General features: G+C 38.1%; 3 protein-coding genes across 3 annotated transcripts; 2 read left to right on the plus strand and 1 right to left on the minus strand.

Annotated features, from left to right (window-relative positions):
- Positions 1–968: 968 nt before the first annotated feature.
- Positions 969–17,336, minus strand: LOC134804786 (eukaryotic translation initiation factor 2A). The gene is made up of 12 exons (XM_063778026.1): positions 17,158–17,336; positions 16,852–16,993; positions 16,581–16,716; positions 14,869–14,948; positions 14,221–14,399; positions 13,764–13,918; positions 13,500–13,584; positions 12,142–12,317; positions 11,537–11,712; positions 10,524–10,777; positions 5,743–5,924; positions 969–5,248 (listed from the first exon to the last, which is right to left on the minus strand). The coding sequence occupies exons 1-12, from the start codon at positions 17,180–17,182 to the stop codon at positions 5,123–5,125; spliced, it is 1,716 nt and encodes a 571-aa protein (XP_063634096.1). The 5' UTR covers positions 17,183–17,336; the 3' UTR covers positions 969–5,122.
- Positions 17,337–17,566: 230 nt separating this feature from the next.
- LOC134805084 (uncharacterized) lies at positions 17,567–23,505 on the plus strand. Its single transcript, XM_063778374.1, is given in 4 exon segments — positions 17,567–17,832; positions 17,924–18,094; positions 20,639–20,892; positions 20,894–23,505. Coding segments are annotated over 4 exon segments (1,026 nt in total). The 5' UTR covers positions 17,567–17,723; the 3' UTR covers positions 21,386–23,505.
- Positions 23,506–28,356: 4,851 nt separating this feature from the next.
- LOC134805083 (follicle cell protein 3C-1) lies at positions 28,357–34,093 on the plus strand. Its single transcript, XM_063778373.1, has 3 exons — positions 28,357–28,518; positions 28,935–29,114; positions 33,862–34,093. The coding sequence occupies exons 1-3, from the start codon at positions 28,378–28,380 to the stop codon at positions 34,033–34,035; spliced, it is 495 nt and encodes a 164-aa protein (XP_063634443.1). The 5' UTR covers positions 28,357–28,377; the 3' UTR covers positions 34,036–34,093.
- Positions 34,094–72,089: the final 37,996 nt, after the last annotated feature.

Below are 72,089 nucleotides of genomic sequence, written 5' to 3' on the forward strand. Positions count from 1 at the left end.
CTATTATTTTATAAGAGAATACCCCCCTCCTAGCATCCGGCGTGGGTTGTCACTCATGAGGGACGCGACCAGCGTGTGTTGTCACTCTGAATGCTACCTTCGGGCTGTATGGCTTCGGCCTGTTGTCACTGTTTAAACGGATTCATGGTGTCGCCTTATACCCACAAGTAGAACATAGGTACCCAGCCTATATCCCGTTATAGGCTGTCCAGAGTGTTATATTTAGATAATTAACAGCACTATTCATGTTCATGGGATATTGACCCCAGGTTCAGTGTTTTAGTATACTAAATTTACGCTAGATGGCGTTACTACACATTGCTACTCAAAACCCTGAATGGCGTAACCAAATGGGACCGGTTAGTGACGAGTTGATGACGTAGGCTTGAGTCTAACACTTGACTGTTGACTCGTAGTGCTATAGGGAGCGTGCATAAACTGTAGGAGGCAGCACAAGAGCTCCCTGTGTTTTGGCGCGAAGTGTAGATGTCAAGTTTAAGCTTCCAATATATCAGAACCTACAATGCACGTTCTTTGGCGTGAAGTGTCAATGTACAGTTTATGTTTCCGATCCAGAGACCCTTCAACGCACACGGTCCCTATACTGGCGTAGTATATTATTCTATAGGACAAATCTAGCCGAACGAAATGATTAATGAATCACACCTATCTGTGTATTCTGTGTGTATGGAGATAAGAATTTAAAATTTAATGTAGCATTGACAATTTTATGTCTACACATGACTTTTGTTGTGAATTATTCTGGATTAAATGGCTATGCGTTCCTTTCATACAATAGGTAGATAGTATTAGGTACTTAGGTACCTAGAAACATAAAGACTACTGATGCGGCGGGTTGTCTTGGATTGAACATGCAACTCCTATCCCAATAAAACAATTCACTTTGAAGTAAAATCAGTACTGTACCTAATGCCTAAATTAGTATAGAATTAAAAGTAAAAGTACCATTAGAAGTAAAAACATTTATTAAATAACTCGTTTAAAACTTGATTACCTACATTGGTAATTAAATACACAACAGTTTAATAAAGTAGAGGGCTGCGATAGTGACTGAGGCACGGTCACGGGCTTCAATTCAGATTTGAGATATTTTTGTTATTCAATACTTATACCTACTATTAAATGTCCTATGCAAAGTAAACCTTAAATAGCTCCATAATTAAAGTCCTCGACTGTACAACGTCGTATGTAATCTAGCTCGGAAACCATTCGTGTCTACTCGTAGAATTATTATGCATAACAATAAAAACTGGTAGGCAATAATATACTGAAATATACTGGTTTACTTATAGTACGTAGTTAAACAATCCCAGGACGAAGTAATAATATTTGAGCATGCCCAAAGTTTGATTAAATATAAGGAGGAAGGCCAGAAGGATATTCGACTTTGCCAGAACTATGGATGACGTGAAACATTGCATCATTATTTCCACAGCACCAGTAACTACTTATCTTGTTTTTGGGCGCAATGACAAGATTCTAACAAGATTATACTTATTTGCATACGAATGGTACCGAAGCTTGAATTGAAGAAAATACACTGTGTTACTGTAATAACTAACACAATGTATTTTCTTCCGTACAGGTTCCGTAACAAACAGGGTGAATCGACGTTTTCTTGTTAATACTCGTTGCCAATGGTTACGGACGCCTGGGTCACTTTTAAAACCCTGGTGTTATTTATGGTATTTAAAATAACCAAACATACATTTTTATGGCAGTTATTAGCACTTTCAATAATAGGATTAATGGGTCATCTACTTAGCATATTAGTAGCATATAGTATAACATTTCTTCTAACAAGTTATGCTACTATTGGCAGACGGCAGAATAATAACAAAAAAAAGTTGAACCACCCCTCTGTAACATAATAAATGAAAACAAAAAATATCCTTACAACACTAAAAAAACAGTAGGTAAAGTGGAAATTGCAGAAATTTCTTGATCGATCTCGTCACAGGGGGAGTACATATGAGTTGGGATTCATGTATACCTAAGGACGATTTTCGAAAGAGTAATATATAAAATATAACAGATTACTTCGTACTTAATTCCCAAAAACGTGACAGTATTGATCACTCACAAGTTAGGTCAGAAAGTGTAATTAGTTTCAACCTAATAAACTGCTTTATCATTATCACAGAAGATATCAAGATACTATGTCGCCAAATGTTATTTTCGTAATTTGATAGACAAAATATATTTTTTAAATAACTTCGTAAGGCACGTATTGCACTTCAATAGGTGATGCAAATAATAGTGGAAAACGTAAAACATTTTATATGTTATACAATATCCTTAGTCACCCATACTTTGATGTTCTCTTCTGGATCCTGTCCATGCCAGAACCGGTAATACACCACAGAAAAAGAAAACAGCTGTTGTGTAGCAACGCACATGTGTTAATCTTGTAGGCCGATGTTCCTTGGGACTTGTAATATCGCATTGTAAAAACTAAGTACATATGTAGGTATATACCTATGTAAACTAAGTTACATACTTCTACTGTACTGCTACTTTGAATTGTTAACATTTTCGACGCCGTGTCAAATATAAAAGATATCACTCGGACGCCACGTCACCGAAGTGTCAAAACTGAAATTGAACTTTATGCATTTGCACGTAGGTCTATGTTGCTCTGTGGTCTGTGACCGATTAATTGGTCTTTGGCGTTGAACCTGCGGTGCGGATATATCGGTCATTGGCGTTCAAAAGGTTAACGACGAGCGATTCGCAGCATACCACAATATTCATTGTAACACGCGAATGTGTAGCGAGATGCTAAAGTGCATTCCCACTTTATTAATTAATTCGAATCATAAAGTGCGTATGCACTTTTGCAGTAGTGTAAACCATTGTTTGCAGTTCTACTACTGAATTGATTGTTTTATAATGAACTTTCTATTTAACAATATAGGTACATATTTATATTAACTATTAATATAGCTTTCAAAAAATGTACAGTTCTAGTTTGGGTCTTAAATATTTTACATCACATCACATACAAGTAACTACATAAATATCTACTCATTCCTTTTCAATGTAAATATTCATCATATATTTATATAATTCCATTACTTTGTATGTACACTAACATCTAATAAGTAAATGCAAAGAAATTAAGGACAATAAGTAGGCCCTATATGTATATATAATGCAGACACTAGTTGAGCGTTTCTTTTATTTTTTGCCATTTTATATATTGTGACCTTTTTTGCCACTTTTGTGTTATTTCTAGTCAGGATAGCGAGCCCTTTTTATTCTTATAGGAGAAAAAAAAGTGTCCTAAAATTTCCATACATTTTTCAAACTTTCCTTTTTGTTACCGCCATACAAAGTGTATGGGGAAATGGTAACACAATAGGAAAAAAACTCTGGGACTTTTTTTATTCCGCCAATAATGCTCAGTGGTTCTCCTCTTCAAACAGTAACTAAATTTAAATACTTGGGTCACTGGGTTACTGACACTCTAAAAGACGATGTTGATATAGAAAGGGAGCGCAGAGCACTGTCGGTAAGGTGTAATATGCTGTCTCGCAGGTTTGCGCGTTGTTCGACAGAGGTGAAAATAACCCTGTTCAAAACGTATTGTCAAACCTTATACACGTGCAACCTGTGGAGTCACTACACCAAAAAAGCCTACAGTGTTCTGCGCGTCCAATACAATAACGCCTTCAGGGGGTTGTTGGGGCTGCCCTGGCGCTGCAGCGCGTCAGGAATGTTCGCCGCGTGGAGAACCGACGGTTTCCAAGCCGTGCTGCGCAAGCGGGTAGCATCCCTGGGCGAGCGCGTGCGGGGCAGTGCCAACACTCTCCTGAAGGTGATCGCTGAGAGGATGGACAGCCCTATCCTCGCTCACTGGATGTCCTTGCACGTCAATTGTAATTATAATTATACTTTCTACTAACACACCTAATATAAGTTATTACTTAGTACTAACATAATATGGATGTATTTGTATCCGAAATAAATGCTTTCATTTCATTTCATTTTACCCCATTAGGATCGAAAGAGCTCGTGATTCTGAGTAGAAATAACACAAAAGTGGCAAAAAAGGTCACAATAAATAAAAATGGCTAAAAATATAAGTAACGCTCAGTTGCGTTATTCATAAACGCGCTACAAGCCTCTATTAGCTATTAATCGTTTGCCTTAATTTGTCTGTTTCACTTTTTGTATTTGTAAGAGAGAGAGAGAGGGGTGGAACAAAAATCAACTAATTGAGGCTTGTGAAGTTTTATAAATAAGAGGGAAATCAACAATCACATACCTAATAGTAAACAGTAGTACATTAAGCCCAACCAGATATCCAGAAGAAAAACATTAAGTCTAAGTCTAAGTCTTAACGGCCTCCTAGCTTAGTCGATAGTGACCCTGCCTATGAAGCAGGAGGTCCCGGGTTCGAATCCCGGTAAGGCTATTTATTTGTGTGTTATCACAAATATTTGTTCCGGAGTTATGGATGTTTTCCATGTATATAAGTATTTATTTATAATTATTATATATATATCGTCGTCTAGTACCCACAACACAAGCTTTATTGAGGTTACCGTGGGACTAAGGTCGATTTGTGCAAAATTGTCCAATAATGTAAAAGTATGTTTACAGAAGTAAAAAGAAGGATAGTGCAGCCGGGTACCATACATATTTAAAATATTATCTACACTTTCGAGTTTTTGTTATTCGTAAAGGAGACATTTTTGACTCCTCTTCGTGGTGATATAGACACGCATCTTTATAAGTATTGGCGATACGATTTAATATTTCGATAAAATAGCTGATTTGATCAGCCACGCGCCTGCTTGCAAGGATATAGAAGAAGTATAATTTTAAATGCAGTAAAATATGCGCTAGACGTAAACACTACGTCTGTTTAGAGTTGACAAATAAGGTTGTCTAACAACCGAACTGCATGAAGACCAATCACTGACATTGACGTCGTTCGTTAAACGAACCACTAACATGGGATAGACGCCCCTAAAATTTAACACAAGAGCACTACGGTATGATTAGTTGTACTTGGTATATGGAAGCATACGGAGAATAGAAGTAGTCAACAGTAACGGGGAGAGGTGTCGCACGGGTGAGGGTCCGGCTGCGATCATAACCGGAGTTGGGCCAGCTCCTTGAGCAAGGCGGCTTCGGTCTCTATCTTCGCTTTCTGGTTGATTTCGAGAGGCTTGCCCGCACCTCGCTGCTGCTTCAGCTTCTCGATGTCACTCAGTTTCTGAAACATTGCATAACAGACTTTACAGCACAGATGGTGCTACTTTGCCGCACTAGTGCGATAATTAGCACATTACGTAACTATGTCGAAAATGTAAAAGGCTATATATGTCTCAAGTAGACTTACATTGAAACGAATTCATCAGGAACTACAACTACATTCATCAACTACAAAATTAAGCTTAGTGGCAAAAATATACATAAAACAAACAGAATAAAATACCTAAATACACATAACACATAACATAACACGGACATAACCTGCCGGAAGCGTAATTTTTCCATTTTTTCCTTTAATATAAAATTTGGAATAACACGAAATGGGCCCAACTCGGCATACTTCTTTCTAATCCAGCATGATATTTTTATGCGTCGTCTTGCGGCTCGGACATATAATTTACCTTGGATAACTACTACTACAGTGTAATATACTTACTACTATACTACCTCTTCCATTATAGTGTAATCTATCTGTGGTGGTGTCGTGGGACTGACCTTATTAATATTTTTGATCTTTTTATCCTTCTCGGGGTCGCCGGTAGAGACGAAAGCAGCCCGCGCGGGCGCACCTGGCTCGGCCGGCGGCGGCGCTTCGCCGGAGGCCTTCTCTTCGGCGGTGCGCGCTTTGCGAGCTTCGCGCTTTTGCTTCTGTTTTAAAGCCTGCTTCGATGGGGCCGCTGTGATATACATATAATTTATTAGATTAAGGATCATTTCAAAACATTAATAAAATAAATACATGAGGATCGGAAAATATTTTTCACGAATAAGGGCTCCCGTTTGTACTCATTTAGTATAGGTAGGAACGCTACGGATTATATCAGTTGCGTCCACATTACATGTGCTTATGTAAGTTACAAATATCTACTTATGTACAAGAGATGAATATCGGCTGTTATAATATAAAATGGTGTAAGATGCAACTCAGTAGTGTTGTGCGATGCACGCACTACTGAGCAACGCAACGCTTTTTAGTGCGATGTTAGTTGACCATTAAGAGTCCTTACTCCTACAGACGAGCGTATTTTGCAAAATGCTTCCTTTTTCATTTAAGATTACGACGTAACTATTAGTATTTATTCAAAAACTGATAACGTACTTAAATAATCATTTCTTAAACTAGGGGCTGAAAACGTTCAAATTTTCATTTTCTCTTTTTGAACCTAAAATAAATGAGTTTTCTTAGGAGTCTTTTTCAAATTTTGCAGTGAGAAGGGTCGTTTCGGTTCTCAATTTTGCAGTAAACAAGAATCATTCGGTACATGAATGATTACAATTCAACTCACCATATCTTGTACGAGGGGCTGACATGCTTGAAAATCGAAGATTCATTTTAAAAAATTGATAAAAAACCTTCCGAGTTTTCTTCATTTTTTTGGTGAAAACAGGGTTACATTACATTTTTTTATCGCAAATTGGACTTATATTTTGCCCCAAAAATAATATTTTATCAAATTGTAACTTTATGTCTACTCATAAAAAAAAAATCATAACTATAGGACCTACCTAGCCGTAAATCTATATTTTTTTAAAGACGTATAAATCACGCTGCACCGACACCGCGCGCTCAGTCTCCGCCGAGTGCGCTTAGGGGACGGACCTGTGCTCGACCGTCAGGCGTTCGTTGCTTTCGTAACCATCGAGAGAGTTCCGAGAAGTGCTGTATACTATGATTAGAAAATCTTGATCCAAGGGTGTACATTTTTTACACCATATTTAATTTTAACAACCGACTCTCGCTTATGTGATAGATTTTCAGTGTTACTTGAATTCTGGTTAGGGTTTGCATTTTTATTATACCCGGACGACCTGGATGATGTCCAGGTTCTCATGATGGAGTCAGGAATGGTCACCGAACTCCTAATCTACTCATCATAACTCCATCGTGTTTGGGCTCAATAGATTTTCCTTGACGAACACCATCGATCTAGATGAGGTCCAGGTTCTCATGATGGAGTCAGGAGTTGGTCACCAGAACTCCTAATCTACTCATTAACACTCCATCGTGTTTGGGTTCAAATGATTTGCCCTGACGAGCACCATCTATCTAGATAAGGTCCAGGGTCATGAGACCCTTCTGGTGACCAACTTCTGACTCCATCATGAGATGGTCACCAGAAGTCCTAATTTACTCATCATAAGTCCATCGTGTTTGGGCTCAATCGATTTGCCTCGACGAGCACCATCTATCTAGATGAGGTCCAGGGTCATGAGACCCTTCTGGTGACCAACTCCTGACTCCATCATGAGATGGTCGCCAGATGTTCTAATCTACTCATAATAACTCCATCGTGTTTGGGCTCAATAGATTTGCCCCGACGAGCACCATCGATCTAGATGAAGTCCAGGTTCTCATGATGGAGTCAGTAATGGTCACCGAACTCCTAATCTACTCATCATAACTCCATCCTGTTTGGGCTCAATAGATTTTCCTTGACGAACACCATCGATCTAGATGAGGTCCAGGTTCTCATGATGGAGTCAGGAGTTGGTCACCAGAACTCCTAATCTACTCATTATCACTCCATCGTGTTTGGGCTCAATCGATTTGCCTCGACGAGCACCATCTATCTAGATGAGGTCCAGGGTCATGAGACCCTTCTGGTGACCAGCTCCTGACTCCATCATGAGATGGTCACCAGATGTTCTAATCTACTCATCATAACTCCATCGTGTTTGGGCTCAATAGATTTGCCCCGACGAGCACCATTGATCTAGATGAAGTCCAGGTTCTCATGATGGAGTCAGGAGTTGGTCACCAGAAATCCTAATCTACTCATTATCACTCTATCGTGATTGGGCTCATTAGATTTGCCCTGACGAGCACCATCTATCTAGATGAGGTCCAGAGTCATGAGACTCTTCTGGTGACCAACTCCTGACTCCATTACGAGATGGGGTCAGGAGTTGGTCCCCAGAAGTCCTAATCTATTCATCATAACTCCATCGTGTTTGGGATCAATAGATTTGCCCCGACAAGCACCATCGATCTAGAATCTAGATGAAGTCCAGGTTTTCATGATGGAGTCAGGAGTTGGTCACCAGAACTCCTAATCTACTCATCATAACTCCATCGTGTTTGGGCTCAATAGATTTTCCTTGACGAGCACTATCGATCTAGATGCGGTTGATAGATTATTAATATTATTTTATTTTACATACATACTTACAAATAAAGCTTCATTTGCTTCCCACAAGGATCAAGTAAACCTTATAAATCAACTTCGTTCTAAATAAAAACCGGCCAAGTGCGAGTCGGACTCGCACACGAAGGGTTCCGTACCATTATCTATAAAAACGGTCACCCATCCAAGTACTGACCCCGCCCGAGCCCGACGTTGCTTAACTTCTATCAAAAATCACGTTTACAACAGTATGGGAGCCCCACTTAAATCTTTATTTTATTCTGTTTTAGTATTTGTTGTTATAGCGGCAACAGAAATACATCATCTGTGAAAATTTCAACTGTCTAGCTATCTCGATTCGTGAGATACAGCCTGGTGATTGACGGACGGACGGACGGACGGACGGACAGCGGAGTCTTAGTAATAGGGTCCCGTTTTACCCTTTGGGTACGGAACCCTAAAAACGGAGATACTTCTGTTTTAGACATAAAATCGAACTTCAGAGAGTTCAGTAGTTGTTACTTGCAGGTACTCTCGAATTTATTGTCATTATACAGGGTGGCCATAAAATAAGTGCTTTTCCGCTGCTGGCAAGAAAATGGTTGCTGGAAAAAAAATTACCCTCCCATAGAAAATGGACTAGACAAAATGTATGAAACAGCCAAATTTTTTTTTCGCGATTTCGGGGTTGGTCCCATCGCGGTTCGCGGTTGCTTAGTTCAGTATAATCCCTAAACCTCCCTGGCAACGGGAATGCACTTATTTTTGGCCACCCTGTATATATTATTATTTAATATAACCTTATCTTTAAAACATTTAATTATTCAATTTCCTTGGTGAACTGACTTGAATAAGTTACTTGACTTCGTGGATGAACTTGTCACAATAATTCCATGACATACAGAGGTAAACAATCATTATTTTTTACTCGTCGTTGGTTATATATTATCTCATCACATATACTCTATTGACTACTACCATGCTTATAAAATAAAATACAGAGTGCCAATATAACGTTAAAATAAATTTACTTGCAAATTAAATTGAAAAGTATCAAAATTATTCTTGTCTGCGTTGAAACGCGCTTAGCTTTGCCGGCGCTCGCGTACCGAGCGCTAACGCCATCTATCGAGTGTTATTTCGCAAAATCGGTGAACGCTCTAAGGAATAAGGGCTCTTAATAGGGTATTTTCCATGGTATAATAATATACTCCGCCTGGTACTCTATTCCGAGATTCGCGTATGACCTAACTGACACGGGCCTACGTCATCATGCTGTTTACAGGTTCTCAAACTTTAAAATGTGGGAGAATTTTAACCAACGGTGAAAATTATTTTAACGGCATTAATTTTAAGTTATTCATGTAGAAACGTAGTAAAATAAAACAAATCTAACGTATTAAATTAAACTGTATTTATCTATACAAGACAAACGTTTGAAAAACGAATTCACAGTTACACATTAATTACCAAGCTTACGACGTGAAAAGTTTGGAAAACACTGCGACTGCTGACACTGAGCGAGAAGGAAATAACAATTAACACGCGTTCGACAAGGATGACGGTCAGGGCATGAAGTTATCTAGATCCGAATTGTCAAATGTGACAGCGCTATCCTGTGTTGCCAGTAATGTAAACAGAATTACCCGAACGTCTGAAATTTCTTTCGTGAATCGGAAGATATTGCTAACGAATAATTAAAAATGACGTGTTATTGTAAAATTTAAGATAAAATACATATAAATGAAAATTATAAAGAAATATTTTAACTTATTAACCATAGGTATAATGAACCCATGTAACATGTTATGTTGAAATAAAGTGGCAATGTTATTGTGACGTAGGCCCGTGTCACTCTGGGAATAGAAGACCATGTTTTATTAGACCATGGTATTTTCCTACTAGTCAAATCAGTTACTTTTTTAAAGCTGTCAAAACGATTTGCTAATATGGAATTTATATGAAACATTACATCGTGACGTCACGGTCAACTCACCTACTTTTTATATTTCTATCCGTTTTATTAAATAGAACTTGTGTTTAAAAATAACTATTATTTGTGTTTTTCTAATAATTATCTGGTGCTTTATTTCATGCATGGTGTAAAATGATTTATTTTAAATACAGTATAATACCCTATTGTGTGATTACCATTAACGGTCTCCCCGGGGCGATGTGGCTTCTCATGCTCGTGCAGCGTGAAGGTGGAAGGCTTGTTGCGCGCGCCGGGTGGTCTGTACGCGGCGGCGGGCGCGGGCGTGGCGGGCGTGAGGCCGCGCGGCGCGGCGCGGGACAGCTCGCTCTTCGGGTACGAGCCCGGCTGCCAACCGATGGACAGCAGGTTCTCCTTGTCGACGCACCCTCGCTGGTGCATCAGCACTCCGGTGTAATGCCAGATCTTGTACCTGAAATGCACAAAATGTAGTAAGCCATATTAATGTCGACCCTTCTCTAAGGTTTGACCAATTTAACTTTATTTTAAGGTCGCATTGCTACGGCGGTGACTTTCCTACAAATATAGGAGTCAAAACTCGATGGCCTTACTCGCCAGTGTGTCATTCTAAGTACCTACGAAAGTACGCGTAAACCACGATCCAACATGTTTGATTTCTGGTCGTAGACCGCCTTGGCACGTACGTGTGTCACTGCCGCGAATAGCGAGCCGCCATTTTGTTGGTGTAGTCAATGTAGTTTGTGGGTGCGCATCGCTTGTAGCATTCTGGCATTTGACGTTTGAGTTTATATTGTTTGTTTCGTGTTTATAGCTCGTACATCTATCACCCCCTATAGGGTAGTTTCGTTTATGCCATTGGTAAACTGAATGTAACATTTCGGGATACTGCATCACTAAATACATTTGCGGAGGGATTGAGAGATGAGAGATGTGAATGTGGAGAACAAGTACACAACGTGGTTTAAATAAGTACCTAGCGTGTAACGTCAACCGTAAACTGAGGCTTAAAAGCTCGTTGAATTCGTTGCGCATTCACATACCTACGCACCTTTAGGAAGCGCTCATGAACCGTAAGGCACTCAAAGCCGACTAGGTATTTACTGGCGCGAAGTGATAATGTCGCGTGGGTCCCGTCGTGGTGCCCGGTCCCACGCATCCACGTGATGCCGAATATTCTACACCCCAACAGCACATGTGCGACTTGACTTACCCGTTGCCTTGCGTGAGCCTCGGGTAGGTGGTGGCGGTGAGGAAGGTCTCCCCGCGCGGGTCCCACTGCAGGCTCGTGGTGTCGGGCGCCGCGCACTTGCCGAGCCGCTTGTAGCCGCGCGGATCCCACACTTCCACGTGGCCCGTGCCAATGTTACCGAACCCACCCAGCAGAACATGTGTGAATGAGTTAAGGTAGTTCTAAAGTTGAAGCTTGAAGAATGTTTATTGACTAGCAAATTTAGAGACCCGGGTTAAACACATTGTTTAATGTAAGCATTCAGCTCAATTTGCTCACATCTTTTGATAGTCAACGTGCATAATTTCAAGCAGCGCTTTCAACAGCAGAAGTGGAAATTCTGCCAGGCATACTTGCACATTTTACGGTTGTAAAATAATCAACACGTGCTCTTATTCTCTACATAATAATAAAAATAATTCTGTTCTGAACACTTCGCCAGTTTGGCTACTTATGCTGTTGACTACACCTAAGTAATAAATAAAAGCTTGATTAAGAATTTCCATCAAAATTCTCGCCTGTAAAGTTGGAATTGGTCAGCTCTTTGATTAGAAACAGAAAACAGAGAGAGAAATATCGAAAAGGATATGATTTCCGTCGGGAGCATAATGGATGGTGTTCCAGGCTCCCGTCCCGAACTCGAAGAGGGGGTCACACTTGGCATTGAAAAGGGTGGCCTTGGCCGGCGCGTGGCCGTACACCGCCAGCCACTCGTTCCAGTTGCCGGGGTTCCACGCTATCGCGTGGATCGGACCCTCCTTATCTGAAATTATACACTAGCGTTTATGTTATTGTTATAGCATTCCGTTGAAGCCACATACAAAAGGTCGGGAGGTAACGGCGAACTTCAAGTTGGCCGTAATATACGAGGTGCGGTCCAAATATTTCTGGATGGAATGGTTTAGCTGTTTTAAAAAAAGAAAAAAAATATGTCATTTTTATTGTCATTTATCCTGTTCTTTTGGATATAGTTTTTGGGTTTCTATTGTTTGCGGTTTGTATTTCACGGCGATTAGAACAACAGGAAGTGGAAACTTTTTTTCAAGCTTACAGCGAAGTGAACGAAAAGCGTGCTCTCAGGAAGTTTTGGATGCCTATAAAAAACATGGAAAGAGTTTTCTGGAGTCAATTGTTACTGGGGACGAAACAATGGTTTTGTATTATGATTCCCTCTATAAAAGAGAATCGAAGGAGTGGCGTCGTCATGGTGAACAGCGGCCTCGGAAGGCGAAGGTAACGCAATCCACTAAAAAGACCATGGCTACCATGTTCTGGGATTGTCAAGGAATACTGTTGATGGACATAAAAGAAAGTTATACCACGGTGACTGGCAGCTCCTACGCTACCCTTAAACAACAGTTACAAGAGGTGATCAAGCACACACTTCGGGGAAAACTTAGCAGAGGTGTGCGCCTTCTCTACTACGATGCGCCCATTCACACTGCTTTAATTACCAAGGCTGCTGTTGCAAAGTGTGGCCTTGAGGAGATTCGCCAGCCACCGTATAGTCACGACCTGGCCCCTTGTGATTACTATTTGTTTTGGAAACTTAAGGTAGACTTAAGGGGAAGACGATTTTCTTCAGATGGCGAAGTGACCCATGCGGTTTACGCCCATTTTGAGGACAAACTTTCAGAGTACTTTACAAGGGGATAAAAAAGCTAATTTACAGATTTAAAAAGTGTGTTGAAATAGAAGGGAAATATATCGAATAATAAAAATAGTTTTGTAAATGTATGCTCTTATTTTCTATGTCAGGCCGGAAACTTTTAGACCGCACCTCGTATACTTATTATATACTTTATAATATGAATATATCGGGTGTCCCTAAAATGAGATTTTCATTAAGGGTAAATTTGCTTAATCTTGTAGCCCATCAGCTGTTCTATAAGCCCTTTAAGTTTTGGCGTTGGTTTAGGGACACCCTGTATGTATGTGTACTCACTAAAGACCATGTTCCCCGCATTTCCCTTTACGTCGCCGTATGACAGTGACTGTTTACCGTAGTACGAACCACCCGTTTTGTCCACCTAAAATGCAAACAATTAAATATGAAACTGGTATACCAAACATCTCCATGTTGTCAAAATAACATTTATGGTTTCAAGTAATATGTACATATTGCATTTGCACTAATGCTGGTGACGTGTGTGTGATATTTTTGGATATGACAAAGGTTAACTTTACAAGGAATTTACTGGCAACTTACGTCAGTTTGTGTGAGGGTGAAAATGTTGGTGCCGCGGCGATTCCAGTAAAAAGTTGCTTTGTCTGCCTGGAAACAAGTCCTGCTGACCACAGCCTTTTCCAATTCCAAATTCGGGTACTGCAGCACCTTCCAAACCGAAGGTTGCCCCGATTTGCCTGTAAATTTGGGTTTAAATTTAAAGCTATGAATAAAATAACTTAACACTCATTATAGTTCGTTTTTTAGCATTAGAAAAAAGGTAAACAATCTTGACGTGTCTTTTTATTGGAAATAACTTTTGTAAAAAAAGTCACGGCAAATATGTAGGTAACAATTATGAATCATATCATATACGATTATTTACATTCTTTTGCTTTCATAAGTAATAGAATAGCTACTGATTATTAAAAAGCGTTTTTCAATTAAAATACACGTCAAGATCGCCTTTTTCGAAAAAAAAAAAAAACCAGCAGTTTACCAATAGTAAAAATTGAAAAGTAATAAGTCGGAGCCGCGCTTGGGGCAACACTGAAGCAGTTTAGCTTCTCCGCATTAATAGTGTGGCTGTAGCGTTCGAAGTTGCCATCTTCATAAATCAGCACTCGATTACCAGCTTGTATGGCAAATAACTTTTCATCTGATGACCACTTTGGCTCCCTAATAAAAGTAATAAGAATTATATAAGTAAAACAAATTTCAGTATAAATTGACTATCCTAAATGACTTTTTCTCCTAAAGGGACATAATATAACTTCCATAATTAGTATCTTAAACGATTTAAGTAGATTATGTATTCACATTACACTCTACTAAATATGGTAAGTAACTAAATCATTTAGAATGGTAAATTTATGGTGTAATACATATAGTGTTAATAACTTCATTCAGCAAGTAGTTAAGCATCCTAAAAGTAATATTATTACTTTATTAGGAAGCTACGGTACAATGGTCTGTAAGTTCCTTGTCAGGATTACTGAATAAAAGCCTTGTTAATAAACATTATTCAATTATTTATTAGAATACAACATCATTTGGTTGCATGTCTTCAAAGTTCAGTAAAAACATCATTATCATTATTATTTTTGATCACTTTCATGAAACATGTCAGTAGGTATGCAACACTTACCAACCAGTTTGTAGTTTCTGTGTAAAAGATGCAATAACAGCTTTCTTGGCGATGTTGTAAACATGCAAGTTTGGTTTGCCCTACAATTAAAACAAACTCATCAATAACTAACTTCAAATGCTTAACAATCAAGTATTAGTAACATACAGGTATATCCTAGAATTTTCATTACTCTACTGTTAGAGAAAATTGTACAGAGTTTTTAAAAGGCATTAGAATTATGTAATTGCTCTTGTTTGGGACTATAATAAAATTATGCACATGATTATAATATGTATTTTTTGTCATTGATTTGCACAATTACAATAGGGGAAGGTGGGAGGTGGGCAGGCTTACTGCTCTGAGCCTTGTAAAATAAAAATTAAAATAGATAATTATTGCCCATACACCATGTTTTTTTTTTATTTCCGTTAATTTCAAGGGTGCATTCCTGAGCTTAAATCAAGTAACTTTCTCAAAGACACCGCTATTCTAATTAACTCCATTTCGGAGATAATCAATAAAAAATTTTTTTCCTATAACGCCTCTACAAGCGTGTACACTTGCCTTAGGGCCGGTTTACATATTGATTAGTGTTTAGAATGAGTTCATACATTTGCTACTAAACTTAAGTACAATCTCGGTCGATCGATGTTCGAAATGACATTGATATGTCACAGATTTCAATTGTTTAGTTGAATTAAATGTAATGCCCGTGTTACAACAACGCTATATGCTACAATTAATTACTTTTTAAACTTAAACTTTTTTTTAGAAAAAAACAAAAAAAAATTTTTTGTTTTGAAAACTAACTATGCCATTTAGTTTTCTTAAACGTACTTAACCATACCCCGAAGTTAACGGAATTCAATAAAAACACGGTGTATACGTCCCACTGCTGGGCACAGCCCTACTCTCAAGCATGAGAGGGTTTGGGCTATATTTCCCTCGCTGGGCCAATGCACCTTTGAATTTCTTTGTGGATGTATGCAGGTTTACTCACGTTGTTTTCCTTCACCGAAAAGCTAGTGGTAAATATCAAATGATATTCCGTACATAAGTTCCGAAAAACTGAATCAAATGCTACTCCATTGCCCACTTATCTGTCTATAATAACAGTGATTTGATACAAAGCAACTTGGTCAAGTTATAATGATTTTCCCAAAAAGTGGGATATGTATGATTTGTACACCATTGGTTTCATCCCGGGACTTATTATTTTCTCAACTATTTCACCTGTTCTAGTCACCTTTTAGGCATATCTGACTGACCTGGTTTTGTAATAATACTTGATTTTAATTTTTCTTCAGTTCCATGGGATGCATTCATACAGTATAAATGTACATGCAATTGACTGTACATAGGCAGTAATCTGAATACTTATTCAAGATAGATGCATTCAAAGGAGAACCAAAAATTACTTTTCAGTAGGTAGCCTAAACACATATTGACTCTGGCAAAGTCTGCTACCCGTACTACCATCATTGATAGCTGAAAACTAACATGCATGAAAATCCTTTCAGTTGTTTTTGAGTTTATTGCAAACATACAGACAGATAGATGTGGCGGAGGACATGGTTTTAAAAGGTGTAGGGTTGAAGATTCAGATTAGAATATCTCTATAATGCTGGCCTGACATGCACTTGACCAGTTCTTTTATCAAAAGACCTTTCTTTTGATAAAGAGTTAGGAGGTTATATAAAATAAGTAGTAATAAGATTTAAATCACTTACTTGAGGATTATCTTTATTCATAAGAAACATTTCCCAAGCCATGAAATAGTTGTCCAGAGGAGAAAACAACATGTCCTTGATATTTCCCTCTATTGAACCCGCTACAGACCAGTCTGAACATTTTACTATTTCAGCTCTGTAATAATTTAGACAAATAATTATCTAACAAGCAAACTTTAACATAATTGATTACAAACGAAATTGTACTCCTCAAAGTGAGTAGCTTCATATCTTTCAATCTGAAAATACTTTACCAAGGGCAAATACATACTTTTTATCAGTTCGGTAAGCCAGGTAGCCGCCTTTTGGGCTGAATATGAGGCTGCGAATGTTGGTTGTAGTTTCATCGCGGAGAGTTTTTTCAGCATATGGTTCTTTAAATTCCACTAAGAATATATTTTTGTTTGTTAACCCTGAAAGTAGAACGAAGAAGGTTAAATCAAAAAATGTACTAGTACTTTCGGAAGTATAAAAGGTAATATACATTTTGGGTTATTTAAAGTAGTCATGCTGTAAACTTCCAACAGGACATAAAATTCTCATTAACATTTTTCAACAAGATAATTTTAACATGTACCTGCAAAATTAGGTAAGGTGCCCATTCTAAAATACTTCTACTTAGTAGTAAAATATATAAAACCAAATTAAGTAACGAAATCGAACTTAAAGGTTATCTTACTGTAACATATTCTTAATTAATATTTTTTTGGTTCATTTCGTTGCAGAAATGCATGCAGATTTTGACAATGACACTGACAATAACATAGACAAACTTGTTTTTTTTTATAAGATTTTGATAATCTCGAAAAATATTACACTATCAATAATATTGATAGTGGATGATATTATTGATAGTGTACTCTTCAATAATTTCAATATTTTTTACTGTTCGTGTTCTGTTCTACGTTCTACTAGTAATATTTTTTTCTCATGTGGCAACATTAAGAGCAATCAATAAGTTCCCATAGCCCATAGAGGTTCAGTCAAAACTAAAAAAATGGAAATGGCGTTGAGTAGCGCGCAAACTGCTTTTTATGTAGTAATGACATTTACTAATTGATTTAGATCGTGATTCTTGTTCATATAAAGTTGCAATACAGTATAATAATGGAATAAAACCTGTCTAGGCAGCCTACTAAACCAATGTTCTCTAGCAAACAACATCTTCGGAAACGTACTCCCGAAAATGGTGCTGACCGAGAAGAGTTTTTGTCATTGTTAGTGGACGAGTATTTAAATTCTAATTCGTATGGTAAATATTCCCTCCTAATTTTGCTCTTTTTATATACATGCAATGCTAAAATATTATATCACATGGGAATTTTGGTATTTACAATTTTCAGATGCAAAGTGCCAAGTGTTAGCTAATTTGGCTAATTTTGGGTACGATCCCGTCAATTATGATTACATCCGACGAGTTGGTGTCCTGGACATTTTCCTGCATGTTTTGAAGAATGAATCTGACGTCACGTTGCTTCACTTCGCCTGTGCAGGGATTTGCAACTTGTGCATAGGTAAATAGCAAAATCAATGTATAATAACTCCCCGACCCCAAGGCAGACCAAAAAAGCGACGGCTTGATGTCGTGAAAGCAGATATGAGCGTGAACGGGCTCACACGAGACGACACCCAGGATCGCGCAAACTGGAGGAAAGCAAGTAGGAAAGCGGACCCTGGCAAAGGCCGGGATAACGCTAGGTAGAAGAAGAATGTATATTAACTTCATATTTTATTATTATGCTTTTCATCTTCATCAAGGTTTTTAATATCAAGATATTTCTGATGTAAAAATGTATACAATTTTTGATCCAGATATGTAACTGACAGGACTGTCTACTTAAAATGAATTACACTGCACTTTGTCAGCCTACTTTAACTTACAGCATCATCATATGAGGAGGGCCAACTAGCTATGTCAGGATTGACTTGAATCTTCCATTACATGGTCAATAAACATTTTTTTCTTGTCCATTTGTTGAAACTGCATTTTAACCGTTACATTTATTCATTTAACATTTGCGAATTTTTCAATGTGCTGTGATTTTGAATATGCTACTAGCCATATATTTGTTTAGTACTATGCTGTTGTTTATTAGTTTTATTACCTTTAATTAAATATTGATTTTACACTTGTTTAAATATATACATAAGAAGCCCAATTCTTGACCATAGCAGCTTGACACATTATGTATATTCTATATACATAATGTGTCAAGCTGTATTATAAATATACATCTCTACTAGTATTATAAATCCCTACTTATTATAAATGTGAAAGTAACTCTTATCTGTCTGTTACCTATGCACATAAACTGCTGAACAGATTGGAATTGAATTTGGTATGAAGATAGTTGAAGGACGTATAATCGTTTTTATCATCATCACATGCAGACGAAGTCACAGGAAGGAGCTGTTATAATATGAGAGAAAAAGTTCAGGAGTTTGTGTAGCTGTAGATGCTTTATGGTGCTTGAAATCACGATTTTGGTCCCAAACAAGGACCCAAGACAATGCAAGGACCATAAATAATTTATCTGATTAGTACCATGCTTGGTTATATTGTTTGAAACAAACATTAAAACATTATGTAATATCAATTGATGCTTGCAGCATAGCAGTTTGCTTGATAAGTGTGGTGTATAAAATTGACATGATATACATATATACAATTTTTATTTTTTTGTAAACAGCTCTTGCGAATTATAACTCAATTTTTTATGGGTGTGGTATGTGTATGTAATGACTGTTCAGTCAATGTTAAAGATATATTATGTACATATTTCCACAGAGTAAGGTTTGTAATTAATAGGGGGCGTCAACTGTTCAAATCTCCTTATAATTTGTAAATGTGTTAGTTGTGTGTATTTGTTTGTTTGTGTATGGTGAGTTAATGGACAAAAAGTTTTTTTTTATGAAATGGAGTATTTTTAGGTGAGTTGGAATGAGGTCGCAATAAACATATTATATTAACGAGTACATAATTCTCGCTAACTTTTTTTTCCGAATGTTTAATGCAAATTATAAAAGATAAAACAAGCTTTTATTATTAATTCACTTAACCTGTAGCCCTCCAGAGTGTCCTATAAAAAAGACTTCCATGGGGACTTCCAACCACTTGCAGATGTTGGCCCTAAAAAGTATTTTCGTTTATTTATGCTTTATCCTCTATGAGTAGCAGATATGTTCGCAATGCGAGTTGAAATGATTAAGTTACATTTTTATTTTTATTATATAGGGTGACCTTAGCCATTGGACAAACTCTGAAATCCCACGTAGGGTTACTTCTCAGAAATGCTCTAACGGTAATATTTTTTTAAACTTGAACAATAGATAAAAATATAAATTATCAAACAAAAGTTATTTCCAATAATCAACAACAAAAAGAAACATACTGTATCAATCATTGGCAGTGCTTTTGACAATTTGTTTGAAAATGTGCGGCAATGATGACATTTGTCAAAAGTCAATCTTATTAATGTCATGAATAAAAAAGATAATCAAAACGGTTGAAGAAGGTTTTCATACTATTTATTACCTCAGGATCTACTAAAACATACAGGTTGCTCCAAAGTAAACAGATTGTAATTTGTTAATTTCTTCGTAACCGCTACACCGATTGTTATGATACTGGTTCTAACTGGATGTAAATTTCGGCTTAGTCCAATGGCTATAGGGACACCCTGTATATACCTTTACATATGTTATGTGACATCATAATAAATGAACCTGTTATCAAATCAACATACAACAACATAAAATAAGTTGGCCATAAGAAAGTAATGCAGATAGTAAACAAATAATAACATTGGTCAATCAACTGCTATCGAAAAGATATATATGTAGGTAATTTTAAATATGATAAAAATCAGTACTTGAAATGTTTAGCTTTATAAAAATATATTGTCTAATGGTCACGTTTAATCTCATTCATATATCCGCTAGATGATAATAATAATATTAACATTTTAATATGAATTTACATGTACGTCTGCCAATACAAATAATATATGTGTTATGCATGAATCCAATAATAAGTCAATTTATTTGCTTATTTTCAGATCATCTGAATGCAGAATACATTTTGGCAAATGCCGGGTTAAAACCTATTATCGACCGGTTAGGAAGCCAACACTGTGAAACTGTTGCTGATACAATAACTATATTAATCAGTTTATACAACAAGGAGACAGAAGCTGATATAAATACTACTGAAGTAAAACAGCGCATGCAGGACTTAACGAAATCGGATGACAAAAGGCTTGTAAATTTGGCTTCTTTGTTCCTCAATAATACTCACAATTAGAATCATGGCAAAAAGTTGAACGACAGCCCTCAAGATGTTGTCAAACAGATTTCCATTTCTAGTTGCCAACAACAAAAATTATCAGAAAATTTGTAAACTACACACGACATCGTTTAGCAGTACAGCTTTCAAAGCTGGCGATAAAATTCGAATACAAAAGACATTGACTCAGAAAGATCTCGATGCATTTTCAAATCTCACAAGTGATCATAATCCACTGCACAAGAATAATGGGAACAAGAGGCCCATCGTCCACGGCGCGCTGCTGAACGGCCTGGTGGCCGGCCTCATCGGCACGCACCTGCCGGGCCCGGGCACCGTCGTCGTCTCTCAAACCATGAAGTTTCCTAATAAATGCTTTGTTGGTGAAAAGCTGACTATAAGCGTGGAACTGGTAGATGTTAGAAAGATCCTCAAAGTGAAGTTCTTTTGTATTGTTGAAGAGGAAAAGAAGGTTGTGTTCGAGGGCGAGGCTAAACTCATGCTAGCCAAAGACTGTTAATTTTTTTCACGTAATTTGTTCTGAAAATAAACTAATATACATAATAAGATAATATAAATATGGTTCATTTTCCATACATGCGATTTTGTCTTAAATCGAGCGTCGCCTAGGATCACTACATATTACCTAGAGTCGGGGCACCGGGCCGCACGCGTCACTTTCGTGTGTTTTAAATAAGCCGCACCAGTTTTTATGCGTCGAAGCCCATTTTAACAAATTAACGAAATACAGTAATACTTCCTTACACATTTATTAATACATATTATCAGTATTAAACACGCAAATTAGTGTTACCCTAATAACAATATGTAGGTACCACGTTGGTCAGGCAAGACAACTATCGCTTGTATGGACACTGACGTTGATAATCATCCTTAAGCCCTTTATATAATTATTAGATTTTAATAAAGTTTATATATATATGTTTAAGCTCTGATTACTATTTCGATATATTACTATGCATGTAAGTGAAAATCTATAATATGAAATGTGATTTTAATATAATAAATAATAGTGTGCCAATTACGTAGCTTCTAACTCTAGGTTAGAAATTATGAACTCTTGTGAAGTACAATTTAGAATTTATTCTAATATAATTAAAACGTAAGTCCCTGGTTTAAATATCTCTTAAAAGAAGTTCTTCTGAAATTGTCCATTATAGTCGGTGATTATAGTCAATAACTTGTTAAGACTGATAGTCTCTAATTTATTGTTTGTATTCACAATTAGACATCCTCAATTGAAAAGGATTCAAAGATTTCTACATTTACCGCTATTTAAACGTTATGTTACCGAAATGGTTTTAATTTTAATATGTTACTTTCCTACACTGAAAAGTTTACGTTGCGTTGCAAGTTGAACGTGCTAGTCGGCTGCGGGCCCATAATGGTCAACTTTGCGCGCGGCAATTTAATAAGCGATATTAAGAGATGGGCACTGAATGGTCTCACTGTCGTACCTACTCGTATAATAATACCCGACCATAATACGCCTTTTCGATGCAGCGCTGTGTCGACTTCTAGGTGTTCAATTTAAAAACAAAATCAACGAGGACTAAAGTTGAGTTTTCGTAACCGTTACAAGGTCCAGGGTGCGTAGCCAACATGCCAATCGTTTACTGTCGCTAATAGAGAGAGATGAATACGCTACGCCACGGAGCGTTAACGATTGGCACGTTGGCTGAGCACCCTGAACAGTGGAATTTAAAGCTATATTAACGCTTAAATTCTCGTAATAATACTCGTAAATTGGTTGGTTGTATCTTATTAACTATTTGATGCTTGTGGGTTGTGTGGTTATTTAAAAAGTAATTTTAGTTTATGTACTAACAACACTGCGCATAATGATCTTTACCGAAGTTGCATTTAAAGAGATGTCTCCTCAGCTTAGTAGCGGGTACTATTTTGTACTGTACCTATACACATGCATGCCAAATTTCTCACAGAAATTTCGAAACTATAAATCCGTACACGGCGGGAAGAAGTTGATAACTCGAGATATTCTACCGAAGAAATTTGAACTTAAAATAAAATTACATAAGGTTCAAATTTCCTCAATTTTTCCCGCGAGTTATCAACTTCTTCCCGCCGTGTACGGAAATTAGGGTTCCTAGTTTGACTACGAACTCTGAATATACTTCTTAATTTTGATATTTTAGGTTATATTTTGTTTAAGGTATGCTAAAATGTTGGCTTAGTGATCGCATCGACAAAAAAAATGTTGGGGCACGGTTGTGTACTCTCTATAAAACATCAACATTTTACGGTATACACCGTGTTTTTTTTGATTTCCGTTAATTTCAAGGGTGCATACCTGAGCTTAAATCAAGTAACTTTCCCAAAGAGACCGATATTCTAATTAACTCCATTTCGAAGATAATCAATATTTTATTTTTTTCCTATAAGGCCTCTACAAGCTTGTACACTTGCCTTAAGGCCGGTTTACATATTGATTAGTGTTTAGAATGAGTTCATACATTTGCTACTAAACTTAAGTAAAATCTCGGTCGATCGATGTTCGAATTGACATTGATATGTCACAGATTTCAATTGTTTGGTTTAGTTAAATGTAATGCCCGTGTTACAACAACGCTATATGCTACATTTAATTACTTTTTAATATTAATTTTTCTGAAAAAAAAAGCAAAAATATATTTTTTTTTTCAACATTTACTACGCCATTTAGTTTTCTTAAACGCACTTAACCATACCCCGAAGTTAACGGAATTCAATAAAAACACGGTGTATTAGTTACTATCGATAACACATAAACATATAGGTACTCTTACAGAAAAATTGTTATATTCTGTGGGCATTCACTGCAACAGAATTATTATAAGAAAAAATAGTGTATGCTGTACCCCGCTAATATTAGGTCCTTACCTATGAAATTGGCGTTTTTGTTCATAGATATAAGTCTGATCCTAGTTTTTTTTTTTTACAAAAGTACATACACAATTACAATAAAACTACAGTGCACTCAATAAACAACGATTTTACATACAATTAATTGTTATTTTTTATTGTTAAGTGTTCAGAATTAAGCCTTGAAAATAGGTCTTTTCATGTGCTGTCGGTTCGAGTATTAAAATTACTTATATTTTTCTAATGGTACCAATTTTCAAGAAATGGAGATATTGAAAACATACCTTAAAGGTGTCAAAAATTACTGGAAAAATTTTGTTTGGTTTGAATTAGCCATCAAAAAAATATCCGCAAAATTAATTGTATGGAAATTCGTGTTTCGTTGAAATTCTCCGAACAAAACGCCAATTTCATAGGTAATGACCTAATATTAAAAAAAAGTGTAACCCAGGCATCTTGACTTTAAAAAACATTTAACCTTTTCGACGCCGTGTCAAACATAAAAGCTGTCACTCAGACGCCACGTCACCGAAGTGTCAAAACTGAAATTGAACTTTATGCATATGCAGGTATAGGTCTATGTTGCTCGGTGGTCTGTGAACGATTAATCCGTCTTTGGCGTTGGACCTGCGGTGCGGATATATCGGTCATTGGCGTCCAAAAGGTTAATTTTAACTGCAATAAGTTTGTCTATCATTCAGTACAACAAACAAGTACAGTTAACCCTAAAGAATATGTATGTATTATATGGATATTACACACGTAGGAAAACCTATTCGTATAGTTCTTTTTATAAAAATATAACGACTTACTTTTAATAGGTTTTCGGGCATTTACTTCTATTATACTTTGAGACTAAACTGTCACGTCTAAATTTCCATTTCGCGACGAAACGTATAGTGTTAAACATTAGCTATCGGGTTTGTGACGACCGCTAATCGATCGTTAAAATCCGGAATTAAGGTAAAATGTCCGATTCACCTATTATTATAGGAAAGTACATTTTGTATTAAGGAGCTAAGCTAATCTTTAAATTTTCTATTACGTTTACACGTAGCTAAGATTGTTAGCCGTATGATAAGAAGCCAGCCTCTGCTCGCTCCACAGCGGACTGTACGGTTACCATCAGTTTGTCACTGACATAAACGCCGTCGAGAACGTAATTTACTTTCTATACATCTCGCTCGCACTCGCATATTAGTGCAAACGGGATGTATAGGAAGTAAATTACGTTCTCGACGGCGTTTATGTCGGTGACAAACTGATGGTAACCGTACTGGTCGCTGCCGCTAATCGCAAAAATCGGCGCTGCTCAGAGTAAGACGTGTGTAGTCTTTTTTTTGAGTTGTTTTGTTGTTTATTTATTTTACCCATCATGCAATGATTATAAATAATTAAGTATGATTTGTATTTTCTCTGTGCCTTGTTGAGTTTCAGTTGACTTTCATTAAACATTTTCCTTGTTAGTACGTAATTGTATAATTTATTGTCTTAGCCGTAAGCTTTTACCCATTTTGTTGTTTTATATTACCACGACATATATACCTAAGTATCTTTGTTATCATTCCGGTGACGTGGAAATTGATCCTATCACGCGTAGCACCTTAAGTGTAATTAGAAAACCAGTTTGAACTTTTAATTTAATGGTATTGTGCGAGAATATACGGTAAACAATTTCATTGCATGAGTTTTCGAATGCCACTCGTGGTTGTTAAGCACGGTGGGTCATTTATTTTATATGCGTCAAACTAAACTGTGTTCGCGTCTTTCCTGAAGACATACACAAAACTTAATAAGGGCTACATTATAAAGGTTAATTTTCTTATTTAACCGTTATCCACATGAAAAGGTACTCCTTTTATTTCTATAAGTATGATAAAATCATTACCTACATGCCCACAAGCTGTTAACTATGGCCCACGGGAGAGAAAACTGTACAGTTCGCGCGAACACAAGTTTTCGCTCCTGTAGTTGCCTGTCGGCAATGTTAACAGCTTGTGGGCATGTAGGTAATGGTTTTATCATACCTACTTATCCAAATAAAAGGAGTACCTTTTCATGTGGATAAGGGTTAAATAAGAAAATTAACCTTAATAGCCCTTAACTTTTGTGTATGTCTACAGGAAAGACGCGAACACAGTTTTTGTGTTTGATCCGTATTCATAGGTACCTACAGCCAACTAATTTGATTCCTAGGCCACTAGAACCTTGTCGGATTAACTACTAGGTACATTACATACATCACTCAATATAAGCACTGTCGTAGAAAATAAATAAATAGATTTATTATGACATGGTTCTATAGTGGCCTATAGGAATCAAATTGGTTGCTTAAATTGATGAAAATTAATTTAGCGGATTAGCCGATTGCAAACATTGAAGAGGTGCTGAAGTTATTAGTTCTAAAGAACTATAAGTTTCAGCACCTTACCGTACCGCACCACCGTAAACGGTACGGTAACGATAACGTTACGGCATAATGTAAGTACGGGTAAGAGGCCTTAAGACGTGGGTCTTCAAAGTTTAAAGTTATTCTTATATCGTTTACAATTGTGGTAAATTATAATTTACCTACTTAAAACATACGTTTACGAGTAATGCTGTCTTTATGTAAATTAAATTGAAATATTTTGCAAGAAATAGTTGTATTATATGAGCTAATCTAAGAAGTACATATATGTACAAACATTTTTCCAACGTGATTCGTGCATTGTCGACCCCTTAAGTCTTAAGTGAACAGTGGCAACATATTTGCCGTCCTAACATGAAGGCCAGGTCTCTTAAAAAATAAAATGTCTCAGTTGAAATAGGTACTTACAGTGCACGTGACAGGAATTTGCTGACAATCGCGTTTTTGTATCAATAAGTGTCTACAACCGATTATCTTCGGATCACGTACTTACGTGAAATCGGCATCTCGCGCACGCACGTTTTGCGCGCTAGGACGCTGAGATAGCAGTTTTTTTTATCGTATCTGCCCCGGAGATATGGCTCCCCACATATGCTTATAAAGTCCTAGAAGACCCATGGAGTGAGTAACGAGTTCTCCACGATCCAGTGAACAGTAATGTAAAATTCAAGTCCAGTGGTTGTGACAAGTGTTATTCTTTGGTCGAGGTACGTGCTGGTTATATTTATTAATTTACCTTATTGAAATCAGATGGGTGCATGGTGGTATCTACGAGGAAGCCTCGATTTAAGTATGAGTTAATTTAATTTGATCAATACTTTCTGTTAATAAGCAGTAGAGAACAATAACAAGACGGCTCTACAGAGCATTCTCACTAGAAAATTAAATTTAGAATTATTTGTCCTGTGACATACATAGGTAAGCATTTTCCTGTTTTTTCTTTGGCATAAGACAAGCGTACCCCAGGTCACCACCAGGTCTCATGGTCTCATGGTCATCACCATGGACGGCTCATCACCATGGTCTCATGGTGATGAGCCGTGGCAAAAAGCCGGGACAACGCAGACCATCGTTCTAAATAGGTAGCAAGTTGTGCAGATATGAGGTGTCAGCGTCATGCCAAGGTTACCATGTTCTCGCAATGCGAATGGTGTAACGTAGGTATATGTTGTATGTTATCTAGAAGTAATGCCATCGGTGTATTTAGAATCGACTAAGTGGTAAAAGTTGCTCAAATCTCTTCATAAAATGAAGAGAGCTGATGAAATAATTTTTACCAAAAAGATAAGACTAAAATCTAGAATCTAGATCATCAAATCGGTCGATCAGATACAAACGCAAGTTGTAAAACTTATTCCTTAATGAAGTGTCTGGACGTACGAGGGCTGATCCGAAAGTTGTTAGCTGCTCCGGCTCTACTCATGCGATTGCAATATGATTTATACCATTGTGAGAGATATTTCAATGCCAATTATGGCCATTATTATTTTTTACTTATATGTTTATTTTTTATATAATATATTTTTTACTGAAAGCTGTTTTGTATGGAGTTATAAATTACTAAGAAAAAAACGTTTTTTTTTCACAATTAGATGAATTTCGTATTGAAATCTTTATGAATCAACTTATATTCACCCGGGTCTAATTATTCGGTTTCTTCTGCTATTTTCGATGTATAATGGATAAATAATTTTATATGACACATATATGGCACATTTTTGAATAAGTATCTGTAATTACTACTTTTGATGAAAGGACTCATTATTGACACCTATTAAGTCATAATTAGGTTTAATCAATCAAAATGATTTATACGTAAAAAGACGACCGACATTCACAATTAGCAGAACCTAAAAAAATTATATGTTTTTAAACTAAAAATGTTTATAAAATGATACCACATAATGGCGTCTCAATTACTAATCACCCTAGCTGATGGTTAGGCTTCGACACGTCGCAGAAAAAAAAAATTGAAAAAAAAAACTATGCGTTTTATAAAAACGAATTGACGTCACCTCTTTAAATACTGAAATATCCCTCACAATGGTATAAATCATATTGCAATCGCATGAGTAGAGCCGGAGCAGCTAACAACTTTCGGATCAGCCCTCGTATATGTATAAAATTTCATGTCCCTTTTCTAATATTCTGGTAATACTGGTAATGTAACATAATGTATGTGCTTTTTCTTAAGGAAAAACGTAGCAGCCAAACACGCAATGTGCGGCAACTGGTGGCTGGCTGTGTTGGCGGGGCTGTGCCTGGTGGCGAGCGCCGAGGCTCGGCGGAAGGCCAAGCGGGACGACTTCGAGAGCGCCAAGTCGCTCGAGGACGTGGAATATGATGAGGACGTTGATGGGGTAAGAAACAACGGCCGCAGCCTTATTGCCCCACCACGCAACAGACGTAACCGCCATATTGGAAAACATTCAATTGTTTGCCGTAGTCTTTCGGCATAAATTCCATATCCAACCTGGTTTTTCGATGGCTAATACGCATGTGTGCGCAGAACTTATCAAAAATCTATGTATTTAATGCAGACTGTACTCGATGCCCCCGATTGCAGTCAAAACATAGTACAAGTACGAGCTCAATCTCGAGGGGTCTACTCGTAGCCACCGAAGAATTTTACTATCCATCTTCTGGTTCCATAATCAGAACTGCTCGATGATAACATGATTGTATCAAGAAGTTAATATGAGTGTGTTAAAATCACTCAAATTCTCATAAGAGTAATGTTTTATAATAAAACAAGATAACATTCTGTAACGAACAGGTAGAGCCATGTCAATGCGGCGTTTTCATGTCCCAGCAAGTGGGCATCAAGGAGGGGCGGCGGAGCAGGCCGCGGGGGCCTCCGCAGGGCGAGCCCGTCGTTACCTACGACACCGACGCGCCCAGCCTGCCCTGTGGTTCCGCGGGCTTCAAGCACTGTATCAGCAAGTGCCTGGACGTGGTGAGTAGCAATTCCAACTATAAGGCGCTTTTAGGAATCTACTACATTACATATCTGAGTCTCAGAGCCTCTGAGGTATCCGAGGAAAGATTAGGGCGGAAGGATGTAAATGATAGACTGTCAATCATAATAAAAAGTCATTTTATATGTTGTGATTTCGTATTTAGAAGCCTTCAATCGGTCGTTCTGACGCCGGTAACATAAATAACTATTCGTGTGTCATCTTTTTCCATGATATCGCAAACGATTGGTGCAACCATATTTGCGCAAATAGGTACAGACCTACAGCGATCAAATGTGTCGTGGGCATGAGACTCGTGAAAAGTGGAAATAGATGGCGTTACGTTAATAGGTTAATGCACCTTACAAAAAGGAACTCAACATAGTAAGTTAACTCTATAGGCATTATGCGCGGTGTGACTATCGCGCTTTTGTATTAAAATAAAACATTGATAGTCTTGATTATTTATTGATCTTTGTTAATCGAACATGTTGCCAATCTAGCGACTTTAGGTATGTTGCCAGACAAACTCATGTTATTTTTCATTAGCGAAGATCGCCATTTAAATTGATGCGTCAAATAAGTAGGTAAGTATGTACAATAATCATTAAGTCGGAACTATAGTACATTGTAGGAGAGGACGGAAAACCGCTAAAAGATGGACGAGTGAGTTTGAGGGCCGACACGTTAGTGGAGGCCCTCAAATAATACGAGTCCATCTTTAGCGTTTCCGGCCGAGGCATTACATAGTACTTTTCACGACTACTGCGAGGAAATAAGACAATATTTGCATAACTATAAATACTAGCCCGCGATTTCTCTGATAGCAAATTACTAGCCACTGCCTGTGCTGTCTTTTGAATTTTGGTAGGCGTCAGCGTAAGAATATAATTTACTTCACTAGAAGAACTTATTTTTATAGCGAGCGTAGATTAGTGTCCGACCGAAACATGTTTTTTTGCCGAAACCGAAACCGAAACCGAATGTTCGGCTTTGGCTCTAGTTTCGTCCGAAACCGAAACCGAAACTTTAGTAGACTTGTTAAAATCGTTGAAAAAATGACATAAAACCGCTTTTACACACATATTATGGGGCTGTCAACACCCAATGTCCTTGAAATTGATGTTACTTAAGCAGTTTTTTAACTTTTTTAAAATGACTAGAGTTAGACTAAGATAATTCTGCAACGATTTTGATAACACACGCAGTGCAAGTGCAAGTGTTATTTTAAACGTCAAAACTTCTATGAAATTATAACGTATAAATAACATTTGCACTAGTAGCACTGCGTATGCTATCAAAATCATTGCAGAAATTTCTTGGTCTAACTCTATTCATTCACCAGTCAAGCTAATATGTAGATACAGGGTCAACCAAAATACCAACCAAAAACGCGAGCGCAGCGAGCGCGAAATTCTTTGTTAACAATTTCGCAAGGCCGGGTACCGATCTTCACCTGGGCCTAAAAGTCCGAAGTGCCCCAGTGAGGCGAACTTTCATGCGAAGTCAAAGCCGTGCTTCAGGCTTCAGGATAAGTAGTTGAGCACAGACTCCAACCAATGTCCATTGTATTAAAAAGCGAGACCGCAGGCCGAGCATGGCGCAGCGAGGCCAAAGGCAAAGCTGAAGTAGAGGACATGTGGAACACAAACCAATGGTAAATTGAGGTAAAAAGTGAGGCTACGGTCGAGCATTCGTATGAAAAACTGTACTGGGGACACATTTAAAGGTTTTTTTCTTCGTTTTAATCAATATTCAGCTGTTCAGCCTCGCAAAATATTAACTATTGAGAAAATCAACATTGCGGCACTAGTTGAGCGTATCCTTTAGCCTCGCTTAAAATTTGCCATTAGAGGTATAGTTGGTCAAACCAATTTGTCAGTCAGTAAGAACCAGGAAATCTATACTCATCCTTTTCTTTTGGGTGCTAGTACTAGTCTAAGACAAAGATGGTATGATTCTCTCTGTCTATGATTGAAAGTCTTTTGACAAACTATACATAGGAAAATGACTGAATAAGTGAGTGCATGAATAAGAGCGAAAAAGACATCGTTCGACTCGGGCCGAGCTGGTACTCGGCCAACGGCTACGTGCGACAGTGCTATCTCATTCACTCCAATACAATTTAGACAGTGTGCGCGCTATAGGTATTGACAGCCTCTTAAGACTGCGTCGACTGTCCAGTGGCGCCCTCATTAGTGGAATTGTGTTTTATAATAAACCAATTAATTTCTGTACCTATCAATGAATCAGTATATATATGTAGGTATTAATATTGTTGTCCTACTTATTCCCCAACTTTTGGTCTTTGTCCGAAGTACCATTTCGTAAGTTTCGGCCCGGCCGAAAGGTTCGGCCGTTTTTTGGCCGAAACCGAAACTACAGCCGGATCATGATTTTTTGGCCGAAACTGGCCGAAACCGAACCTTCGGTCGGACACTAGCGTAGATACGTGTTTCTTGTATTTTTTAATCAAACACAATTTACACTATCCAATTCAGTGAGTATTTTCCGATCCCGCCTTTTTAGGGTTCCGTACCCAAAGGGTAAAACGGGACCCTATTACTAAGACTTCGCTGTCCGTCCGTCCGTCCGTCCGTCCGTCCGTCCGTCCGTCCGTCCGTCCGTCCGTCTGTCACCAGGCTGTATCTCACGAACCGTGATAGCTAGACAGTTGAAATTTTCACAGATGATGTATTTCTGTTGCCGCTATATATAACAACAAATACTAAAAACAGAATAAAATAAAGATTTTAAATGGGGCTCCCATACAACAAACGTGATTTTTGACCAAAGTTAAGCAACGTCGGGAGTGGTCAGTACTTGGATGGGTGACCGTTTTTTTTTTTGCTTTTTTTTCGTTTTTTTTTTTTGCATTATGGTACGGAACCCTTCGTGCGCGAGTCCGACTCGCACTTGCCCGGTTTTTTACTTTTTTTATCACTTTTAAGAGGCGTTTTTCTGTTGTTTGCTTCAAACCGACTCTAAACTTAGAAGCGTTTTTGCTAAAAAACCACAAACAGCTACACAAGTAAAAAACGCCTTAAGCGTGAATCGAATGAACTGACTGAATGAATGAATGGTTTTGACATTTCTTTTTTTTTAACAAGAAATTGGTCCTATAAATAACCTAATTTTATTTTTGAAGGATAAAGTTGCGGCAAAAAAGACCTTTTATTGATTTTTATGTTTTAAATGATACTCATTGCTGTAGCGAACCGTCACCAATGACAGATTATGATAACATTGAAACATTGTAGTAGTGGTGGTTCAGGTGCTACAGCTATTGCCTACTTTCCAGCTTGGTTTTAGACCATCTATTGCCACCCCATTGCCACATTTCCGGACAGTGGCGTGAAAATTATGATTCTTGATATGTACCCAGTAATTAGGCAGAATGTTATAGATGGTCAAGCAAATCTTGTCAGTAGAAAAAGGCGCGAAATTCAAATTTTCTATGGGCCGATATCCTTTCGCGCCTACATTTTTCAAATTTGCCGCCTTTTTCTACTGACAATATCTGCTTGACCCAGTATAATTGAGCATTCCTAAAAAGTTTGTAAGTACTTTTATACAATTAAAAAAAAACAACGGTTTGCACTCCGGTAGTGCCGACAGAAGTGAAAACTCAATGACTAGTACAAAATGTCTGCAGCACTATGTATAATTTGACCCATCCTCCTTTCTATTGAAAAACTTTGGTTCCGAAATTGCTGGTCAGTGAGCTTGTTTAAAATTCGAAATTCATATTTGTAGCGTTAATTGTTTAAAATTCGAATAGAAATTGTAAAGTTACCTTGCAGACCTCGCATCTAAATATATTTGGTCATGATATTTTGAGTTTTATTCACAAGTACTAGAGTTCACTTTTATTAGCGATTTCATCAAGATGTAGCTTTATTGAATTATATTTGAGTGATATAAAGTTAGAATGTAACTGTGAGATCCTCGTATTTCAGTCCATACAAGATTAGAACATTGAGCTTTATTGCTTAATATCAAAGTCCAGTTTTAAATAATTGACCTGATTATGATACGTTATGACTAAAGTTCTTTGGTGAATAAAAACGAAACAGCAGGCTCAGGCATACATTTTCGCCGCGCGGTAGAAAGGGAGGAGAGACGCCTTACGCGTTACGCGTTACGCCTTACACTGTTCGAGTTTATCATTTTTTCCCCACCTCAAAAAGTGCACAGCGCCGCTAAAGAAGTTTTCACTTAAATAACTAAAAAACTAAATAACTAAAATAACTAAATAACTAAAAAAAATTATGTTACGTAGGTGACTACCTATTATCACTTAAAGGGACTCCTTTGAGTCTGTCTCTACGTTGATTCTAAATTAGGATAAATCAGCATTCCCAGCTAAAATCAGCTGTATTTTAATTTAATTGTATAGTGACCACTTTAAAAAAATGTTGCCGTCACTTGGAGTGAATAGGGATGGCTGGGGTGAATAGGGACATAACTTAAAATGTGATTTACGCGACAATTTATAAGAAATACCCACACTAATTGTATCATTCGATTAAAAATAATAGTAGATTTTGTATGATATAATTTGTGTGGGTAGCTATTAAGAAATAGCCATCCCTCCTCACCCCGGTTGACGGTAACCCTTTGAAAAAAACCCTCATTAACAGATTGTAAACATGTCAAATGTAGTGATTCTAAATGATTTAGTAAGCGGATTCTGTAACGTTCCGTGTATGAATTTAATCGTATAAATCCTTAATTCACGTTCAGATTCTCAAGTACCTCCCTCGAGCGGGCCCCGTTATCTGCGGCGCGGTGGAGCGCGACGTGCACCGTGAGAAAGCGTTTCTTTTCATCAAGAACTGCGGCGGCGACTGGACTCCCACCAACTTTTCGGCCGGCAAGGAGTTCTGTTGCACGGACGGCCAGCACCACAAGTGCTGACCGATAATGGATAACCGCGCACTTCGGAACATCTAACTCGGTCTATCTCTTTCATTAGAGTTACATTAAAAAATAGGGGAAGATTTTCGAAAATCGAGTTTCGCGGTAAGACTCTATACAGCGGCACATGTGCAACATCGTTCGATCCTTTTGTAACATTATCAGGTACTACCTTATAGGTAATTAGATTCTCACTATTTATACGTTGAACTCTATTGCTGAAAGATAAAGTTTACTAATAAAAATGGGTAGTACCAAAGTACATTATGAACTCTTAACACGGCTCACAGGCTACCCTAGAGACATCTAGAGGCATTTGTGAGCACGGAGAGAGATCACAGAGATAGTCATACATTAATTTATTATTATTTTAGTTTTATAAGAATTATAATTTTTGTACATTACTAAGCTGAAAAACTTAGCATTTATAATATAATATAATATAACAAAAAAAAAACAGATTTACATTCATTTCATTTCATTCTACTCTCATTCCCCTGGCTATACCTATTCGCAAATTCCCAAGAGATTTCGCCTAGCTGTTTTGGTTGTATAATGGAACTTGGCACGAGTTACACAGTTAACACAGTCACCAAAAATGAGATGCTAGTAAAGTGGAATTTCCTGGGAAATTGCGCATAGGTATGACCAGGTGAATGAAATTTTTGTAGAGTGACCTTTACCTACCTAGTTCATTCGTGATTTCATACATTTCATTCACCATGAAATTAATGAAATATACTATGCCTATGAATTTTTTATACATTTAAATTTGTACCTTGTTTTAGTAATTATATAATCAATAAAACAAGCATCATACTATATCGACCTTTATTAAATTGTTTTCCTTCGTATTTTCTCGGAAACGTTCGTATTTATCATGCTACTTCAGTCAACCTCAGTACTTTTTGTACCGAGACTGACTGAAATAGCAAGACACGTTCGTACGTTTCCATGAAAATACCATGGAAAGCAATTAGGTATGCACTACATCTATACTTAGGTATTTACTTTAATACGCACGTATTAAGGCACTTAGATAATCAAAAGGATTAAAACCATCTGTTAATCAATTAGCTTTGATATATATGCAAAATTGCAAACTGTTAGCAGTTTGAAAATAATTATTTTCACCACAGGCTCTCTTTATTCTTTAAACACTGATGAGAAAGTCGCATTTTATTCACAGGAGTGAGAACTGAGAAGTAGGTATGTTGATGTAAATCTTGAGTTGTTTCTTCATGTTGACTGTTAGAATAGACTTTTAAATGATGATCTTGAATGATAAATATTTAATAGCGTTTATTTGGATTTGATTTGTAATATTATAGTATTGTTCTCGCGCTGGTTTGGCGTTCCTCGATACGCTCGTGGTTCAATTTTGGGATCTTTCGCTTGCTCGGGTATCAATATTATAATATGTGCTATAGCACGAGAGGTCAAACAACAACTTTGCCCTCTTGTAAAACAATAGTAGTTTGTGTTACAAGGGATCAAAATGATATATATTTCCGTCAAGGGCGTATATTGAATCCTGAATGAAGCGATGGATTCTACAATAGAATCCAATACAATAGAATGTAGTGAGGGATTCTAAAGTAGAATCCTGAGCGTAATTAGGGATTCAAGTGTTAACGCCCAAGACGAAATAATTTTGATACCGTGTGACACATATATACTGCTTTTCACATCAACTATGAGGAAAATCAAAAAATCTTAGTGTTGACACTACAGTGTTGCCACTTTTTAATTTCTATTCTTTTATACCAGGCTGTACATACGATGTTCATAGTTAATTATATTAATATGTTATACTGGCAATGAAATGTCGTTGAACAGAAAAGTGCCACTTTGATCTCTCCTAGCAGGGAAGAAAAATCCATTTTCTGATTAGGTGATGTGAAAACAACTATAGTGAAACAAGGGAACAAAGTCGTTGATCTCGTGCTTATATTGCGACCCGAGCTAGCGAACAATTTCAAAATATGGAAACTTGAGCGTGGCGTGGGTTTCAAGCCAGGAGTGGGCCAATTTCGCTGCAGTATCTGAAGTCTTCATATCTGATTTGGTGAAAAATATTTTGTCATTCAGACATTTTGTTGAATACCATTTCATGTTTAAATAAGTACGCACCATGAGTGCAAGACGAATGATTTTGGTACCGGTTTTAGCCAAATTGGTATTAGAGCACAACAGCAGGGTCGTAAGAAGTCGGGTTATTATATTAGTTATTATTATGCGTTTAAGTAAATATTCCATAATATAAGAAAAAAAAAACTGTCATCAGAAATAAATTGAATGGTCTATCCCCCTATTTCAGCATGCGGCACATGCAAAAGGATGTCCTTTTTATTAAAGCAATAATTGTAGAAGTCCCCGTCCCTCAGTACCCGCATAAAGTGAATTCATGCCCGCGCCAGGGAGTGCCTTATCCGTTAACCCGGTTTCACTATGGTGTCAATAGAGTTCCCTTATCAAGGGCTAGTGTTAAGTATTACGCACATGAAGTGAAGTGGCTAGGAGAGGGCGCGGGGCGAGCGGGCGGGACGCGGGGCTGACCCGGATCGCGCAGGGTGAAGAACCCCGACACGTGCCACTTTCTAAAAAGAAACGCCCGCGCATCCTTGCGTGGATGACTGGATCACTGCTTCTCTATTACAAGACGGAGTCAGCGCGAGCGCGCCATCTTATCAATTCGTTGTGATTAACGTTCCCTTGACAAATATTCTTTAGTCAAAGAGTCTAAGTCTGGCAAAAACTAAATTAGCTAGTTTAGTGCCCATCCCTAATAGCATTTTCTTGTAGGGATTTTGTTGGGCCTTTGTTTACGTATTAGTTGGGCAACCGTTATATTTGGCCGTACGATTTGCTGGAGGGCCCTCGACAAAGGCCCTCCCGAAGATTCCCAACAGAGGGCCATAAGAGTAATTTTTTCGTTGGGCCTATTTAAATAAATCATACAATTATTCAACGGTGGTGGTTTTGGTTGGGCCGTGGTTGGGCCTATACACATTTGTTTGATGGTTGGTTAATTGTTACATTTGGCCGTACGATTTGCTGGAGGGCCCTCGACAAAGGCCCTCCCAAAGATTCCCAACAGAGGGCCATTAGAGTAATTTTTTCGTTGGGCCTATTTAAATAAATCATACAATTATTCAACGGTGGTGGTTTTGGTTGGGCCGTGGTTGGGCCTATACACATTTGTTTGATGGTTGGTTAATTGTTACATTTGGCCGTATGGCTTGCTGTAGGGCCAACTGCAAAAAAATAAAAAAGGGCAATTTTTTCGTCGTGCTTCGGTTTGCAAATTCAACAATTACCCAACGGCAAGTCAGGTAGGTCGGTAGGTAGTCGTGCACCAGGTTGAAGGCCCAACACAGCTTGTCCCACAAAGGGCCAACATTGTAACTTTAACGTTGGGCCTTGTGTAGGATTCTTACAATACTACCGTAGGTAAATAGTTGTGTAATTTATAGTGTGCCTACAGTCTAATTATGTAACGGGCTTTTGTTTACGAGTCCTACAGTTACCCTACGTTAAGTAAGTGGTTGTGTAATACGACGTTGGGCCTTTGCTGATAAATATTACAATTACACTACGGTAGGCATTGGTTGTATCCACATGAAGGCCCTAGGCTAGGCAGCAGTTGTTGTTAATCTTCTCTGTATCGTTCCAATTTTAGTATATGTACTGCCGAAGCAAGTACACTCACTATATACTCTAATTTGTATATATACTAACCGCACTTCGAAACTTCGTAAGCGAGATTTATGTTTTTTGAGATTTAAATTGAGAAAATGTTGGTAAAATACAATTTTTTAAATTTATGTATAAATTTTATAGTTATAGCTATTGGATTTATAAGTTACTTTTAAAAAATATTATGATTATATCCGGAATAATCGAGAAAATAACTATAACTTCGATGTTTGGAGACAGTAACGCCATCTAGTGACGCCACAAGCAAACTCAACTGGTATTGTTGGGCATCAGTACCACAGCCAATGTTGGTAAATGCGATATTTGTGCTCACTGGGCCAACGAATGTTATCGTTGTTTAGCCACTGGTACCAAAATACACAAAGGCCCATTGTTAGGCGTCAGTGCCACAGCCAATGTTGGTAAATACGATATTTGTCATCATTGGGCCATCGGATGATATCTTTGACTAGCCAACGTTACCAAAATACACAAAGGCCCATTGTTGGGCATCCGTGCCACAGCCAATGTTGGTAAATGCGGTATTCGTCACCATTGGGCCAACGAATGTTATCGTTGTTTAGCGAACGGTAGCAATATACACAAAGGCCCATTGTTGGGCCTCAATGCTACAGCCAATGTTGGTAAATGCGAAATTTGTCGTCATTGGGCCATCGTATGATATCGTTGATTAGCCAACGTTACCAAAATAAACAAAGGCCCATTGTTGGGCATCAGTGCCACAGTAAATGTTGGTAAATGCGATATTTGTCATCATTGGGCCATCGGATGATATCGTTGATTAGCCAACGTTACCAAAATACACAAAGGCCTACTGTTGGGCATCAATGCTACAGTCAATGTTGGTAAATGCGATATTTGTCGTCATTGGGCCATCGGATGATATCGTTGATTAGCCAACGTTACCAAAATACACAAAGGCCCATTGTTGGGCATCAATGCTAGAGCCAATGTTGGTAAATGCGATATTTGTCGTCATTGGGCCATCGGATGATATCGTCGATTAGCCAACGTTACCAAAATAAACAAAGGCCCATTGTTGGGTTTCAGTGCCACAGCCAATGTTGGTAAATGCGATATTTGTCATCATTGGGCCATCGGATGATATCCTTGACTAGCCAACGTTACCAAAATACACAAAGGCCCATTGTTGGGCATCCGTGCCACAGCCAATGTTGGTAAATGCGGTATTCGTCACCATTGGGCCAACGAATGTTATCGTTGTTTAGCGAACGGTAGCAAAATACACAAAGGCCCATTGTTGGGCATCACTGCCACTGCCAATGTTGGTAAATGCGATATATGTCATCATTGGGCCAACGAATATTATCGTTGTTTAGCCAACGGTACCAAAATACACAAAGGCCCATTGTTGGGCATCTGTGCCACAGCGAATGTTGGTAAATGCGATGGTGGGCCAATACAAAATTAATGTTGGCTACGGAACGAACCTCATCCCAACGTTTTCCCTACCGTTGGCACCGTGGGCCCCAACGAAAATGCTACTAGGGATGCCACCAATGCAAATGCATTAATTTGTAATTAACCAATACATATGATTCATATGCAACCCTTAATTGCACACATGTCTTGCACACTATATTGAAACGAATTGATACCTATATATCAAATTAATTGGAGAAGTCAGTCATGTTATAGCCTTTTAGTGCCAATAATGATTTCAGGTCTAATATGCCTATATTTCAGGTTAATTGGAGAAGTCAGTTAAAATGTTATTAAAAATGTTATTAAACCCTTTTAGTGCCAATCTTGATTTTATATCTTGTAAATAATTAGTGCTTAAGTATATTATTATATACGGACCGGTACAAGATAAGTAGAATAATTTATTGATTTAGACGGTTGGTGAGGTACTTTTGCGGTCAATCCTTATTTAGTAGTTTAGGACTAGATCTAGGTAATTTAATTAACTATGCATAAGACATCTATCTATAGTCGCACACAGCCACTCTTTGACCACACAGTATAAGTCAATTACATATAATATACTTTACACTAGAGATGCCCCGAATAGTGAATTTGGCCGAATACCGAATATTCGGCCCATTTCTCGGCCGAATACCGAATATTCGGCGACCGAATATTCCGCATGACATGCGAACATTTTGAGTCACAATTATTATGAAAACTGTTCGCCTACAAAGCACAACATTTGCTAAGATTTATATTTTTTTGATGAACAGAATTAATTAATATAGTTCGAGTCAATCAAATCAGACCCATGATAAAAATAAAATATTTTGTAATCAACAAATGCTCAAAAACGTGCCTTCGTATTTAGCTATTTTCCAAGAATACATTTTAAATATTAAATACCTAATTTTTGGTTGTTTTTTTGTGTAATTTTTCTTTTTTGGGTAGGTGCAACAGATATTCGGTATTCAGCCGAATAGTAGGCAACGAAGCGCTGGTGGCCTAGCGGTAAGAGCGTGCGACTTTCAATCCGGAGGTCGCGGGATCAAACCCCGGCTCGTACCAATGAGTTTTTCGGAACTTATGTACGAAATATCATTTGATATTTGCCAGTCGCTTTTCGGTGAAGGAAAACATCGTGAGGAAACCGGACGAATTCCCAATAAGGCCTAGTTTCCCCTCTGGGTTTGGAAGGTCAGATGGCAGTCGCTTTCGTAAAAACTAGTGCCTACGTCAAATCATGGGATTAGTTGTCAAGCGGACCCCAGGCTCCCATGAGCCGTGGCAAAAATGCCGGGATAACGCGAGGAAGAAGAAGAGTAGGCAACATTCGGCCGAATACCGAATATTCGGCAAAGTGGCCGAATATTCGTGGCATCTCTACTTTACACGCACCGTAATAACTGATAAAAGTAAAATGTTACACAAATTGAATTATTTTATGGCCTCCGCCCCTGGAGGTTTGGACACTTTTTCTTAAGTATAGTTATGACATCTATTTCAGTTTCTAAAATGTTATTTTCTAATTGTGACTACGGTTACCAGACCAGAGCTTCCGAGGATGCACTGTGTTGACGGCGGAGAAACGTATTAGTCGTTAAAGCTGGCACCGGCAGTATCACAACAACAATCTACAGTGTCCACTGACAGGTGAGCCGTACGATTGTTTTTCACCGTGCATGTTCTTTTTTTCATGTCGGTGGCAAATACGCATACGGCTCGATGGTAAGCGGCTAGCGGCCACCGTAGCCTATAGACGCCTGCAGCTTCAGGGCTTTATAAACATAACCGTGTTTAGGTTAAATTTACCATCATGAGAGCTACTCAAAGAAGCTCTGCGTAACGAATTCTTTGATCCTTCAGTACCTAATCTAATGATTCAATGGTATTTTAGGTAGGTTCTTATATCTACCTATTAGAAAAAAAGCTATAACAGCTAACTGTAACTATCACATGATTTCACAAATAAGTATATGCTTAAAAATATTGATGTCAATATTTTCTATACTGTGAGTGAGGTAAACGCCCTCGTATTTGACAGGCTAATTCCAGTAGAGGTATCTATTGCAAGTAGACATTTATTAAATAAAAAATAAGAAGGCCCAGGTAACCATCGAGATGTGTCAAGCGCTGATACACTTACGTTATCCCATTCCTGGCAACTGTTAGTTGATGAGTTTGAAATTGCTAATGAGTGCGGCGGGCGGACACGTGAGTTCCCTGAATCGGTGCGCGGGGTCATGAGCCCTGCGCGCGCGCGGGCGCAGGGGCTCGCGTAATGTCGCGTTATTGTAATGTTTGTAATGCCTTGCGCAATCCGCCACCGCCACCGCCGCCGCCCTTCTGCTCTAACATCCGTTTATAGGATTTTTTACTCTCACATGTTGTTTAGTTTGACTATGATTAACGTGTATGTACACTGGTACTGGTACATATCTATATACCGGGTGTGGCCTGTAGCACGAGCAAATAATTAAAACATAGATTGTACCTACTCCTCAAACGGACACTTTTGTTCATTAACTTTTAAAAATTATGAAATATTTAGAGACCCTATTTTTCATACAAAATAAATATTATCTTCAATGGACGCCATCGCCACGCCATATCATTGTGATTGACGTTGCTTGTCACGCCTTAAACATAACAAAATTCGCAATACATTGCGTCTTAGAATCAACTTTAAAGTATATTAATAATCAAATCGCAAGTTATTTTTAAAAGTTGCTGGTCAAATGTTGGTCAGTATTAGGAGTACAGCCTACAGTTTAATTTTTTGCTCGTATTACAGGCCACAGGCTGTATACTGGTACAGTCGCCATTAGATATATCGGAACTGCCAAGGTGCTCAAAAATATCTGAAGGCCCACTCTAGCGCCTTGACAAGAGGCCTGTTCAATATTATATATCTGATGGCGACTGTACACTCTGTACTGTTACCTGCAATAATATATAAATCTTCGAAGACCGCAAAAATATGTGACACGCTCTTATGGATCTACAAATATGATAGTGTCAGATATTTTTGCAGCCTATCGTCGTGTAACATATTATTGCAGGTGACTGTACAAGCACTGGCTTAAGATTGCTTAAGATTGAAGGTAAATTAAAGGCTGTAATGAAAATAGGTCAATCCTATTTCTGTTCATTGCATAAATACTTATAAATATAATATTCCTAGTTGATTGTCATTATCATTATGTTGTCGTCAGCAAAGAGTATAATAATATATGTATAGTAAAAGAGAGCCAACTCGCGAGTAAATGTCAAAAAACGTCGACACTAACGCTCCTAGCGGATTTTTGTCACAAACCTTTACGTATGTGTGCGTGGCACACATACATAGTAGTAATAAAGACTATGGCGCCTTTTTCCTTGACCGTAAACAGTGAACTACAATGAGGGTTCCATTCTTTCACCTTCTTGCAAAGCAATCACGTGAAAAATGAATACACCTCATTGTAGTGCACTGTACACGGTCAAGGAAAAAGGCGCCAATATATTATGTACTATAATACATATTCATTCAGTGACGATTTACTACCTAGACCAGTATTTTATAAATGTTCATACCAAAGAATATTTTAGTCGCAAAAGTAAAAACACGATGTGTAAAAATATCATTTATTTTTCATTACTTACATGCGTAACAAACCAAAAAAACATTTTCTAAGGGTTCCACTTATTATAATAAATTAGTTCGAAATAATACAAATCCACTATTAAAACTTGGACTTCAATTTGACTAGCTAGCACGAGCCACGAAGCATTGATGCGTTTTGGAGTCATGTTGTTTTAATTCGCACAGCCGAAAAGGCAATAACGTTTCTTTCTCCCAGGCGCACTCATTTTCATCAATTTATAGTGATTATACTATAAATTATTAATTAAAATTACAAAAAATTTGAATCTTCTGTTTGACTTTTATAGTTTGACGGTTACTATGTTCTTTGTTTTAACGTTTCCTTTCACGTAAGGCACTTGGCGAAACTATTTAGTTAAATGTTCTTAATAAAAACGATTATATTATTTTAATATAAACACAATTATATTAAGACGATTAAAAAATGTGAGGTACCTAAATTAATGAAAATATTAAACGTTTCATACTTGAAACGGAATTTGTGATAAAAAAGCAAAGACAAAGTTTTTTTTCTTTTTAACAATTATGGCCTGGATGCGTGTTTTTTAAGACATCACAGACAAAGCGGTGACACCATCTAGTTGATTTACATGGAAGCATCAGGTGAGGAAATGTTGCTGTAAACATAATGCTGACTGCGCTAGTTTCCATATATAAGGTACCCCTCTTTGAAGTTTCGCCCCCCTGGTCGTCAGTGTCAATGTCAACGTACCTATTGGTAAACAATTTTAATCCACTCTATTCACTCTTTCCATATTTTTTCCAGTAGATTTGTTAACGATATATATCTACCATACCATTAAAGACCTACATTGTGTTGTGGCGCGATGTGAACAAAGTTTAATGAGTGATTTTTCAATTTTCATACCCGACTTTGCACTACATGTAGACGACGTAGGTATTTTTCTCTTACCTTTTATAACAAAAGTACCTAAGGTGCTGCGGGGCAATTTCGACTGCGAGATAATTTAAACTAATCGAAATATTTTCCATGTTTTACATTATTAACTAGAGTCACACACAACACATCGTTTTCGCTATCTGGATATATGTATATGGCACTCTAGTTAATAATGTAAAACATGGAAGATATTTCGAGTAGTTGAAATTATCCCGCAGTCGAAATTATCCCGCTGTCATTTTCACTTGGTTTAAGTAAAACTCTTACTGCCCCTACTTATTTATCTTGTGATGCACACGTCAATACAATGTCGCCAACTGCAGGCAGGGAGGTCAATATGGAGAAGACCGATGTACTTACCTACCTACAATTTTTCGTTGGGAAGACCGTCATCTAGCAAGAACTCTGGTATTTGTGACACGGCATTAAGTATGACCGCTGCTTATGTCTCGCAATACATTCCTCACACACATCCTTCGCTTGTTCTGTATGTACAAAACCTGGTTCCGCTGAGCTGTTTCCACTAGAGCTGACCCCTGAGCGAGGATAGGTAAATGAAGTGTTCCTATTGTTTCATGACAAACACGTTCATCGCAACACTTCTCGCACATCTCTGGTGGGAACGCAGCGTAAGGCGACGATGTCTTGTTTTTTTGGGTCTAGCTGTTGGTAGTCACATATAAAAATGTATGTAGTCGCGTAACACTTACCGGGTTGTCCGGTAAAAATAACGCATTAAAACTGAGTTTCCATTGTAAAACGAAACATTTGAAAAAAAGAACAACGGGTTGCACTCCGGGAGTGCCGGCAGAACTGAAAACTCAATAACATTGTAACAGGTCACGTGTCCGTCTTACGTCTTACGAATCTTACGGTCACGTGACCTGTCGCGAGTTTAACATTTTTTCCCCATCACAAAAAGTGCACAGCGCCGCTAAAGAAGTTTTCACTTCAAAAAAACCTGCAATGTGATTTATCACTGGGGTGGGGTTCATGTTTTTACTAGGCTATAGGTAAAGTGAACTTTCTTAACCTTAGGTAGTAGTTATAGGATTTTTATATATAAAAAATACAGGAGGCTATTGAAATTAGTCGTCATCCGAATTTTAAGCGTGATTGTGGTTGGCTAATGCATCCTAGCTGGAAAACTGTTTTGGTTATTACGTCCGTGATCTGTTGATGAACCTTTAGCGAACGACGTAGACTTTTGAAATGCCGAAAACGAGGGTATATATATAACTATAGTTTCTCGCTTCCCCTGGCGCCGCCGTCGCCCGCACCGACCAATCGGTTGCGGAGAGCTGCAGCCCGCCGCAGTCTGCGGCAGTGCAGCTCCCCTCTCGTCGAAGCGAAACAAGTCGAGCAATCTTTGACATAAAATAAGTGAGTGACCCGTTTTATAATATGCTTATTTAATATGTCTGTGTCTCAAGGAAGTTTTGTTATTAAAATAGTTATAGATTAACAAAGACGGCGCATAACTACCTCGCCTAGAAAGACAAGCCTATCGCTTCGTTTAACAGTCGCACGTGATCTATACACACTTTGTGCTTGGATACGACGTCCTTACTTCGACGGAAAACTATAAAATGCATACATGGATGTTTTCCAACGGAGAGAGGGCGAACGGCGCGGCGCGGGGGACGAGGCGCGGGCGGGCCCGTCGACACACTTTCTGAAGGGCTCTAAAACTCCGGCTTTTGTGGCCATCTTTATGAGCCATCTATTCGTGAACCTTTGATTTATCACAACAGTTAAGACTTGGTGGACGTGTGTCGACAGCTCATGTTTTAAGTAATTAAGACAAGTACCAAGACCAAGTTATCAGACAAATTAAATGATTGGTGCCTTCCCAACCAAATATAGGGATAGTAGTAGTTGGTAGTAGGTATCCCTATATGTAGGGTTGCCATAATTAGTCGGAACTGATAAGGGGCAGTGGTATTCTAGAGCGCTATTAATAAATAAATAAATATTATAGGACATTTTTACACAAATTGACTAAGCCCCACGGTAAGCTCAAGAAGGCTTGTTTTATGAGTACCCATAACACAAGACATCGATATATATAATATATAAATACTTAAATAGGTACAAAGAAAACAACCATGACTCAGGAACAAATATCTGTATCACCATACAAATAAATGCCCTTACCAGGATTCGAACCCGGGACCATCGGTTTCATACTCTTCATAGGCAGGGTCACTACCCACTAGGCCAGACCGGTCGACAAAATACGGGACAAAAACGGGACCAGTAAAAATACGGGACGTGATACTTAAATACGGTGACAGTCCCGTATATACGGGACGTATGGCAATCCTACCTATATGTACCTAGGTACTTACGAGTAAGATTCCTTAATATTAATTGATTGTACCTGGCTTTATGTGTTGGATTTCATGATAAGATTGATAAGTAAAGAAAAGCATTCCTGTGATACTTCGTTAAGCTAATACTTTTACCTATGGGAAATTAGCGATACAATACCGATACTTTTACAGTTCAGGAGGCCAAGGAAATTAAAACATAGGTCTTTTAGCATTTCTTCTAATTAACTTTTTCCTAGGTACTCACTTTACAAAAATGTGCACTAAGATTCGCACCTAAATCTAATGAATTAATATTTTTACGTTAGTAGTAGGTACATATGCCATCGTATTAGGTACTTAGTGTTTTTGGAAAAGACAAAAGAAAATCTTGATCCCCATTTTATTAACATTTATGAGTACTTGCCTACCTACAGATAAAATATACACCTTCCTATAATATAGTCGAATAAAGAACCGAAATAAGATGAGGTGAAGAGAAATGTCCAGCGACATGTGAGTATTTGTTGGAATCTACCGTCAAAGCGTATTATAGGTACCTACATAATATATATATTGCATTGCGATTCATACATGCAGTAACGCATAAAAGTTTACTTAAGTATTACTTCTCTAGAAAGTTAATGGATAAAACCGTAAAGTTTTACAGTCGTACAGGGCTCATGGACTATATTACTCAACTCATTTCACTTTAATAAACTTTTATTGCATTTAAATTATTACTACTATCAGTTATCCCTAAATCATTAGTTGACGTGGCCGCGTGGTAATTAGTTATACATATTTTATGATTTAAAACCTTGGATTGGAGGTTAATATCAAAACTAGTAACATTTCTAACGTAAACAAAGAGAATCATACTATCACTCAAAAGAAAGGGATGAATATCATTTTCCTAGTTCTTACTGAGCGACAAGTTGTGTTTGCCAGACTATACATACCTACCATATTTACGTCCCGTAGAGTGATTTAAGCAATCCAAGATTTTTTTTTTAACTCTAAAGCCATAATATCACCCTAGATAAGTATCAACTAAAATAATGATCAGTAATTAATTTGAAAATACATAATTATGTATTTGATTATCATTTAGGGGTCGGTACCACCCGCCAATTAACTTCTGTCCTGTCTTACGTGGTATATAGTTTGCTTTAATATTTACCTATTATTGTATGTGACTGCTACATAATGAAAATTTCAAATTAAAAATATATAAAAATTCAATAGACCATTTATAGAGATTGAAAGTTAAAAAAAAGAATTATTTTGAATCAACCTTACGTCCCGGTTATAATGTCCTAATCCCTGTAAACTCAAGGGCGTTAAACTAATTCGCTCATATATTTACTTACACAGGCACTGTTTGGCCAGACAGGAACAATTCTTGCAGAACAACTGATAACTTTAACTTGAATTAAACATCAAACATCAACATTTATTCAGCAAATAGGCCACAAGGGCACTTTTACACGTCATCATTGAATTTACATACAAGCAAAAATAATAAAATAACAATACATGCACAATTTTATAAAATAAAACTAACAATTCAAACTAATGTAACGTTAACTCGGGTAATTCCGAATGTCGAAAACTGTCGGATAATTCCGAAAAGAGACTTTTATTATGATGGAATTAAGGGTGATTTTCATCTAAATTTCGGAATTATCCGACATTCGGTAATACCCGAATACACCATATTACAATTACTTAGAGATGTATATAGTCTCTTAATGTTGAATTACATAAAAACCTATAATATTAATAATACAAAATAATCTATAACATTTAGAGGTGTAAATGTCTATAGGTGTCAGAACTATAAGATTATATAGTTTATCAAATTATCCTTAGAGATGTATATTATATAGGGTCTCCAAGAGTCAAAATACTGTATAATTATAACACACTCATTGAAAGAAAAGAAACATACGAGAGCAGAATGAGGCGTCTCACTGTAATTAATTAATAAAAATAAAGTAAAGTGGGTAAAAATAAGAACACCCGACTTTAAACATATCTGTTGCATACCTACTCGTATCATGTTTATTTTCAGTTGTCGGTACATGTCCTGCATATACCTAGTAAATACCAAACTGGGAAGGATTTTGTCTTTGGTAAGGTCATACAATCCCACCTTCTCGATATTCGCATACGAATGTGAAATGACGCCTTACCACAAGCAAACAAAGCACCGTAAAATGCATAGCGATACAGATATTAGATATAACCGACAATCTCGATGGGTTACGATGCGAGCATAAAGGAGGGAGGAAATAGGATAACGGTCGGGCTGCTTACCGCCTAGCTTGCGCAAGAAGTTGTCAATATCTCGAACGGTTCCCTGTCTACCAACAACAATGTGTCATTATAGTGGCACCGGTCTCGTAGGTCTTCCCCCCGCGCAGCGCGGCGCGCGGCAGCGGGCGGCTGCGCGGGCGCGGCGTTGGCGCGCCGGAGTCCTCTCGCGCCGGCGCTGCTGCGCTGCGCGGCAACGGCAATTGAAGTCGTCGCCTCGCCCGTTGCTTCACCGTTCACAACTTTTTGTAAAAGGAAACTATACCTATATTTGCTGATACAGCAGACTTATTGTGGGCAAAAACACGCAAGCTCGAGCTGAGATAGATATTATGGTTATTTCACAAGGCCTGATTTTATTAAAAGAATTACAACTCATACAGCCAAATTGGGATCGTAAAAATTCGAAAACAAAAACAACTATGAGAAAGTTAGAGTTAGACCAAGAAAAGTCTGCAGCGATAGCACACGCAGTGCAAGTTTTATTATACCATTTTATAGAAGTTTGACGTTTAAAATAACAATTGCACTGCGTGTGCCATCAAAATCGCTGCAGACTTTTCTTGGTCTAACTCTACTTACTTTTAACTCATAAGTGCGTTTGTTACAGGTATGATAACGTTTTCAAAAATGCTCTTAATTGGGTAAGTGACCAGAATCCAATTCTTTCATTGCCATGAGTTAATTTAAAACCCATAAATTGCACACCATCTACAATTTGTATAGGAAATCGGACGGATTAATGCACCTTCGTCGTCTAGGTACAAGTTATAGCAGGTATATGCAGTCTACAGACTGGTCCTTAGGTCTAGTGCAACATTTTTTTGTGTTTTTTTTTACGATTGTACCTAATTAAATTAATCTATATTAATGAGTTGCAAACTATTGCAATATTTAATGTTATACTTAGTCGCTACGCTAATTATTTTTTAATAAAATGAGAGTGCATCAACAGATCAAAAAACAATACATACATACATTTATTATTATATTTAAGGTGCAGTAGGTTCAGCGAGCAGAGTGTTTAAAGAATTGTAGCACTTTTTAGAGCACATACCTATAGTTGCGATAAATTTATTAGCAATCTATAGAGGTCTTTCTTAAGTAACTTCATCGATTCGAAACATTATTCCTTGACTTTAGCTCGTTCGAAAAAAATACGAACATAGGTCTAAAACGCACCTTAATAGGTTGTGACATTTTTTGCACAAAAACTAAAAATATGAAAGTTTCCTCTAAAAATGTGAAATTTATTTTTGATTGAACTCTTTGATTATATTTTATTGATAAAACTTTAAAAAATAATATTTAAAAATATGATATCCGCGATCCCGGGCACGCACTGCCATCACGGTCAAGCTTAAGCTCAGTGACATTGGGAGAAAAGAAAAACCTGAACCCACCCACGGGGCCTTAAGAAAGTCTACTAGGCTATAGGTGCTTGTGTCGAGCATCTTTATGATCGCTGGCGAACCCGTGCCGTGGGGGTTCGCGCGCCATTCTTTGAGAACCCCTGCTCTATTTAAATTTCATTACAATTTCTTCACTAGTAGTCTTAGGCACTCTGAGTGAAGAAAATGTGCGAATTTAAGTAGGTATGTTTAAAACCGCCAACTCCTTAAGAAACATTATTTATAGCCGTCATCTTTTCAGTAGATTAAGTCCTCTACCTATACTAGCTTAAACTTAAAAAACTTGTGTTATTGTTACTAATAGCTATCATACTGAATCAATATCTTAATTTAAAGCTTCGTGAGTAGGAATGAGATTACAAGATATTTTCCTGTCAAAAACTTAAAGAGGAATGTAGAGTTTTTCGAACCGTATAGATGTAGAAGTGACGCCACGGCTGCGGCGATCGAGGGGACCGCCCGTATAACACGGAATGCACCGTCGCTTGCGCAACCAAAGCTGGGCTCTTAAACTCGTTGTTACACGAGGGAGACATAAAAAGAAATATTTTATTGCTGAGCCACGGCGGTACCGCTAAATGTTCGACAGGAGATAGCTTAGCGGCGTGGGCGAGTGCGCCCGGACAGTCCATCATATGCCGCCGCCTCACACTTACGTCGCAGAGTGGCGCCTTGAAAGGGCTGCAGCGGCGTCTCTGCCGTGACGTTGTGGCCAGCCCTTGGTAATTGCAAAATTAGTTATGGCCACGTAAATTACTCATCAATTAAAACATAAGATGACCTGTTTTGTCCAACTTATCGTTCTTTCTTTATTTACCTATTTTGTTAAAAAAACTCATAAAGTCGTTGCGTTGAATTAAATAATTGCCTTGTTAAAATAATAGATTACGTAATGTACCTATAGGTACATAAGCCAACGCGTAATATAATTCTCGATGAATAGAAGGCTAGGCGTGCTGATTGGTATAGGTTGGCTCGGGTGGGCGCGCGCGACCTCGTAGGAAAGGGCAGGGCCGGCGCTGGGCCCGTGTCCTTGTTGCGCTTGCCCGTGTTTTGAACACCACTTCGTCTAGATATAGGTACAAGAACACATCTAGCTGGATCATTCCTTGTAGGCTTGTATCATCATCTTCCTCGCGTTGTTACGGCTCATGGGAGCCTGGGGTCCGCTTGGCAACTAATCCCAAGAATTGGCGTAGGCACTAGTTTTTACGAAAGCGACTGACATTCCAACCCAGAGGGGAAACTAGGTCTTGTTGGGATTAGTCCGATTTTCTCACGATGTTTTCCTTCACCGAAAAGCGACTGGTAATTATCAATAGTTATTTGTTTTACAACGGGGTAAAGTTGTTGTTTAAAAACATCTCGTGTTAATATTGATAAAGTCGCACCAAGAAAAGTCTGCAGCGGATTTGATAGCCCACGCAGTGCAAGTGTCAATTATACGTCATAATTTCATAGATGTTTGACGTTTAAAATAACATGTGCACTGCGTGGGCTATCAAATCCGTTGCAGACTTTTCTTGGTCTGACTCTACCCGAGCAAGCGAAAGATTCCAAAATTGAATCACGAGCGGCGTACCAACGTACGGCGACCAACACGTACAAGGAAAATACTAACTATAAAATATCAAACAAAATCAAAGCAAATCGATTCAAAATGAATATTATTAAATATTTATCATTCAAAATCATCATTTAAAAGTCATAAGCCTACCAGCAAACTTAAGAAAACCTCCAAAATTTGAATTTGATTACTTTGCCTCACATGTGAATAAAATGCAACTTTCTTATCAGTTTTTGAATAACCAAGAGAGCCTTTACCAGCTGGTGTGGTAAAATGATATTTCGTACAATAAGTATCGAAAAACACATTTGGTACGAGCCGGCGTTTAAACCCGCGACCTCCGGATTGCAAGTCGCACGCTCTTACCGCTAGGTCACAAGCGCTTCTGGATCATTCCTTGTCACAAACAGACAGACAGACAGACACATTTTTGGCATTTATAATATATTAGTACTTATGGATTTATTAAGGTCCTCACCTTAAGGTCCTCATGGTCCTCATAAACAATTTTCCGTAATTTCTTTTGATATCATTACTTATCTAAGCCTTTATTTTTTCGCCAGTAGGTACGTAGGTATCTTTAGTATTCAGTATTCACTTATTCATTCATTTCTTGCCTCCATGGTACATTTTTACTTATTTAGTAGTACATAGTTACACATTTCTTTTTAGACAGACGTATACCTATCGAGTCGAAGCGGTAAATAAGTAGGTTATATAATATAATATACACCAATTAGGATTGTTCATTTTTTAGATCCCCATTTCAACATTAATAATACCTTCAGTAACTATTATTGAAATTATGAATTGGGGTATTAAGGTCCGTCCAGATGCAGATGTGGATTTGCTTCAGTTTGCGCGCCTAATTAGCGCAACCAATGCAAGGATTGCATTTATGCGCGCATTCTAAAGTGACCATGCGTGCTGCGCGTGTGCTAGCGGCGCATTCGCTACATCTGGACGGATCTTTAGAACATAATTGTGTTGTAGACCTACGACACAATTTTAGTATTCAAGTATTTGATTTAATTTCGGTATCCTTTAAAATTACCGCCTTGTTTTGTGCGTTTAAGGATTAACCCAGCTATAACAATATCCTACTTATCTGTTGTGTAGAATATCAGTTACATTATTGGTATTTTTAAACCAGTAAAAAATTTCCCATTTGTTCGTAAATAGGCCACGTATGTAAAGCCGGGACTCAGCTCTGCCTGTCGCAGCGCGGCCGCCGAAGGTCGAGAGCCCCCCCAGCCCCACAAGATTTTAGTGCCATGCAAGCTTCGTTCACTGAATAAACTAACATTATATGATATATCTAAAAAAACATAGTTAACATAACAGATACCGTTTGAAAGCTCAAGTTAACATTTAGATGGGCTTAAATACTAACAATTCCGGACTTGGTGATATGCTACATATGTAGGTACCTTGGAGGCCTTGGAGCAAAGTAGGTATATCTACGATTTTACACGAATATTGTGAAGTCGCGAAAGTAAAGCTTCCGTCGCCACCGTTTCGACAACATTAGATAAATAGAGCAGGAGGCCGATTTTTGAGTTTCGACCGCTCGTATTCGTGTATTTCGTTCAATAATATCTCCAGTACCCGGCATTTAAATTCTACTAATAGAATTGAAAACGAGTGTTCAATGCCACTCGATTCCCAATTTCTATCGCTCGTATTTCAAAATTTGCATTTCGCTATTTTCCACCGATTTCCGAGTGACGAAATCGAACGCTCGAAATTCAAAAATCGGCCCCCAGTAGGTATTTATTACTTTAATGGGTGTTTATAGTGCGTATGCGTGCGTATATAGATCTATCATTTTAGACATTCCCGTACGGTCGTGATCACTTGTTGGTGGTTGGTGGTGCTACCTACTGCCATATTCCGTGACCATAATTTCATACAACGCTTACGACAATGCAGCATGCAACTGCATGCTCCTGTTTCCTACCCCTTTCGAGACAGCATTGAATAATTTTTCGGTTTAGACTAACTTGTTTTTAGTCACTCGCGCGACATGTTTGGGAGAGCCTAGGTCTCCTTTCTCACTAACAGTGCGACTACGGCCGTGTGTCGCGTCGGTGGCGTGTAATGTTGTATATCTCGCAACAGTTTAAATTCGGTTTGAAGGTAGCGTTGTTCTGAATTTTTTCTATATTCATACCTACTTAAGATAAAAAGATAAAATTTAAATCACTAAAATATCCAAAAATTTATATAGGTAATCATAATACGCTTAAATAATAATGTAAATATATAAACACGGTTTAGAAAAGTAAACATACAATATACTTAAAATCTTGTACATGCAAAAATTGTAACAGGCTCTAACATATTGTACACCAATACCTTAACTTAAGTAGGTACCTTAATACTTGTATCTTATGTATTTCATACTTATTTAAGTAATATAAAGTGTAAATTCTCCCTAGATTCTTACTTTTAATTAACTGTTTTATTCCCTTCTCAGTGTTTCAAAAATATTTTTAATTATCTCTTAACGATCTACGAGTACGTATGTCAATTTTTTACATGAAAATATCCATAAATATAAATAGTTAAGAAAAAACTCAAACTATAAGTTCCAAAGTTGATCTGCCTAAGATCCGAACTATTGCAAGGGTCATCTTTGATAGATTAATCGGGCGTTCACCTTGGTTTAAACATTTAGACAGATACTTTACATATAGTTGGTCAAGCAGATCTTGTCAATAGAAAAAGGCGGCAAATTTGAAAAATGTAGGCGCGAAGGGATATCGTCTCATAGAAAATATGAATTTCGCGCCTTTTTCTACTGACAAGTTTTGCTTGACCATCTATATCTACTTGTTTTATGGAGTTTGCAATAACATTTTATGTAGGTACCTAGGTAGATGAATATAGTCAAGTGCATTAGTGGTTACTCACCTAGATGATAATATCGTCTCTAGCATTTTTTTCATATTAGTTAGGTACGACTAGATAAATACTAATCTATCTATCTCCTTATTCTTTATTAAAGTATCCTTAAATAGCCTAAAATAGGACCATTACTTTTAATATAAAATTATTGGTAATAAATTCAGGTAAATATATTTGCTACGAGTATGCGCCGGACAGCATACCAGGGGAAGGCAGCTCCAGGTGAATTTTAGTTAGCGAACTATGTATGTATATTTCATTTTTATTATACGTACATAAACATAAATGCACTCAACGTGCGATTCGATCTATACAATACATCGTAGAGCAAGAAGTTCACAGCAGCGCGGCGGAGCGCGCGCACCACCCCCAAGGATGCTCATTTCCTTGTAGGTGATTACGGCTCACTAAAAAAGTACAATCATAGTGCTCTCCGGCGCGGAACGCACTGTCCTCATTTGAATACAAACGTAATGCGCGTGCGCACACACCCTTAACTGTACACCGACGCGCCGACTTGAGCCAAAACCGACCCTCGACTCTGGCGCCGTAAGGTACAGATTACTGGCCCTAACCTCAAAATACGTGCCCTCTTTTCAAAGTCGAAAGAAGAGGGACTCTGCGTGTGCTAGAACAGGAGGGCGCTACACGCGAGGAGGACGGAGGACGTTAAGGGCATTCACCCCGTACCCCGTGGGTTGCGACTAGCGGCTCTACAAATGATGTACAAGCACATAGATGCCTTTCTCTATTTAGATGCGCACGAGTGTCGAAATAGTGGCCGTGGAACTTTTTTGTTAGGAGGTGGATCCTGTTTAGGTTGCGTCAGCGGCGATAAGTTCGTCTGTAGCGCAGCATGCCTCAGGTGCAGGTGTAACCGGGCACCGTCCGCTGACCAACTCCGCTCGAAGCTTTACTTCACATCACTTCTAAGTACTCAACAAACTACTCATTTTAATTTTATAACTACTTCCGTACATTTATTTATATACAATTTCTTTTAAGGAAAAAATAATTAAGTAAAATTAAATGAATATGATGTCCAAGCTGTTACGACAAGATGTAAACGAAGGATGGTTTTTGCACATGGAATGTATGTTTTCAAACTAAGTGATATTCATAGTTTCAATTTCAAAGATAATTTAGGGTCAAACAGATCACTGTGTTATGTCTTTCCTGTAGACATACACAAGAGTTAAGGGCTATAAAGGTTAATTTTCTTATTTAACCCTTATCCACGTGAAAAGGTCCTCCTTTTATTTAGAGAACTATGATAAAATCGTTACTTACATGCCCACAAGCTGTTAACTATTGCCCACAGGAGAGAAAAATGTACAGTTCGCGCGAACACACTAGTCCGATATATCTGAAAGCGACTGAACACAGTACATTTTTCACACATGCAGGTTCTTATTAACATTTAAAAGTATTCAACGGTTTAAATTATAGTCGGCGAGCAATCGGCGACACAGTTATAATAATAGAGGGACAAAGCTTTTTCGATTTTTATATTAGCCTCGTGCCACCCAAGAAAAAAAACGCAAGATCAGCTAAACGCCCAGTGTGCAATATAAGCCATAATATTTCGAAGTCGTAACTTCCCACGCACTTCAAACATTTTTTTTATGAAAAACTCAAGCAGGATTTTTTTTATTTTTTTCTGGGTATATGAGAATAAAAATGAATACATTAAACTGAATTCCACCTTCGTATCTTTAGTTCATTTAAATGCACATTGGGTTTTTGATGGATGTTATAAAACTTATAAATAATATATATATTTTTTTACATCAACTTTTATTTAACTTTAAGGCACGTAATCAAACATTGCTATAACGCAGCCTCTTACTATTATAAATAGTTACATAATAAGCAAAGAAAGTAATAAAATATTTTAAAAAATATTAAGTTTTTTGGTAAAGGATCACTTTTTATGTATGTTAACCTTCATATCTGACACTAAAATGCTTTATAAAAAGCTCTGAAAAATAGTTAAACAATTTGCTTATAAGAAAACTTAATATCCTTTTTATTTATTTAAGTTATTGTATGTTTGCTGTATTTCAGTATTTCTTTCTTCGAAACTTTATTTTTTTTACTAAGACTAAATATTTGGTTCATCACCAGGAAGTTGGTATTCAGGATCGTAAATTTTATTATGTGATGGCAAAAAGTCTTCCAGCTTGTATTCAACAACTAAATCATCATGCCGACTAAAAATAAATTCTCAAAGAAGAACCTTGAGTTGTAAGTTATAATATGTATTTTTATAACAGTAACGCCCAGTGTGCAATATGATGTACATAATCTTACGAGGAATAAAAATATTGATTAGTGCCTTTGTAAAAAAATAACAGTATATTTCAATAAAACAAACATTAAGGATAATTTTTATGTCACTCTCAAAACGAAAAAGTCATGATTCATTTAATAAATCAAGATTATATACCCATGTGTCGTGCGCGATGGCGGCATGTTTGAATAATTGCGGAAGTAGAACACTTGTCTATGAATATCTCTCAAACGTCAGCTGTCAAAATAGTCGCCAATTAACCTACCATTCACGACCTCTAGGTGAATTCCAATTTAGCGCGAAAATTTTAAACTGACATCTGATAAACTTTTGTGTACAACGTATTGTACACTGGGCGTTTAGGTCTGAATTTAATTTCTAAAGTCTGGGCAGTTATGCTGAGTGTCACTTTGTACAATGTATTGCACATTGGGCGGCACGAGGATAGAAATTAAAGTAACATAGTTTATTATATAAATATATATTTCCATTTTCACCATGTCATCCAATATGAAGAGACGCCATAGCATCGAATTGGAAATAATTTCTATTTACAGTGCAATCTACAGCAGACCCATCATGACGTCTTAACTATTTGTAGAGGTAATAAAGATTCCTGTATGGCAGTCGCAGTTGATAATCCGTACCTATCAAAGACGAAACATAATAGACGAAACTACAAAATTCATAGATGAAGAATAGACTAAAGAACATAGGAACATAGGTACCTATTGATATTAACGTTAGAATATTACAATTGATTAGACATATATGAGTAGTAGTTTAAAAAATAATACATAAACCGTACAATACTAATATAATCCTTTATTATCTGCCGACTTTGCTTTGCTAGATATTTCCGCAAATTATTGCAAACAGTGTTGTGCACAAAAATCTTGCAGTTGCAGTTTGCCGGTAACATAAGCACATAATTTTGATATTGTTGGTTGAAGTTGGTCGTCACACGTAATACCAGCATGGGTGTGGAAGTGTTTAGACATTGGTAGTTTTCCATAGCGTTTATCGATCGGCGCAGATAACTAGCTGGCACGTCGCCGCTGCCGAGTCCTGGCTGTGAGGGATGAGGCGTCCATCCCGCCGCCGCCGCCCGACCCGATAGTGCCCGCATGCCGTGCCGCTTCATTCGCTGGGGGTACCGCGCAGACAAATGTGTATTACCTACCTAATTTAAGGGAAACAAATATTTATTATATGTATATCTAAACTGGATAGCGCTGATGAATTTGACGACTGATATGTAATACTTACTTTTAAAGATGTATCATTCATCCATGCCCCGTAACATACATACATTATTGTAACATACTTGTAAGATTTTTAACCTTTTGAACGCCAAACGGTGCATCCATTTGCCGTGCCACTGACGCCACGGGGGTAAAATTTAGTTTTGTGAATAAATAATGCCAATCTAAAAGTGGGGTGTTTTTCAGTAGATTTTCATCAAAAAAACGATCGACGTCAAATGCCGTTTTTGGTGTCGTTGTCACGATTTTGCTTTGACGTCAATTGCCGTCTGTGGCGTTCAAAAGGTTAATATTTAATTGGCCATAACTCAAAAATATTCACTGACAATGTATCAAAAATAGCTACCTATCTGTCAAAAATTAAGGATTGCTAAACCAAATATTTGAAGCGCACAGAAGTATCTACAATCAGACAAACAAAATCGTACCTGTATAGTAGGCGATGACATAAATTATTAATTATTATACATATTACAATTTAATACACAGAAATCATCCAAGACTCCTGTACACACCATACCGACCTTGGACTAAGCAATCAAAACAAAACGAAAAAGAAGCGTACAAAAATAACAAAATATACCCGGTCAACCCTCCCTGGTCGGACACAAAAAGTACAAAAGTGGGCAGCCTCCCGCCGTCCCCAAGAATGCGTCGTAGGTACCTACATAACTCCTTTTCCTCTGAGAAACCAAGCTGTTTCGTGGTATGGTGTCCATGATCATTGTGATCGGTCATCACGATTAGATCTGGTGTTCTACATCGAAGCATTCTTAGGTAAATGATTTGTGAACTAAGTGTACTCGTAGTATGGGTTACATTACCATTTTGTTTATTGAAGCAGTTTGATTTAGCTATAATACCTAAAGTTTAGCAGGTATAAGAATGCCATTTGGCATTAAGTCCGCCATTTGTACATTTTTGTATATACTTTGTGCAATAAAGTTTAAATAAATAAATAAATAAATATAAGTATGATTTCTACCGCAAGGCAAAATATCTTCCTAAGTGTTTATGGCTAGTTACCACATCGATGTGGTTTGCTGGGGTATCAGACTGGAACTTATATGAATGAATACACGCTCCCCGTATTGGGTTGGGTGGTGCTGTGGCTCTCCCATACATGTCGAGTGCATAGGTTTACATGTGCCAAAGGGAGAATTAACTAAGCAAAAGCGCATCTCTAATTTGTAACTCCGTAACCCATAGGTAGAGCAACGGAGTCCTGCACTTGTCGCCGGGCACCCGCGCGTACACCGACATCGGGTTACGCCATAACTACTTCCACGCACGGTAATTTAGCCCTTACGGACTTCGCTTTCCGTTCGTCAAAGGATGGCATTGTCGGGTGCAAGCGTGAACGTGGCAGATATTTGACCCCACGATAAGTGGTGAGGGGCGCCGCGCTCGCGTCCATTAATGGGCTCAGCGAGGGGAGTGTTCGGCCTGCTCTGTTTTAATATAAACCGCGATAAGCGCTTTGCGTATTATTTCAATGAAATTTGAGATGATTAGATTTGACACGTGTAATATTATTTATCACCACTTAGGGACGTTTTGTAACATAGAAAACACGACCTCTCGCGGCTCTACGCGTTACTTCAAAATTTTTCTTCCACAGTTTTTTTGATGATGCAGAAATTTTTCAAATTAAAAAAACGGTTTAAATATGTATATTCTTTACCAATCAAGAGAGCCTTTACCAGCTGGCGTGGTGAAAAAATTATTACTATCTTAAATCTTTTCTTGACAAGATACACATTTATGTCAAAAGGGGGCTAACGCAAAATTGAAGATTTTATATACTGACATATTATAATTTTTACACGCTTTAATCAATGGCAAATTCAATTCCATTTAATCAAACTTAGCACGGAAACTAGATTAGGTATTTGCAAGGGCAGGGTCCGCAGGGTAGACCCCAACCAAAACCTTGCTAAGTATGTATGTACATTAAGAGCCAACGGGAGTGGTCATTTCTCCATACAAACGTACTCCTCGTTTTCCTCCGTGGTTTTTGAAGCTAGAGCAATGATTTTTTCAACACAGATTAATATTGTCAATATCTGTGTCGGACCGTTTTGCTTTTTTTGATATTTTTGTTTTTGTAAGGCGCTAGAGCCCTTAAAAATGACCAAAATGGCCTAATTGACTATGCCGCAATGAGAGGCGTGGCATTCAAAACTGATATCAATTAGCCAAAAAAGCAAAACGGTCCGACACAGATAATTTCATAATCTTTTAGATTTCCAAATTTGGTTACGATTTTAGTTAAGTTTTGGAGGAGGAAACAGAGGAGTACGAAACCTCGATTTTTGAGATTTTTACGCAGGTTTTTTCGCCTTGTCCTTATCGCACTACTTTTAGGAGCCGCTTCCGTTAGCGAGACGGGTATATTTACCTAAAATATTTAAAACTCAGCTCCTGTTTCGTCTTAAAGTTGGCTCTATACAAAGAAAATAATGAATATCTAATTAATATTAAGGCAATAGAATTCACTGAGAATTTTGTCAGTTCAGTACAAATAGGTAATCGCGTCAGATAGGTAATATGATGAATTGTCGAATCTATTATACCCAGATTATACCTACGGGTTAAATAATAAACCAAAAAGTATAAAAAGGAAATCTAAAACAATTCTCATATTATGAGCCGTGTCAGTTACCCTAGTATAAAAAGATTATAAGAAGAATTAGGTAATAAGTAACTTTATGGAAAAGATTTAGAGACGTTTTTGTTTAGCAGCAACGACACCCGCGCGCGGTATGATTGCCCTCTACTGGCACTAAGTTTCGATTCGGATTTGATTCGAGTTCGTGCAACGATATGCGGGTGGGGTGTTTCACTTTTTGCCCCTATAGGTAGCTTCGCTATGGGAAAATTCATTATGTGGGGTGGGACAGTAACTTGAATAAATCGTTTAGACAATTAAAGCATTAAAGTTCATTCGCAATTAAGTAGTAGATAGAGGTACCTACCATACGTTTTACTAGTTTGAGGACAAAGTACCTACTAAAAGTATTTAGTAGTACTTCGTATGAGTTCTCCCCGAACTGAGTGTGACCTTGCGATTTTATACTTATACGCGAAACATATACGAGTACACATACATAGTGGTTTATGATTACAACCGCGGATTAGATGATAGATGGTAGAGCGGAAATAGATGAAACTTTATAAATAAAAACTAGTAATAAAATGTGTCTCCACGGTAGTGTTATTGTCTTAAATCAGCGGTTCTCAATCTTTTTTTTTGACGGATCCCTTTTGGAAAGCGAAATACTTGATGGAACCCTACAATAAAACAATAGTTTTTTGAAGTGTGTTTTTTGCATAGTAAAATTTTTGGAGGCGACTAAAGCATAGTGTTCTTAATTCTTGCGGAACCCCTGCAGGGGTGTCGCGGAACCCTAGGGTTCCGCGGAACACGCTTAGAGAATGGCTGTCTTAAACTGTCTTACCCTTCTAGCCCTTTTGTGTTGTACGTATTCAATATCGTGTGGTATCTATATATCCATTTCAGTCTACAGCATCCGGACAGCATCGGCGTACGATGTACGATGGCTTTGACTTGCCAAACACGTGAGAGCACCATTATAATAGGTACAGCCGACTACAAAGAGATGTATCGACTTTTTCACCTTACTGCATTGTAATAAAGTTACTCCTCGCGATACTCGTACTTCTACTTACACCTCCTAACTCAAGAACCCACAGACCTCCTAACTCAAGAACCCACAGACCTCCTAACTCAAGAACCCACAGACCTCCTAACTCAAGAACCCACAGACCTCCTAACTCAAGAACCCACAGACCTCCTAACTCAAGAACCCACAGACCTCCTAACTCAAGAACCCACAGACCTCCTAACTCAAGAACCCACAGACCTCCTAACTCAAGAACCCACAGACCTCCTAACTCAAGAACCCACAGACCTCCTAACTCAAGAACCCACAGACCGATCCTTGCTCATGATATTAACTTAACAAATATTTACCTCAACTACCTATGTAAGTACTTTTTTACAATTAGGATTTGAAACTTTCTATAAGTTATCGTGAACATAAAATCAAAACTCTCGAAATGTACATGTAATGCTTTATGCGCTCTAATTGACTATTAACTATAGGTACTCTTATAATGAACTAGCGACCCGCCCCGGCTTCGCACGGGTTACACAAATCCTTAACAAATTATACACCTATACCTTCCTCAACAATATGATTCTTGATAGTGACTATTTATAGGTGAAAATCGCATGAAAATCCGTTCAGTAGTTTTCAAGTTTATCGCGAACATACATACACACAAACAGACAGACACGGCGGGGACTTTGTTTTATAAGGTGGTGATGCTTCGTCGCTTCGCTCGGTCGATAAAATGACTTTGTACAGTCTACGTCAAAGATATGTTTACATTTTTTGCAGTACTGTAAAGGATCTTAGGGTGGTATTCCACCTGTACAATTTCTTTGTCCAATGTCATTGCGTCTCACTCTCTCATTAAGAATAATGTAAGACGCAATACACATTGGACAAATAAATCGGATAGGTGGAATACCATCCATAGTAAGGTGCAAAAGTGTAAACAATATATCTTTGGCGTGGACTGTACCGACAATACCGCAGTTATTGCATCTGACCTGGCGGCCTAGCTAAGGTGACAAAGCTGTCACTGTCGCACTAGTGGGGAAGAGTGATAGAGACAGATGACTACGATACGCCACGGAGCACGTTGGCTACGCGCTCTGGTAGAGTATCCGTCTACTAAGCTAACTCTGCACCGCCTTGGACAGAACAAAGTGTAGGGTGTCGGTGTAGTTGTACAAGTACAAGTACAAGGGTGTACTTTCAGAGTAATTTGACGTTTGTGATGACATTTCCACACATTTTCATTGCAAATTCTGGCAATAGTTAGCTTGGCCCGACTCTAGTAACTACAACCAGAATAATATTTACAGCATTAGATTTGTAGTTCCAAAGTATTTAATAGCGGCATTATAAAGTTTCAGCTTAGTTAGTTTTAGTAGATAGTGTCATGGAGGGAGCGCTTCCACGGGAGAGTGGGCTCGTGTGCTCACGCTCCACTACACCACTCGTGCTATTTCGGGGGAAACACCCCGGTTTTATTCGCTTCATGATTTAATGAAGGAAGTGAAAATTACTCCGGTCTAGTTGATAGCTTGAAAAGGTCTCATCGTAACGTATCTAATATCTACGTCTCAAGGCGTAAAAAGGTATGACAATGAGTGTAGCCGAAAGTGTAAATGAAGCACGTGCAGCATTTATTTTCGCTCGCAATGGACGCAATACTGAAATTTCGCGAAGGCAAAAGTGGCAACTAATGTTAAAAGATCATTTTACACACACAAACACTCAAGTCGGATACTATCTTAACATCCCCGTAGCACACCTGCACATACGAGAGTCCTGCTGTCCATTGTGAACAAAACCAAGCTCTTTCATTTGACTTATACTTGGGGTCGAATTAGAAGGAATCACAAAACAAAGAATACAAACGGAGTGTTTGCCCTCTGTAAGTTGCCCTGCGCTGGCGCACAAAGGGCTGTGATTACGCGGGGGGAGGGGCGCGAGGGGCGCGGGCGCGGCAGGTCGGCGACCTCGCCGGGGTGGCCGCCCCCTGCGTCCGCGCCGCTCAGTGGCTTGGGCGACGGCCTGTAACGTCCCGACATACCCTCACGTTCGAAAAAAATGCTACAGTTCCCTGCCCTCTGAATATCATCGTCCGATCTACTGTGTTATAAAAAATACAGGCTCTTTTTAAGCGTGATCTATTACCATTCAAATGTTACAGTTTTTCGATATGTTTTAGCACTTATCATCAGTGCATCCCTATATTTAACTTAAGGCTTAAGCTGTCAATATTAAGTTTATGTTTTGACCAGCTAAATTTTTACAGTAGTACACGAAAGGTTATTCAAATATCTTTTAATACTACGTCGGTGGCAAACAAGCGTACGGGCCGCCTGATGGTAAGCAGGCTCCGAGGCCTATGGACGCCTGTAACTCCAGAGGTGTTACATGCGCGTTGCCGGCCCTAACACTCCGCATACTCACGCTGAGCTCTGGCAACAGTGGCAACCTTACTCACAGGCAGGAACACAATTAACACTATGAGTAGGGTCTAGTGTTATTTGGCTGCGGTTTTCTGTAAGATGGAGGTACTTTCCCAGTTGGGCTTTACTCTAGATCTAGAATGACATCCGCTGTGCTGTGCCCTGCCCTGCCACGCAAAGCGAAATGACATGCCTCTCTTAGGTCAATTTCACCTTATCGACGCCGTGTCAAACACAAAAGCTGTCACTCAGACGCCACGTCACCGAAGTGTCAAAACTGAAATTGAACTTTATGCATATGCACGTAGGTCTAGGTTGCTCTGTGGTCTGTGACCGATTAATCGGTCTTTGGCGTTGAACCTGCGGTGCGGATATTAATGTTAATATTATCACTGCCAATATGGAAATTAAATTAATAAAATGGTTATGCAGTGATTGTCAGACATCAGTGGCGGCGACCCCCACCTGTTGCGTGCCCCTATACCGGAAGTAGGGAATTTGCATTACAATCAAATCTAGAACCCTCGTCGCGCGTAGCGCACTTCCGCCGTGCCCCGAATGAGCAGAGTTTGTGGAGTATAAACAAGTGCATGTTGTTTGTCCTTGCTACGTTTATTGACAACGCATAAACATGGCAATAAGTCAGGACAGATACTTTACTAGCCTTCGTCATTCGATGTGTATATTTTGGTAGGTACCCAGTACCCACTAAAGTTGTGTTGTACAAACGTTCTATCGAAAAATTGTTTCTCGTATTAAGGTGGTGGTACTGGTGCTGGACGCGGTCCCAGTACATGTCATCTTGAAACTTAAGTCATTGTCAATAGAGGTGACAGCAGGGTGTCATCTATTAGGCATTAGCATGTCGAGCACTAGTACCACCAGCTTACCAGTCTTTCGAACAAACGTTCCTACTTCCTACCCTTTCTATTTAATGCAGCTCGCACTCAAGTGCATAATCGTGTTTATGGTCTCACCCCCTTATTCATAAAACTTTACGGGCCTGATTTAGTTAAATTATGTTTTTATCCCTTTCTTACAAATACATAAGTCAAAATGACAGATAAAAATAAACGATTATTAGCTAATTGAGGTTTGTAGCGCGTTTATGAATAAGGCGGTAAAATATCAGGTGGAACTGTTTCACCAGGCTAGCTTCTCCTCTTAGTACCTAACGGCTTACCATTGAAGCGCAATGAGGCCCGGCTGTCTTACTATAAACAGTGTTACCACACTGCTGTCCAAACATCACACTGGCTTTGGCAGGTTCTATCTCAAAATATTTACCATACCTATATAGTTGGGAGGATTGTTAGCTGTACGTCCAATACGCAGTTCGTACAAATGATATTTCAAAATCGATAAGTTATAAACACACGGGAACTGATAGATGGTATTCTTTTTATTTGTACACATAAATAGTCTGATTGCAATAAATATATTTACATTTATTCTAACCAAATGAATATTGAATACCTAATGAATTAGAGCCTTACCTTACCTTTAAGTTTGAATTGAACTAACCCCTTAGGGCCACTTGCGCCAGCCAGGGTTAGCCACTAGCCCGGGGTTAACCGTTAACCCAGTGTCAAATTGTACTGGTAACCATGGTAACTCCAGGTTAAACCGGCTAACCCCGGGATAGCGAAATGGTGCAAGTGGCGCTTTTAATCAACCATACAGTTATGTCAAAATTGTTAGTTACTTTTTGATCAAAATGAGAAACAAGGAATAATCATGATTTACCTACTATAGCTTCCTATATACTATTTACATTCAAGAGCAATGAAAACGGGTAAATTTGTAAGTAAGTCTCTTTACAGTGATCAGTTTAATTAAACTTAGGTGTATTTCGTTGTACAAAGTGCCAATAACAGTGGTCACATCAAGCAGCCAAGATTGTGCGAAGTGCATGATTAGGCGGTCTTCACATTGTATGCGGATCCGCACGCCGACCCGGTGTTCGAGCGGGACATCGCTATGTATGTATATACGTGCATAGCACTGTCTTGCTCACACACCGGAGTGGCGTGCGGATTGTCATCAGTGTGATAACCGCGTTAAGCGAGAGGCAGCAGGACGTCAGTCGCCGGAGAGGGGCGATCGTGTCCTATAATAATCAGAAGGTCATGCTATGGCAGGGTCTCCACACCTCGGCGACACACATCGTGAACGCTGCTCGATAACGACGCTCCACCTAGCCGTGTAAGAGGTGATATCAATATCACCCGTAGTGGACAGTATACCTATAAAACCGAATTGAGAACCTCCGCCCTTTTTTGAAGTCGGTTAAAATAAAATAGTCAGTGGACGTTGATCGTTCTGTGTCAATTTTTACTTTACGAATAACCCAGAAAATGTCAGGATAAATGTCTGTTCCATAGAATACATCTGGTTTAAACAGACATTGTTTTTGCTTATTTGGGGTATATGTATGTATAAGTTAAGTAGGTACCGCAGTACGGCAAAACGTTAAAAATACCCTGTATTTATAGTTATTCCATAAAGAGGATGATCTTACCTTAAAGACCAGATGAATGTGATAGCGTCTACGTCCTGACAATGAACATATGAAAGCTAACAGCTAACGCGTCTATATGATGACCTCCATGCGCTTATCTACTATGGGCTAGTTGATATACCTACTGATATAATGTAATCGTGAACTTGACTGCTATTGTTACGATCGAATTGTGTAATTACAAATCCAAGCCTGTTTAAGCGACGACCACAGTACCTACACATATAAATTGTTACATCGGGCTTTTATATGTTTTATATTATATTTGGAGGAGGCTTTTACCCGAAGGGGGTCCATATAATATATGTAACCTAGCAAATTTTTGTATTTAATAATTTTAATATTAGTTAACTAATTCAATTATTGCATGAAAATCTATTGTTTAAATTCAACTTCTGCCCGACATTCAAAATTTACTAATACATATTTATCTTATGTTAATGATTTTTTAAATTGTCTTAATTGTAACTTATTATTCTTTATGGAATTAATAAAGCTTTTTATTATTATTTATTAATTGTATCTCCTTGGATATCACGGGCCTAATAATTCCGGTTTTTTGATAGGCTTGCGTGGGGACATAGATCCAACACGTAGAGGCCCCTTGGAGAGCGTTTATGTCATGTAGAACGCCTGCTGGAACCCGTTCACAGGTGCAATAATAGACACCCATGAACCGGTCTCAGCAGGCATTGGGACTATTGTAGCAAAAGAGAACAGTATACCGGTCTATGGATTGAAGTTTAAGTAGACTATGAGACTGGGTTATTACAAAGACGTACGGACACCTGCCATAACAATGTTTACACAAGTTATCGAGGCAGGTGGTGACTTGCCGCGCACTAGATGGGCCCCTGAAACTGCCGTCGCGAAGACGACCAGGAGCAACATCGGTGTGAGCGGCTCAGGGGTGTCGAGAGGTGTGCGCCGCTTTCTACCCAGTGGCTGTTAACAGCCACTGTGCCAACTCGCGTCTTATGCATCTTTCACTTCCACCCCTGGAGCATATAGCTCTAACGACTCCTCTCTGGACGGCCAATTAAAGGGCCAATCTGGACGCAAAATTATATCTCCTTGGGGTCCACTCCGACCGACGAAGACACGCCGGAGACGGAGACCCTGACCGACTCTCGGGAGCACTCGGGTCCGTGGGGTCGTTACTTCCCAACAGCTTGCCACAAGCTGCCCTGCGGGCGATTATTTATTAATTATTAATATTATTAGGTGTCAATATATTCAAGTTATGACGATGAACTTTAAACCGACTTTGAAAAAGCAGGTTATCCATGTAATAAAAGTACCGTAGGCAAATGTACTTGGTACTTATCGTGAAATACACATTTTTTTTTAAACAGTATTTCGTCAATTGTTTATCAGCTACCTGTGTGACATTACTGACATTTGATGTACATAATATGTACAGATGTAGTTAGTGCTTAAATTATTTTTCTTCGTATTTTCACGGAAACGTACGAAAGTGTTTGCTATTTCACTAACGTTTCCGAGAAAATACGAAGGAAATAGTTCTGTTATTTGTTTTACAAGGGGGCAAAGTTGTTGTTTAAACGCTCGTGCTAATATTGATACCCGAGCAAGCGAAAGATTCCAAAAGCGCGAGGGTTAAACAAAATTTGCCCCCGAGTGAAACACAACATTTTTCACCACACCAACCCGAAGCAAATATTAAATGTAAAATATCAAACAAAATCAAACCAAATCAAATCCAAATGAATGTTATGAAATATTTATCATCCAAAATCATCATTTAAAAGTCAATTCTACCAGCAAACATAAGAAAACAACTCAAAATTTGCATTTGATTACTTTGCCTCACATGTGAATAAAATTAAACTTTACTATCAGTTATTGAAATGAAATGAAATAGAATGAAATGAAATGAAATCGTTTATTCACAATGAACATATGGTATTTAAGATCTTAAATTAAGGTAGAAGTACTAGAGCTCGACGCTGCACTAGTATTCGACATCGACATGGGCACTTTATGTCAAAGTGACAAGGATTATAGTTCGTTTTTTTTAGCATTAGAAAGAACTTGAAAGAAGGTAACCGATCTTGACATGTCTTTTAATTGAAAAACGCTTTTTAAAAATCAGTTGCTATTACTTACGAAAGCAGAAGAATATAAATGATCGTATTAGATTCATAATTGTTACATATTTGTCGTAACTTATTTTTAAAACTTGTTTTTCAATTAAAAGACACATCAAGATTGTTTACCTTATTTCTAATGCTACAAAAAACGAACTATAAATATGAATACAGAAAAATCTTCGCCGTTCAAATTTAACCTATATTACTTTGACATAAAGTGCCAATGTCGAATACTAGTGCAGCGTCGAGCACTAGTACTTCTACCTTACAAGCATTGCGTCCCATGATACATTCAGTCTAGGTAAACATGTGAAAACAGTTGTCAGTGATTAGATCACTCTGTCACTTAAAGTTCATTATACTAGTAGTTCGCCCCGAACTGAGAACTCGCGCAAGATCAATTGAATGCAGTGCTACTTAAAGGGCCCACTGATTAACAGTCCGCCGGACGGTATCGGCCTGTCAGTTGTTCAGAACTGTCAAAATTTTGTTCTAACTGACAGACCGATACCGTCCGGCGGACTGTTAATCAGTGGGCCCCTTTAGTCTTAGAGATGGGCATTTCGTAATTGATTCATAATTCCACGATTACTTGAAATTACTTTGCAATCTGATTACCGATTCCCAGATTACTTTGTAATCTAACAATACCGAATTACTAAGTACAATTCCATTTGAGGAATCAGGAATAATTTTTTCAAATATTACAATTACTAGCAATTGGAATCAATGTCGATTCCTCATTAGGGGCTGTCCATAAATTACGTCATCGATTTTTGACGATTTTTGACCTCAAAAGTACATTTCGATAGTAGATATAGATGTTGTTGACTTACTAGGATGCATCTATACCTTATTTGAAACATGTGTGCAGATTTCGAAAACGATGACAATGACCTATAAAACGATATGCATGACGAATTTTATGACATACAGCATGGCCGCCATTTTGGATTCCAAAATGGTCATCATTTTCGAAATCTGCGCCCACTAAAACCTATAAAACGACATCAATGACGAATTTTATGACATACTGCATGGCCGCTATTTTGGATTCCAAAATGGTCATCATTTTCGAAATCTGCGCCCCCTAAAACCTATAAAACGACATCCATGACAACTTCTATGATATAGTGAATGGCCGCCATCTTGGAATCCAAAATTTTCACCATTAAAAAAAAACTTCATATAAAAAATAGTATTTCATACAATCGCGATACAATAGAGAGCTCTTCAGTCGAGCACCGTGTTCAGGCAACGAAGCTTGCTGAGTTGCCCAAGTAGTCACGAGACTGAAAAGCTTGACTACATCACTATTGTAAGTATACAATACTTTTTCTACAAGTCAACAAAAATAATACTTTAAAGTCTTTAAACTAGTAGAATCATACAAACAAACCAAACCAAAAGTATACAGTTAAGATACGGGAGTATATAGCCGCGATACCTTCATACTGGTACGCGCCCCGGCCGCCGCGCCCCGCGGCGGGTTGGTCAACGATACCTTCTCGTAACTCATGAGGCCCTGGTACTTGCTCCTTGCTAAATTCAATTTTTAAACAGTTTTTTTCTCGATTTTAGCCACCGTAGCCTATGGAGACTAACAAGTAACGCTAAGCGGTTTTCGTAGTCTATGGATGTTTATATATTAAGGGTGTCACATGCGTGTTTCTGACTTATGAAGCAATTGTGCCTACAATACAACCTAAAATAATAAATGTGTAAACCGAGCACTTTCATTTGATACCAAACTCGATCATACTTTCTTGCAATTAAAATGTTTGGTTTTGTACCCTTGTGTACCCTTCAACGGCCAAGTCACACAACATTAACTATAATAATAAAGAAATCGCAGTAAGGAACCTTAGACTTGGCACGACTTTGTCTAGATTTCATTACTTTTTAGAGATAATCAAGCAGCTCCATCGAGACTTGGCTAGTTTTTTACAGAATATTTTTGGTGGGATTTCACTTCTTTTTGTAGAAACGTGGGCATATTGATTTATGGCATTCGCCCAGCAGTGGGACGCTATAGGCTAGATTAAATTAGAAGATGTGTCCCACTACGCTGGATTTTTGCAATGACAGTCGATTTTTTTATGTACGAATAGTAGAAGGGGGATATCTCTAATACAGCTGAGACCAGCTGAGGGTTCTTCATCAGATACTTCAGACCTTCGATTTTTGACATCAAATGAAGCGGCCCACCAAGTTGAATATTTTTTGTAAAGGCGGTATGTCGATCTCTAATAGTTTGGTTGGGCTCTTGTGTTTTCTAATCAGGGTCACCAGGTACTCCAGATCTTCGATTATCCTAGTTTTTATAGTTTTCCCTTTATGTGGCCATTAAACCCTAACTCTGTACCAAATTTCAGCTCTCTGAGTTTATGGGAAGTACTAGTTCTATTCTGATGATCATGAGTGAGTGAGTGTCATAAATGCGAAACTTTGCTTTCGCTTAACTTCGGAACTAAATGACCTACATCATAGGCTTTCATTATAGCTTACTGGATGACGAAAATTTCTGCGTTCTGGTCTTATCCAGAGGTTCTCAAATAGGGGCCTGAAAATGCGGCGAAATGGTTCCAGTAAAGGATGGTACGGCAGTGTTTGCTTCGCGCTCGACTTGGCGGGGGCACTGCCGTGCCCCCCGATACACATACAATACGCGCTCAATAAGTGCAATGTAAGCCTTTCCGAGCTGGTGTGGTGAAAACAATTAAGCACTACATCTGTATGTAATACAGTACCTAATAATACCTTGCTTTAGTAACTTTTAGACTGGACCGGATACAAAACAGAAATTTTAACAAGTCTTCTACTCTCAATTTTCGACATTACCTAAACTCTTTCATTTGTGGGTATTAGTTCAATATGTAGGTAGCTACATAGGTAATTTTGATTATGAATAGGTACGCAATTGTTGGAGACGAAATATTGATTTTGTATTTTTAAAGTATTTAAGTATACGTGGGCATTTATTTACCAATATGATAGTTTCTGGAACGAGCCAATTAATGAAACTAATTCTTTTTTTATTTCTCTTTGTTAAAAATACCATTTTCAAAAAAAAAAATACCTACAAGAAAGTGCAGGTACCAAGTTTGTTTTTCTATTTTAGACCATGTGTTGAAGAGGCTGATTCACGAAAACTGCGTTGCGTATAAGGTTGCGTTATTTTATCATAGAGTTCCTATGGCCATCCCCTGTCTCCATAATCAGATCAGCTCGATGGTACCATAATATTACATTGTCACCCGATTCATATCGGGTGGAACAGAACGAAGGACTTTTATGCAAACTGGGAATTGTCCAGGCTACGTATTTTATTTTTCACTTAAATCACGTTAATATTTCTAACCGTTTTTGAGATAGAGTTTGTACGAAAATCTGTATGTTTCAACCCTAGCAAGTAGATCCAATTGAATGAGGAGCATTCCACGGGCTGTCCCGTACAAACGTATTTTATTTCCTGTATTGCGACTTTTTTTTCGGCATTAAAAGCAGGCGATTATTTTTCTATTCATATTTTTGACCATTTGTAATAGAAAACAAAACTCTTATACC

Source organism: Cydia splendana, chromosome Z (genome assembly GCF_910591565.1).
Source record: "Cydia splendana chromosome Z, ilCydSple1.2, whole genome shotgun sequence".
NCBI classification, from domain to species: Eukaryota; Metazoa; Arthropoda; class Insecta; order Lepidoptera; family Tortricidae; genus Cydia; species Cydia splendana.

What these genes read in the sequence shown, in the direction of transcription:
- LOC134804786 (XM_063778026.1), bottom strand. Translation starts at nt 17,182, where the DNA reads ATGGGCACCTTACCTAATTTTGCAG. An exon ending in TGAATAAAGATAATCCTCAA is followed by an intron (nt 14,949 to 16,580) that starts GTAAGTGATTTA and finishes TTTTAATTGTAG; the next exon opens with GGCAAACCAAACTTGCATGT. An exon ending in CAGAAACTACAAACTGGTTG is followed by an intron (nt 14,400 to 14,868) that starts GTAAGTGTTGCA and finishes TACTTTTATTAG; the next exon opens with GGAGCCAAAGTGGTCATCAG.
- LOC134805083 (XM_063778373.1), top strand. Translation starts at nt 28,378, where the DNA reads ATGTGCGGCAACTGGTGGCTGGCTGTGTTGGCGGGGCTGTGCCTGGTG. An exon ending in ATGATGAGGACGTTGATGGG is followed by an intron (nt 28,519 to 28,934) that starts GTAAGAAACAAC and finishes TGTAACGAACAG; the next exon opens with GTAGAGCCATGTCAATGCGG. An exon ending in TCAGCAAGTGCCTGGACGTG is followed by an intron (nt 29,115 to 33,861) that starts GTGAGTAGCAAT and finishes ATTCACGTTCAG; the next exon opens with ATTCTCAAGTACCTCCCTCG.